The sequence below is a fragment of the Trichosurus vulpecula genome, chromosome 5, assembly GCF_011100635.1.
Source record: "Trichosurus vulpecula isolate mTriVul1 chromosome 5, mTriVul1.pri, whole genome shotgun sequence".
In the NCBI taxonomy this organism is placed as follows: domain Eukaryota; kingdom Metazoa; phylum Chordata; class Mammalia; order Diprotodontia; family Phalangeridae; genus Trichosurus; species Trichosurus vulpecula.
Genome location: NC_050577.1, coordinates 196,896,830 through 196,968,717, shown reverse-complemented (window position 1 = coordinate 196,968,717; position 71,888 = coordinate 196,896,830). Strand labels below are relative to the sequence as shown.

General features: G+C 40.4%; 2 protein-coding genes across 2 annotated transcripts; one reads left to right on the top strand and one right to left on the bottom strand.

Moving 5' to 3' along the window:
- The first annotated feature begins 13,717 nt into the window (after positions 1 to 13,717).
- Positions 13,718 to 46,635, top strand: FAM234B (family with sequence similarity 234 member B). Its single transcript, XM_036761482.1, has 13 exons — positions 13,718 to 14,033; positions 23,112 to 23,510; positions 26,165 to 26,263; positions 27,353 to 27,541; positions 28,812 to 28,942; positions 34,467 to 34,614; positions 34,937 to 35,078; positions 36,006 to 36,149; positions 36,320 to 36,401; positions 40,455 to 40,610; positions 41,012 to 41,129; positions 42,978 to 43,195; positions 44,093 to 46,635. The coding sequence occupies exons 1-13, from the start codon at positions 13,835 to 13,837 to the stop codon at positions 44,096 to 44,098; spliced, it is 2,031 nt and encodes a 676-aa protein (XP_036617377.1). The 5' UTR covers positions 13,718 to 13,834; the 3' UTR covers positions 44,099 to 46,635.
- Positions 46,636 to 47,326: 691 nt separating this feature from the next.
- GSG1 (germ cell associated 1) lies at positions 47,327 to 63,638 on the bottom strand. The gene is made up of 5 exons (XM_036761278.1): positions 63,317 to 63,638; positions 61,215 to 61,262; positions 58,546 to 58,698; positions 50,229 to 50,340; positions 47,327 to 47,710 (listed from the first exon to the last, which is right to left on the bottom strand). Exons 1-5 carry the CDS (start codon positions 63,636 to 63,638, stop codon positions 47,332 to 47,334), a joined length of 1,014 nt encoding a protein of 337 aa, XP_036617173.1. The 3' UTR covers positions 47,327 to 47,331.
- Between the last annotated feature and the right edge of the window lie 8,250 nt (positions 63,639 to 71,888).

The following is a 71,888-nucleotide window of genomic DNA, read 5'->3' as shown; positions in this document are numbered from 1 at the left end:
CTCCTTGGACTGTGTTTCCAACTCATCTCCAGTCTCTCCAAAGGCCTGGTGAAAAAAGAAAATGAATCAGATTTCAGAGATGGTCAAAGGCCTCCATATATCTTGAAGAAATATATCAAGTACTCTTCAACTGACTTTCTTTACTTTAGGATAGTTTGGACAACTCCTTCCCTTAAAAGATTTGGGGGAAGAAAGGGTAGTATTGTTGGGGTGTGCCTTGTTTTGTAATAGTGTGGGTGAGATGAAACTGTCACTACATAATTATGGTGAATGAGTATTTACTTGGAAGAAAATAAATACCTTAGTTGGTAGTAATTCTTAGCCACTGGATAGGGGTGAAGGAGAGTCCTTAACCCTCAGGGTTACATGCCACAGAGGCATGTAAATGGGCAAAGATTTCGTATCATTCCCTTTCTGTGACTCTTAGGGAGGGTTTTGTGTGTGAGTCAGAGAATGATGAGTGGGTGGTGGTATTGGGAGAATCTTGGTCCATCAGCTTAGATGCTGGGACAGGTGGGATGCAAGAGGCTTATGACCTCTTTGCCACTTTACTACTATGGCAGAAGGCTCATCATCAGGGCCCTGATGTTTTTGGAGTTGATCTTACTCACTGTCACCACTTCATTTTCTCTTCAGGAAAAGAATCTGTAGCATCTTGGAGGTATCATTCTCTGTTCCCACTACTGCTCTGCCTCATTGGTTTATTTTCTCGTTGGCTCACCCTCATTTTCCTGCATGTCCATTGTGAACTTCAAAGATCTGACACAATCCATTATATGAAATATATCATTGAGATTTGGTCCTTCCAAGTGGGAGAGAAAAAGTCTAGGATTTCTAGCTTTTGTTCTTCACATTTCTTTTTTCTTTATTCCTTTTCTTTATGGTAATTCTTTGGGCTGAGGTGGGTCTGTGAGTTTTTGTTTTCTTTTTCTTTACCCCCTAGTGCTGTTTATACCTGGAGGACTGTCCAGTAAAAGTCCTGAAAGCATTCATATCATTAAAAATCTGCTAGGAGATCCTTAGGACCTTGTCATTATGGGGATGGTATGTGATAGGCACGATATCTACCAAGATTTCTCCCTATCCTTACAACAGTGAAAATTTTTCCCTTGTTGTTGTTGTTTAGTCATTTCACGACCCCATTTAAGGTTTTCTTGGCAAAGATATTGAAGTGGTTTGCTATTTTCTTCTCCAGCTCATTTTATAGATGAGGAACTGAGGTAAACAGGGTTAAGTGACTTGCCCAGGGTCATGCAGCTAATAAGTGTCTGAGGCCAGATTTGAATTCAGGAATATGTGTCTTCCTGATTCCAGGTCTGTGCCACTAGCTAACTGTTCTTACTTCCCTTGACACAGATTCTTGTTCACCTGAGGGAATAAAATTATCCCATCTATGTGGAACTGAAGCCCTATGGATTTGGTAGATATCTGAATATTATGTGAAACACCTTTTCATATGTAAATAAGGGGAACCCAGTCTATAGAAGCTAAGAGCCTCTGTATCCTTGTTCCATATCCTTGCTTTATTAGGACTAAGTAGAACTCCTTAGGTTAACTTCAGTGACTTACAAATGACTCATTTTGTACCCAAAACAAACTTGAACTAATGGGTGCTGGTCTTAGGCCTGCCCCAAACAAAGTCAGTATACTATGTGAGTGGTACATTAGTTCTGGTATCTTAATTAAATCCCCCTTTGAGACTCTAAAAAATCAATAAATATAACCTAGAGTGTTACTCAGGATAGCATATGGTAAACATAGAACTAAAGTGACCAAATTCTTTAATGACCTCCTTATGTCTGTCTTGTGTTTGTTGTATTACTTTCAAACATAATCTGTTCCAGTAAGAGATTTATTAGGAGGAAGCTTAGGTTTAAAAGCTTAGAGGAAAGACAATATATTATACTCTTAAGAAGGCTTGCAGGATGTTAACATTGGTTCATGAACTGGAACCAATGTGCTCCTGTTTTGTTAAAAAGTGTATCTGAAAATGAAAACCTCTGAGGCCTTCCAGTAAAGAGGCAGTGGGGTATGGTGAAATGTGTTGACTGCCGTTCAAATGCTGGCCCTGCTCCTTATGGTCTGAAGGATCTTGGGCTGGTCACAATCTCTCCGTTGTTGTTCAGTCGTTTTAGTCTTTTCTGACTCTTCATGACCCCACTTGGGGTTTACTTGTCAAAGATATTGGAGAGATTTGCCTATTTCCTTCTCCAGCTCATTTTACAGATGAGGAAACTGAGGCAAACAGGGTTAAGTGACTTGCCCAGGGTCACCCAGCTAGTAAGTATTTGAGGCCAGATTTTAGCTCAGGACTTCCTGACTCCAGGCCTGGTGCTCTATCCATTGTACCATCTAGCTGTCCCCATGGTCAAAAAGAGCTATGTTCAAATTCTGCCTCAGATGTTTACTAGCAATGTGACCCTGGGCAAATCACTTCATCTCTCGGGGGCCTCAAAGTCCTTATCTGAAAAATGAGGGAGACACACCTTGATGACTTCTAAGGTCCCTTCTGGCTCCAAATCTATGATTCTAGTTCTTCCTATGTTCTTTTAAATTTCTCATATTCATCATTTTGTAAACGCTGAGAAGAGGGAGTGGGGTGGGGACCAGTCAGTGAAGGTCCAATAAAGCCTGTGCAATATTCTCTGCCTGGTGTCTATCCATTTGGAAGCTTGAGAAGTCCACTTTCAGTAATGTGTAGTGGAGGGGCCCCTCCCCTTTCTACTTCAGGACCTTTCCCAGGTTCCCTATGACTTATTTTTGTTTATTTGTTTTGGTCAGTTCCAGTTGGGCAATTCTCCTCCCCTTCCTTTTCCTCCTTTCTGCTCTCCTCTCTTTTCTTTTTTGAATTAATTATTTTTAGTTTTCAACATTTACTTCCATAAGATTTTGAGTTTCAAATTTCCCCCTTCCCTCTCATCTCCCCTCCCCAAGACTGCATGCAATCTGATATAGGTTCTACTTATGCATTCATATTAAACATATTTTCACATTAGTCAGGATATAAAGAAAAATTAGAACTAGTGGGAGGAACCATGAGAAAGAAGAGACAAAAGAAAACAGCCAAAGAAAAGAAGAACAAATAGGATGCTTCCATCTTCATTCAAGTTCTTTCTCTGGATGTGGATAGCATTTTCCATCAAGTCTTTTGGAGTTGTCTTAGATCTTTGCATTGCTGAGAACTAAGTCTATCAAAGTCAATCATCACACAATGTGGTTGTTACTGTGTACAATGTTCTCCTGGTTCTGCTCATTTCACTCAGCATCAGTTCATATATGTCTTTCTAGGTTTTTCTGAAGTCTGCTTGCTCATCATTTCTTGTAGCACAATAGTATTCCATTACATTCATATACCACAATTTGTTTAGCCATTCCCCAATTGTTGGGCATCCCCTCAATTTCCAATTCTTTGCCACCACAAAAAGAGCTGCTATAAATATTTTTATAAATGTTGGTCCTTTTCCCATTTTTGTGATCTCTTTGGGATACACACCTAGAAGTGGTATTGCTGTGTTAAAGGGTATGCACCTCTCCTCTCTTTTTCTTTCCTCTCCTCCTAGCTAGATTTCTTTCTCAAAGACCAAACCTTAAAACCAATTCACCTTATCTTTGCTTGTACAACAATCAGCCCTGCCCTGCCCGGCCCAAGCACCACTTAATGGTCATTTTTTGGGCCCTCCTTGAATGAGTGAATGTAAATAATAACTGTTTCTCTTTTGGCCAGCAATCCTGAGGGTCTTCCCCTCCCAATTTGATTTTTTTTTATTAAAGGGGCCATCCCTTGACTCACTTTTAAAAATTTAATTTATTTATTTTCAGTTTTCAGCATTCACTTCCATAAGTTTTTGAATTTTCTCCCCCTAATCCCCCTCCCCGCAAGATGGCATGCAATCTGATATAGGCTCTACACATACATTTGTATTAAACACATTTTCACATTAGTCACGTTGTGTAGTAGAACTATAAGGAATGGGAGAAGCCATGGCAAACAAAACAAAACAAAAAATAAAAGAGAAAAGGGTCTGCTTCGCTCTGCATTCCGACTCCATAGTTCTTTCTCTGGATGTGGATGGCATTTTCCATCATACTTTGACTCACTTCTTAAAGAAGCCCATACCCTGAATGGGCCTTACCTCACTCAAAGTGACAACTTGAAAAGACCAAGGTCTCTCACTGCATCCTGGGCCATCTCCATTTGTCCTGATCAATGTCTGGCTGCTGCACCCAGATGGATTCAGAGGAGAAAGTGAGGCTGGTGACTTTGCACAGCCCTCCCTCACTCAAAAAAAATTCAATTGCAAGTCATGTCATCACTTCCCTGAAGTCATGGCCCTCTTTGAGAACAAAGGACAAACCATAACCACGCACAACCACAACTATGTGGTAATGAAAAGCCTTTTAAATTTGTGTTGAGACAGAACTGTATGTGCATACAGAAAAGGCTCAGATGAACAGAATAGTTCTCTCTTGTCTGGTACCAAGGAAGATAAGAAATTCCATGATCCTGCAGTTGGGGAGGGAGATAGCAATGACAAAAGTGGAAGCCACCTTCTGCCTGCTGCTGGCTGCCTCTTCTCCCCACTTGGATACCATGTGGTTGTGAATGCATCCCCCTTTTGCCTCTGTGATTCTGTTCTGTTTAGTCTTTCCCCATCTTAAGGGTGTTTCAGAAACTTAAGTGAGTACTTAAATATACTTAAATGAATATCAGAAACAAAATTGACTAGGTTATAACCTTGTGAGCTTGGAAAGGTTAGAAGAGCCACCAGAATATTCCAGAACAAAGTTTTTTAGTAGCCTTAGTCACTGACTTCATTAAAATATGAGCCAGTTAGATGGTACAGTAGATAGAATGCTGGGTCTAGAGAGAGGAAAACCTGGGTTCAAATTCATCCTCAGACACTTATTAGCTGTGTGACCTTGGGCAAGTCACTTATCTATTATCTGCCTCTGTTTCCTCAAATGGAATTAAGGATAATAATATCACCTGTCTCACAGGGTTGTTGTGAGGACTGAAGATAATAACTGTAAAATGTTTGGCATGTAGTAGGTGTTATATAAAAGCTAGCTATTAATATCAGTGAGGAGTAATGTGTTTGACTCAGTCCAGCAATTAATCAACCCGTGTGCTATGGCCTTCAAGCAAGGGAACAATTAGTCCATTGACTATTGTTAAACCTGAAAATTTGGTTGAAGGAAACAACAGAGCTAGGTGATAGAAAAATCCATGTTGTTTATTATTTTCCCTTAAAGCATAGCTAAGCTAGCTTACTTGTACGTACAAGGAGTCAGAGCACAAGCTCTGGCTGTCTGAACAAAGCAATGAGAAAACTTATATACCTTATTTTAGCAGACTTAGCAAACCTGTATTACCTCACGTTTATGGCCCCCATGTATGTTTAACCATGATACAAGAAGAGGATTTTCCTTAATGGAAAGAATGTTGACAAAGGTCAGTTAATATTAAGCGAGGTAGTCTCTCTTGGGTTTAGGGTCTCATCCTTTAATGGCTAATAGGTATCTGGCCTTGTTGACAGTGGTAAGGGTGTTTCCTGAGCAAACTTTTAGAGAGAACAAAGAAGCCCAGGTTCTGGATCTTCATCCAGTTACTCATTAATTCAGGCTCTGGGTCTGGTTGAAATTAGAAATGATATAAAATAGTATAATATTTTCCACACTATGCTATACCCAGAAATGAATTTGGGGGTGGGGGTTGTTGGTAAAGGAGAATGGGCTCCTATCAGAGGTTTTTTCTGACTTTATTACTATAGCTTCTCAGCAAATATTCCTTTGGAAAAGCTAATCAATGTTAATTGGTTAATTGATATTGAAGGTCAATTGGTCAAAATGGTATTGGAGCATTAATTATTGCTTATATAATATCGAGGACACATTAACTGGTTGATTGACACTGTCAGGAATATAATGGTCATGGGACAATGCCCTGTGAGGGGAGCAGGAGCTTTGCTTTAGGAATTTAACCTGCTAGTTGAATTGTGGGTTTGGAGGGTAAATCTAGAGCTATGCTATATGTCAGGACTCACCTGGAAGTGTTTTGGTGCCTTTGCATTTGTAAGGACCAACTTAAGGTATTCTCTCCCTGGAGTCTTTATTGCAATCCCTAGTTTTAGGGATCCAATAGAGAAAAATTAACAGTTTTCTTGCCTCTTTTACACTAAGCTGTAAGTTGTAAAGTCAGTTTTCTGGTATATGTCCATGTGACTAGTTTCTCTGTGATAACTTGCTAATTTGAACGCCTGTGTAGTGATTTGTGTTGTATTCTTGTACCTAGTATTAGTATTTCAGCTACTATGAAAAGTATGGATTGTGAATCTATAAAATATTGGACTTTAACTCATAAAGGCTCTTTCCCTGCCCTTTTAAATAGATATAAACTGCTTGCTTAACTCTGAGATCCCAGTGGACTATGGGTCCATAGAACAAAGTTTGCCTGATGGCCTAGAAATCCTGAGAAATTAAACCCAAGTACTTAATCTCTTTGGGAATTCAGCATGACTTTAGGTCTTACTTGATCCTATTTTCCTAACAATTGTGAGAAACATGGTTTTGGGGATCACTGGACTTCCTAGGCAGGGCCAAAGTCCTGAGGAAGAACCCTGTGATAATCCCTAGGGAAGGCTGTACAGACCACAGGACTCCCAGAGGAAGACCAAGTGGTAGCCATCCCTTAATCTGTGGGGATCACAGGGCCTCCTAGGGGTCAGACCCTAAGGAAGACCCAATTAATGGCCCCTTAGGATGGCAGTAAGATCACAAGGCTCCTGAGACAGGGCCAGAAGTCCCATGTGATGTCCCTTTTAAGAAGGCGTGCAGACCACAGGGTTCCCCAAGGGAATCCAGAGTGGTAGCCCTCTTAACACCGCAGTGGGGATCACAGAACACCCCAAGACAAGATCCAGGAGTAAGCCTGGAGAGCTTCTGCTGCCTGTTGCTTCCCTTCACTGGACTTTAGGAAAATCCATATGATTTGCCCATTCACACCCAAATAACTCAAGACCAGAGTGGGCAGAGGAAGGTATTTAATTATGCAGAGAGCAGGTGTAGTGCTCATGGGAACACTCACACTGATACAGCTGCAGGAGCAGGGGTAACCATTCCCTCCACTCCTGCTAGAGTCATGGTTAGTTTACAATCTTTGTTTTTTTACATAGTTTTCCTAGGTTATACAGTTTATATAAATAGGATAATAAAGATACAGAAGCAAAAGTGAAGTTAACTAGATTTTCCTTGTCTTAGTTTAGGATTAAACTATATTCTTTTACTTCCCCTACTTTCCCTCTTTAACATATGCAAATGATGCAAATCAGTAGGCCTGGATTCTTGACCAAGACCAGACCCTAGATAAGCTTGAACAGGTTCAAGTGGGTTTGGCCTCTCTAATTCCCTAGATTGCCTTCTCAAAAAGTATGCATGGTACAAGCCTCTGACCTCTCACTTGACCGACCTTGAGGCCTGATCTCTGCTAAAGCTGGGGTGGGGGAGGGCGGGGAAGCACACCTTTGGTTCTGTGGAAACAAAACTCCTCCTCCCATTTCTTACACTCTAAAACTGAGACTGCTAGTGATGAGGGCACAGTCTCTGGGAACCCCTTGAATCTGGAATACAGTCTCTGGGAGCCCCCTTGAACTGTCCTTGAATCTTCCAACTAGATCTGGCCTTCCCCTAAGGCCGCAAGCTTCACATTATCATTAGGCCCAAATCTCTCCCTCTGTTGTTACTTTAGATATGTTACTTCCCAACCTTTGATATTCCTTCAGGAACTTTCTGCCTTTAATCCCATTCTCTTGGTTCCTGGACTCTGACCTCACTTTATCCTCCTTAGACTTCCCCTCAAGACCCTCCCTAAACCCCTCCTCTAGTCACCCCAGACCACCCCTCAATCCCTCCTACAATCTTTGTGTATATAATCTCCATCTTGCCTCCATGAAGGGGCTCAGATTCAATCTAATTCAGTAGGCTGAATCTGGCCCGCTTGTGGAAACAGGCGTCACAAAGCGGGGGATTTCTTAAGACAGCCCATTGTGGTGAATCCCTAATAGACTTTCTCTTTTCCCTTGGCTGAGAAGGCTTGAGTCGAATTCTTTCGGCAGGACCCGGGTAGGTATTTTGGGGCTGCGGTGGTCACCCCTAGAAACATATGGTTCCCTACAATCATCATTTTTGCTATGACCTCTTAACTAGTCTCATTGTTGCTTGGGTTTGCAATAAAATTCCTTTTCCAAGGAGTAAATTTGAGAACTATGTTGTTTCAGGGACCAAGAAGATTTGGTTGTCTTGTGTAGAAAGGAACACCTAGAGATTTTGTCCATACCCTGCTGGATTCTCTATGTGTTTCAAGAATCCCTACAGATTTTGGGTGCTGTATTATTGTTAAAGAGACCCAGAAGAATTTTAATAGCTTATACCCATCAAATGTGGGTACCTTTAGGGACACCTTTAAGGGGAGCAGTGAGGTTCTCTAATTCTCTTCTCCCCTCCAACAGTGCCACTTTAAGCACCTCATGAGTGTTGCTACCTAAGCACAAGCCAGTTTGGTGTGGCTTTTCACCTGAGCGTGCAGGTATGACTTTTGGTTGACTCCAGGTCTTAAATCCCTACAAGGAGAGCTTCTTGTGGTGGAAAGAAAGCTCTGTAAGCATCAGGCTTGGCTTCTGAGATAGGAAGCTTGATTTTCTTTGTCTTTTTCTTATTTTTATTGCCTTTGGGTTGGGCAAGGCCATTTGAAGTACCTAGATAAGCTCTTTCTAGTAAGCAGCAATCTGATAAACTTTTAAAAAATATTCTGTTTGTTGAATCTGCATAACTGTATTTATGGGAAATTGTAATTTCCTGTACACATGGGACCATTACATCTGTGACACATTGACTGCTTTGAGACTTCTCCCCTTGAGAAACAGGGGAAAAAATAATGTAAGCATTATAATGTAGTGCTTTTCTGGGATCCCAGAGAATCATTCTGTATTGGGGGTATAGACAATGGATTCGAAATGTGCTGATTTGCCAAGTATAGCACATTTTTACACAGGGCTGGGGTAGGAAAAATAAAATGGAGTAGAAGTTTGACCCATGAGGGCCTAGTCCTTAGAGCAGGGTTTGTTTAAGCTAGTCTCTCAAAGGATCTGTGGACAGTTTTAGGGTGAATCTGTCAACCTGAGTGGGAAAAAAAAAATTTACATCCTCATTTTCATTAACTTCTAACTGAAATAATAACAATAGCTAGCACTAATATTGTGCTTTAAGGTTTGCAAAGCATTTTATATGTGTTAGCTCATTTGAAATTTAGCATTTCCTTCAATTATAAATTTAAGGAATAAATATTCTAAGGAATCTATAAGTTTCACCAACTTGCCAAAGGGACCTATGAAACAAAAAAGGTTAAGAACTAGTGATTGAGGATAAGCCCAGAAGCCTATGTGTTCTATAATTTCTTATGATTTAATAAAATTCCATTATATTCACATACCTCAGTTTGTTTAATAATTCCTCAATCAATGGGCACCCATTTTATTTTTTGGTTCTTTGCTAAAGAGTGTTATGAATATTGTGATATATGTGCCCTTTCCATATGTTTTTGTCCTTCTTGGGATATGTACTTCACAGTGGGATCTCTAGTTCAAAGGATACGGGCCTTTTAGTCACTTTTTCTCTACAATTCCAAATTGTTTTACAAAGTGGTTATCAGTTCATCGCTCCATCAACAAATGTGTCTGTTTCCTCAGTCTCCTCCTGCTCTCTTTTCATCTTTTGTTATCTTTGATAATTTACTTAGTGTGAGACAAAATCTCAGAGTTATTTCAATTTGTCTTTCTTATTAACTTTAAGTAATTTTTCAGATGGCTGTTAATAATTTACAATTCTTTTGAGAACTGTTTGTCCATGCTTATCTACTTATTCACTGGGAAACAACTCTATTATCTTAAATATTTGCATTTATTCCCTAGATACTCAGATATAAAACCACTATCTGAGATATTTTATGCAAAGATTTCCCCCCTCAATCATCAGTTTCCCTTCTAATACAAGCTGCATTGATTTTGTTCATGAAATCTTTTTTTTAATTTCCTGTAATCAGAATTGCTTGTTTTATCTCTTGTGATATGAGAGGTACCTCCTTCTATTTTCCTCTAATTTTTTAATGATGTATTCTTTCATATTTGCCATATCTTTTTGTAATTGTCACCTAGGGTATAAGATATGGGTCTAAACCTAATTTCTACCAAATGCTTTTAAAGTTTTCCTAGAAGTACTTATCAAAAAGATGTTTATTTCACAAGTAATTTATATTCTTTGGTTTAGGGGAATACAGGGCTTTTGAGTTTGACTGTTTGATTCTTGTTTATCTGGTCTTCCACTGGTCAACTTTTCACTTTTTTAAAACTAGTACCAAATTGATAATTATTATTTATTATTTAATAATTTATTTATTATTTATTTAATAATATATTATTTAATTATTTAATAATATATCATTTAATATTTAATTATTGTTTAATTATTATTTAATAATATAGTTAGGGGCCTAGGAGTGCTCCTTCTTTAATCTTACTTCCTTGTATCATTTCCATTAATATTCTAATTTTTAAATTCTAATTGATAATTCTAATTTGGTCTTCCAGATTAATTTCATTATTTTATCTAGCTCTAAAAAGTAACTCCTGGATAATTGGATGAGTATAATAGCAAAGCTATAATTTGATTAGGTAGTAATGATGAGGGCACAGTTTCTGGCAACCCCTTGAACCCTTGAATTCTCCTTGAATCCTCCCACTTGATCTGGCCTTGGCCTGAGGCTATAACCATTAGGCCCAACTGCCTACCTTGCCCAGTCCTCTATTGTCCAGGTGTTTCCCACCCCTAATCCTGTTTCCCATCCTTAATCCTGTTTCCCATCCTTAATCCTGATCAAAATATCTATACCCTAGCTCTGTTACCCTAGCCCTTTATTGTCTGTCATTTCCATATAGCCTTCAGCTATTTCCCACCCTGGAGTTTGACCTCATCCCAGTCCCTTCAAGCTCCTCCTTAGACTCCTTCTCAAGTCCCTCCCTAGACCCCTCCTCTGGTCACCCCAGACCACCCCTCAGTCCCTCCCACAATCTTTGTGTATATAATCTCCATCTTGCCTCTATGAAGGGGCGTCAGATCCAATCTAGCTCAGATTGATCTGGCCCGCTTTCCTTACAGGTGTCACAAGGGGTGGGATCTCTTGGGGCAGGCCTATTTGGCTAACTCTTAATAAACTTTATCTTTTCCCTTGGCTGAGAAAGCTTGAGTTGAATTCTTTCAGCAGGACCTGGTGTGTCGGTACTTTGGGGTGTCGAACACCCCTCACACCAAACCCTCTTCACTTATGGTTCCCTGAACCGGGAAGCACTGCTAATCTCAAGTTCCCTTCCAGCCAAGGACTTGAAGGTAAGCCTCCCCCTCATCAGTAACATAATTTTTATTATATAATATAGTCATAAGCACAGTATAGTCATGAACAATGATTAACTTTCCAATAGGGAGCCACAAGAGACACTGTCAGACTTACAGTTTAGAAAAATCACTTTGGCAGCTTAGTGGAGGATGAACTGGAGTGGGTAGAGCCTTGAGGTAGAGAGACCGGTTAAAAGACTTATTTGGTAATGGATTGAAAATGTGGGATGAGCATTGGAGACTGAGGATTTTAGAATGATATTGAAATTGTGGGGCTGGGTGTGACTGGGAGAAAGCGTGGCACGTTCTATAGCAATAGGAGGTTTGGAAAGGGGGAAGATTTGGAGGGGAAGATAACGTGTTCTGTTTTGGACATGGTAAGTGTGAGGTGGCCACAAGACATTCAGTTCAAGGTGTCCAAGAGATAGGTGGAGAAGAATGATCATAGCTCAGCAGAAAGTCTACAGTTGTTTGTTCACTATCCACAATTGTTGAGTAACAAACATTTGGTGGGAGTGAGCTAAACTTGCTGAGAGTCAGCTATTATCCTCCCTTTTAGAGCAACCAGGGGAAGTAACTTTTATTCTGAAGCCTTAAAAGAGCATTGTACCCTTAGACTGCATATATCTGATGTGTAATTGATGGATATAATTCCAGTTTGATACTCCTCTTGGAGATCAGAGAGTGGAGGAGTAAGTGCCCAGTCAAGGCTCTCTTCTTGCTCTGCTCAAAGGTGGAAAAATGGCACTCATTCTTGGAGAGGGTAAAATTTGGTGTCCTAGACCTTTTTTATCTAAATATATCACTTCGACAGGCTGACCCCATGGCTCAGGGATTAACTTCCCTTAAATAATGACTACTACAATATGAGTTGGCCAGGCACCCTATGAAATGAATTGAAGTTTCATGTTGCTTTTGGGTGCAGAATGGAGCCAACACTGTCTGCTCCTTTATTGCTTCTCCAAGGAGATTCTTAATGATTTTCCCTTTTAGTTGCAACTTCCTTCTGGTTTATAGCAAGAATGTCATCCTTAATATGATTTGGTTTAGGGCATCTAGCTGGCCCGGTAGATAGAGCACTAGCCTTGCAATCAAGAAGACTTTCAAACATGAGTTCAAATCTGGCCTCAGACACTTACTAGCTTTGTGACCCTGGGCAAGTCACTTAACAGTTTGCCTCAGTTTCCTCATCTGCAAAATGAGTTGGGGAAGGAAATGACAAACCACTCCATTATTTCTGCCAAGAAAACCCCAAATGGGGACAATAACATTAACATGTGCACTGATTGGCTACTGGGCAAGGATATTACATTTAGAATACAAACAACTGAATTAATGTTGATGGATGGCCTAAACGGTGTCTCTTAGCATTCTTTGACCAGTGCATAGAATGCTGGACTTCAGCTTAAGAAGATCTGAGTTTGAATTCTACCTTTCTAGCTATGTGTGTGACCCTGGGCAAGTCACTTAACCTTTCTATGACTGTTTCCTTTTGTTAAATATGGATAATAACAGCAGCTATCTTCTAGGGTTGTGAGGACCACATGTAAACAAGTAAAATGTTTTGCAAACCTTAAAGCATTATATAAATGCTGGCTATTTCCAACATTCTTCTTCCATCGCTGAAGAAGCACAAGGTTTGAGGACCATTCTGTTTTATGTCCTCTTTTTTTTTTTTTCTTGCAGTGGGCGTATAACTTTCCAAAAAACACCTAGTGCTACTCAGCCCTCCAGGGTGAAGTTAAGTTAGGGTGATCTCAACCTCCAGGTTGAATGAATGGAAGTGGGGAATAAAAAGCTGATGTTAGACTCTCCTCTATCCCTTTCCCTATGGAAGAATGTTCAGGCTGCAGTGCAAGGGAAACAAACTGGTAAGTTTGTGATGTCACGGGGGAGGGAGAGGGAGATTACAGCCAAAGCACCTGCAGCCTGGAAAATACCAGGCCTTTTCTGTATATGCCTAGGTACCGCCTGCTCTGTCTTGGGCCAGGACCAGGGGAATTGTCCAGTCAGTTTAAAGGGGAGGAAGAGGAGAAAGAAGGGGAAGAGCAAGAAGAGGGGAAAAGGGAAGGGAGAGGAAGAGGTGAGGATGAAGACAAGGAGAGAGGGGAAAAAGAGGAGGGAGGAGGAGGTGGCAGGGAGATAGAAGGGAGGGAGGTGGAGGTGAACCACTGCCAGGTCCACATGGGGGCGGGGAGGGGAAAGGGGAAGGAGAAGAGAAGAAGAGGAGGGAAGGAGGGGGAGGAGAGGAGGAGGGGTGGAAGGACAGGAAGAGGAGAAAAAGAGGGGAGGAGGAAAGGGAAAGTGGGCGCACATTTAACAGCATGCTTGGGCACAGCGGCTTTTACACTCAGATCCCGTCTGGCTTGCAGGTAGTGCTCGCACATCCCTTGGGATGGGCCCCGAGATGCAGCTGCACACAACCCCGTATACACGCTGCAGCTACGCTCTCCTCCGCGCAGCCCGGTCCCACGCTCCACCGAAGCCTCGGCCTCCCGGGAACTTCATTTCCCGTCAGGTCCTGGGGCTGTGCGCACGCGCGTTAGCGGACACAGCTATGGCGACCGTGCTGTCCCGTGCGCTCAAGCTCCCAGGTAAGGCGTTGAGTCTCCAGGACCACCCCGCCCCTCGCCCACCTCGGGCTCCTCCAGGAGGGGGCGGGGAAAGAGGAGAAGGAGGAGGTAGCCGGGCAGACCCCAGGGTTTAGTGCCCACCTCAGTGGGGAGGGGGAGCGGAGATGGGGGCTGAGAAAAGTAGAGGCAGCAGAAGCCGGGTCCTTGGGGTCGCCGGTGGCCGGCGCGTCCCGGGGGTTGGGGGGAAGGGGACGGGCCTCTCTCCGCGCTTCTCTTGGGGTCCGCTCGTTTCCCCGGGCTCAGGGAGAGGGACCCCAAGAAATGGGGTCCATGTTTGAGAAGGAGTCCCGGGTGGATGTGCGAGCCCGGGAGCGGGATGGGGCGAGCGGCGCTGTCCTCGGCCTCGGCTAGGGGAGGCGGTGCGAGGGGCCAGCGGGTGCGGGCCCAGGCGCGGCACCTGCATCAGCCCCAGCATCCTCCGCCCGAGCATCAGCATCGGCAGCACCAGGGTCAGCACCGGCGTCTATGGCCTCACCCGCAGCCGCAGCGCCGGCCGGCTCCTGACCGGTGCTCGGCCGCAACGCAGGACCCAGGCGAGGTCTGCACTCTCCAGACACAAGCTTTCCTCTTCCCCGGCACTTTTTGTGGGTCCGGATGGGGGATGGGGTGAAGGAGTCAAACCAGAGCTAGTCTTTTTTCTTCTTCTCAGACGTAGGAGGTGCAGAATGGGGGAGGGAGAGGAAGGTGACGACCTGAAAGTGAGTGTGGAGGCGTTCCTTTCTATCCCCCTTGTCAGCTGAGGTTTGGCAGTCCCGAAGAAGGTATCTCAGGAGTTGATAGTGAAGATGGTGTACACCCGCAGGACTGCCGGGCTTGCAGAATGAGTGCCCTATCACCACCAGGATGAGACTATGCTTTTAGTTTTCCTCTAACAGACGTAGACTCAAATGACACCCCAGGCATTTGTTTTGTCTGAGTGAAACCCTTCTCTTCAAGAAAAGTAATTCAGCTATATGTATATCCTTAACATTAACATTAAACCGGGAGTGGGAAAAGTGAATCCCCTCACTGGCTTCATCCAAGAGCTTAACATAGCACTGTGACTTGGGCTCTTAGCAGTCTGGAGTTTGCCACTTAATTTATGCAACTGGGTTTCCTGGCCTTAGCGTTGGAAGGGAGAATTCTGTTTTGTATCCAAACTTTGCCTTTCACCTGAAAGCAATCTTTTTATTAGTACTTGCATACTACGTCACAAGGACGCTGGGATAATTATTAATGTGATCTCTCTAAGAGTCTGTGTAGACTATAGACCTATAATTTCATTTACATAAGGAATTCCCTGTACCAACGCAGGTCAGCACTTTCTCTGCTACATATATATTTTAGTTGTCTAGGCCAACTGAGAGGTTAAATGAATTGCCCAGGGTCACATAACCGGAGGTGGGACCTGAATCCACTTGGGGCACAGGGCTTGGAATCAGGAAGACCTGAGTTCAAATGTGACCTTAGATACTTACTAGCTGGGTGATGTTGGGTAAGTCACTTAGCCCTGTTTGCCTCAGTTTCTTTATCTGTAAAATGAATTGGAGAAGGAAATGGCAAGTCACTTTGGTGTCTTTGCCAAGAAAACCCCAAATGGGGTCACAAACAGTCTGACATGACTGAACCACAACTCTGTCTACACTACACTGCTTCTCTTGTGAGGGGCTAAATATACTGGGGAATTTAAATTTAGGAAGTAGCACATATCTGTATGTGGTGAGACTGATTGACTTTATATGAATGAAGACCTCCTACATTCTGGGCTGGTATCTCCCAAGATCTGGAGATCAAGATTGAATGAATGAATTAAGCTCATACTATGAAGGCACTGTGTGCTAAGTGGGGGATAGGGGATAGAGGATATATAGATTTAAAAGAGAGACAGTCCCTGCCCACAATGAGTTTGCACTCTAGTTGGGGGCTTACACATAGGGGAGTTATGGCTAGGGAAGGGTATTTTAGTCAAAAAAGTTACTGGGATGGTGAGTGAATTGGAATCATAGGGCTATGGATTGAATGGCTCTTACCAGAAGTAGTAGTAATGTTGATTTACATACTGATCCCAGGAAATGATGATTTAGAAAGAGGGAGTCCAGGTGGTGTGCTCAGGGGTGCATTGCAAGATGACTGGGAGAAGCATGGTCAGGGAACTTGGGAGGGCTAGATATATTGGACTGTCAGCAATGAGGACAGCCCAGTCATCAGGAGTTCCAAAATTGAGTGACTTAACTCTTCCAGAACAGGGGAAAGGCTGTATCAAAAAAATTGGAATTTCTTTTTTAAATTCCTTATTCTGTGTCAACATAGGTTATTAGTTATGCTTGGAAGATGTGGATGTAGGAAGGATATTGTTTCAGAAACTATTAACTTCTTCTCAACTCTCATCCTTAAGCCTGGGGCTAGGAGACTCAGTGAAGTATTTAGTTTCAGAAACTTGGACTTCTGACAAGGTGTGAAATTTTGCCAAAGTCCATTTATTCTTCAGGCTTTTTGTGGAGGCACATGGTTTAAAGCAGTCAGGTGTGTCTTGTTTTTTTTTCTAATCTGGGAACCAGTTGCTTTATATTTTGAAGTACAGAGCTATTTGTCACTTTTTCCTTTATTTTTTTCTTGGTGTCTTGATATATGAAATAAGTTAATTTTTTATGATTCTTTATTGTCTTACACTTTGGGGGTAGTCAGCATGGTGGTAGTTTAGAAACTCAGGGGCTGTGGGCTGTAATTCTGTGTATCTCTTAATTTCTTCAGTTAATACCTTTAGTTAGGTGAAAGGGTCCTGAGGTGATGAGTTAATGTCAGACCCCAGAAGCATAAGGATAAAAAAATTCTACTGATGAATACTTTCACCCATTAAACTTTCATTAAAAACAAAGGAAGGGGGAAAGTATTTGATTTATTGTCATATAATGAGTTTAATTAGTAACAATGAAAATGTACTGCTGGCATGATTAATCACCTGTTCCAGATTTTCAGGGCTGTTTTAAGCTTGGGTGAGTGGTTGCTATTAATTAAGCATGACCTTAGTCCGAGTGCCACAAGGACATTTAAAAATATACATTCTTAGGCTGAATTTGTGTCCCTTGGTCCCCCAAACCATCACTCTTTAGGTGTATTTGTCACGCCCTGAATTGTGTCCCCAGAAGTATTTAGGGAAGTTTTGTGCTTACATTTCCCTGTCTTTCTGACCTATTTATGTCTCTTTCTATTTGTACTCTTGTGCATACTCAATTAACAAGTGGAAAACTCATTTTTATGTATGCTGTGATGTATTTGATTAGGTCACTACATTATTTATATCTTCTCCTGAGTCTCCCTTATTTTACCAAGAAAAGCCAAGCTATAACTTGGGGAAATAAAGTTATAACTATAACTCATAGTTAAGCATGTCAGAGTAGGTCACTAAATGACTTGAGTGTCAGAACGATCTTGAGCAAATCCTTGTATATCTTAGTACCTTTAAGTCAAGTCTGCAAGCATTTATTAAGCACTTTGTTGTTTGTGTCTGACTCTTTGTGATGCCATTTGTTTTTTTTTTAATTTTTATTTTTGGCAAAGGTACTGGAATGGTTTGCCATTTCCTTCTCCAGCTCCTTTTATAGATGAAGAACCTGAGGCAAACAAGGTTAAGCAACTTGCCCAGGGTCACACAGATAGTATGTGTCTGAGGTCAAATTTGAACACAGCTCCTCCTGACTCTAGGCCTAGTGCTCTATCCTCTTCACTTAACTGCCCTGTTAAGCACTCACCATGTGCCAAACACTATACTAAGCACTTGGGGATACAAATAGAAGCCAAAAAAAAGTGTGGGGAGAGGGCAGTCCCTGCCCTCAAGGAGCTTACATTCTAATGGTGGAAGATAACGCATAAGGGGAAGTTGAAAAGCAGGAGAGGGGAGATGGGGGTGGGGGGAGCCAGGAGAAGGTACTTGTATTAGGCATGATGATGAACCCCTGGGAATGGAAGTTGGCTAGGCTGGGCCTTTCCTCAAAATAGAGCTTCCTGAACCAATGGAACAAGGGAGCCATATTGGGGGAAGAAGAAAGTGGCAGCTGAAACTTGGTGGCAAAGGAATGTTTTACTCTTGGTGTCATTTTGTGAACCTTCAGGAAGTTCTTATTAATTTATGGCTTTGCTAATTTAGAATTTGCATTTTATTGATTGGCCAGAAGTTTACCTTTATACTATCTGGGGAAAAGAATTTGGTAAGTAGCTTTTAACAGTGTAAAGAAGACATGTTTAACTTGCTTTATAATGAGGCTAAGAACTATTTTCAGGGACCACTTCAGTGGGAGCCTTGTTTGTATTTTTTAAAATTAATTTATTTTTAGTTTTCAGCATTCATTTCCATAAGTTTTAAATTTTCTCCACTTCCCTCCCCTCCCCCCTCTCCAAGATGGTGTGCAATCTCATATAGGCTCTACATATATAGTCTTATTAAACATTTTCACATAGGGAGCCTTGTTTTGAAAAGAATGTGTTATTTACAAACATTCCTTATCTGTTAAAGCTTCTATTAGCTTTTTTTTTTGGAGGGAGAGGGGCAGGGCAGTTGGGGTTAAGTGACTTGCCTAAGGTCACACACAGCTGGGAAGTGTGTCAAGTGTCCGAGGCCAGATTTGAAGTCAGGTCTGGCTGACTCCAGGGACGGTGCTCTACTCACTGTGCCACCTAGCTGCCCCAAGCTTCTATTAGTTTTTATAAATCACCTAGCAAGTTATCAGTTACATTATGTAAAAGCTTAAGAAATCAACCAACTAAATTTCTTAAGTATTCTGTAACCTAGGCTGCTCACTAAACTGGAACGATTTTTCTTTAACTTAGAGTGAATTGGCAAGATTTTACTGTATTTTGTAGGTAATCAAAGAGTTCAAAGGGACCTTAGAGATGATGGAATCTTCAACTGAGTGAATTGAGCCCTAAGTTAAGTTGCTTACTAGGTTGACTTGAATAGCTGCTAGTCAGTGATATAGCTGGAATCAGAATCCATATTTCTGGGTCTAAAGTCCAGTGTTCCTTCCACTATGACACTATTTCTAATCAGTGATATCAAAGTGATATTGTTTTGACTCTGGTACTCTTTTAGCATGAGCTTAAAGTGTGAGAAATTCACTTCTGAATACTGCTTAAAACATTGTCTTTTAATTTAAAAAATGCTCCTTATTACAAAAGGCACATAGGGTCTAACAATACCAATCTTATTTCCTACAAGTTCACTGACACATTAATTTACATAATAACTTAATTATCAAGCATGAATCCTGAGCAAGTATACATACACATTTATGCCCAGTATGTAACACATATATGATATTTAAAACACATATATGTATGTGTGTATAGGTTAATAGCTATAGTATTGTTTTATCGAGCTCTTAAGCTGAAAGTGAGGAAACTGCTTCTCCTTATGAAGACCAACAGTTCTACAATTTATGAACTTGAAGAGTTGCCTCCAGCACTGTTAGTTTAAAATACTTTTGCCTAAACTAAAGAGTCCATTATGCATCAGATATGCACCCACGTTTTTCTTACTTTAAAGCCATTTGTTTGTATTCTAAATCACTCAGCCTTTCAGCTACTATATACTTATATCATCAGTTATCACCAAATTAGAACATAATAGATTAAATTAAATCAAAGGTATTTTAAAACCTTTAATGCTAAAACTGCACTGAATATCCATTTTAATTCAATCATCTTAAAGTACCTTTTCTGTGTCAGATGTGGCTATAAAAAGATGAACAGGTAAAGCAGTCCATGCTCTCTTCCTTTAAAAAAAAGATTCCAAATTCAAACCTTTTTTCAGTTCTCATTTACCTACAACAAACCTCTTTACTTTTCAAAACCATTGACCTGGATATACTCTCTGCCCTGATTATTATGATACCGTTCTCTCCTGGTTCTTGTAACTGATACTTCTTTGTAGGATTATCACCCATGTCCTGACCACTAAGCATTCTCATACCCCAGGACTCTATCTTGGATTGTCTCTTTTCTCTAGAGGCTCAGTGATTTTCTTAGCTACCATGTGTCCAGTTATCACTTCTATTTGAATGACTTTCCAATCAACGTATCCAGCCCTCATTTGATGCACCATGGCATAGTGCTAGGTCTGGAGTCAGAGGACCTAGGTTCAAATTTCAGCTCTGAAGCTTACAAATTCCATAGCCTTGGCAAGTCGTTTACTTGGCACTTCTTGGACCTCAGTCTCTTCATTTGTAAAATGAAGGAGTTAATGTAGATGGGTTTGAGATCCTTTCCAGCTCTAAATCTGTGATCCAATGAGCTTAGCCTAGTCTGAATCTTATATCTCCGCCTGAATGAATCTTAGGCATCTCACACTTAACATATTTAAAACAGAACTCATCCTAAACAAGTGTCCTTTTCACTTTCTGTTTAGGGGCCCACCATCCTTCTGGTCACCTAGGTTCATAACCTTAGAGTCGTATGCTCCCTCCTCATTCTCCCATTTCCAATCAGTTGCCAGATTTTGTCAATTTGACTGTACAGCTTTTCTTAAATCTGTCTCCTCTTCACTCCCATAAGGCAACATGCTATTTCAGGCACTCATTAGCTCTTGTCTGGACTATTGAAATAGTCTCCCACTGGCAAATAGTGGGTGCTTAATAAATGCTTGTTGATTGATTGATAGATACAGAAGAGGCAGTGTAGTACAATAGATAGAGAGCTGGCTGTAGAGTTAGGAGAACTTGTGTCTTGTGACAAATGTTGATGGTATGACCTTGGGCAGGGGTGGGGAACCTGTGGCCTTGAGGTCTCATGTGGCCCTCTAGGCCCTTTGACTGAATCCAAACTTCATATTTGTTCTGTGAAGTTTGGATTCAGCCAGAACGTCACAGTTGAGGACCTAGAGGGCCATATGTGGCCTCCAGGCCGAAGGTTCCTTGCCCCTGACCTTGGGTAAATCGTGTATCCAGCAATCTTGCTTCTGGTCTTTCCCTTTTCCAGTCCTTTACGTTGCTTTTAGGATAAAATACAAACTCCTCTATCTGGCATTTAAAAGCTTAATAATCTGGTTCCAGCTTGTCTTTCCAGGATCATTTCACATTATTCCCATGCTCATATAATCTGCCTACCGGCAAACTATTCTACTTGTTCCATCTTCTGCCTCTGCAAAAGGTGTCCCTCATGCTTGGAATGCCTAACCTCTGTTTACTCAGTTTCCTCAACTGTAAAACTGGGGTAGCACCTACCTCAGAGGTTGTGAGGGTCAAGTGAGATATTTGTAAAGTGTTTAGTGCAGTGCCTGGCATGTAGTTAGTTAATAAATGCTTTTTTTTTTTCTTAGTTTGCCTCCTCTCCCCCATTTCATAGTTACTTTATATTGTATATAGGGGCTGGGGCCCTGTGCCTCATTTCTCTTTGCCAGCATGACCCCTAGTTGCTGCTTTCTTTCACCCTTCCCCTACCCCGCCACCCTGTTCCCCTCTCTCATGGACTCTGCTGCTGCCTGCCACTTGGTTTTTGCCATGTTAGCTTCCAGAAGAATAACTACCTTGCTCTGCTGCTGCCATCTTTTGTTTTTAGCAGGTGTTGGAGTTATCCTGTCACTGCTTGTCTCTCTTTCCACAGACGACTCATTGCCTATGGTACCTAGCTTCCCATGGTCCTGTTTCTTCATGCTTTAGGAAACTGCTTCGTGATTTGCTCTTCCCCCAAATAGCAATCACTTAGTGATCGATTCTCTTTATATGTGATCCTCTCTGAAATTAGTTAGGCTGGTGCTCAGATTGACAGCTTGGCAGGACCTGCCTGGGCTCATACTCTTCTGGCATGGTGTTCAAGGAAGCTTCAGCATAGTGCCGTACACGTTTCCGGATTCATTTTATGTACTCCTCTCCATTCACTTTATGGTAGAGCCAAACTAACGTTGCTTTTCATCCCACAGGTTGCACCACCTCTTATCTCTGTGCCTTTGCACTGGCTGCCTCCCATACATGGGGAGTACTTTCTTCTCACCTTTGCTTCATAGAATCCCTCTATTCCTTCAAGATTCAGCTCAAGTACCACCCTATGCATGGAGCCTTTCTTAATGTTAGCAACTACTAGTGCTTTGTCTCCTTAGTTACTTTGTATTTAACTATCTTGTATTTATTTTCCTTATATTTACACAGTTATAAGTTCTTGTTGTGTCTCCTATTATTAGAACGAGAACAGGGATTGTTTCATTCTATGTATTTGTTTCTCCAGTGCCTAGCATTTGTTGTTGTTTAGTCATATCTGGCTCTTCATGGCTTCATTTGGGGTTTTTCTGGCCAGGCTACTGGAGTGGTTTGCCATTTCCTTCTCCAGCTCATTTTACAGATGAGGAAACTGAGGCAAACAGGGTTAAGTGGCTTGCCCAGCTAGTAAGTGTCTGAGGCTGGATTTGAACCCAGGAAGATGAGTCTTCCTGACTTTAGGTCCAGCACTGTATCAACTCCACCACCTAGCAGCCCCTAGTATCTAAAATAGTACTGGCAAATAGTGGGTGCTTAATAAATGCTTGTTGATTGATTGATATACAAGAGGCAGTGTGGTACAGTGGATAGATAGCTGGCCTTCCAGTAAGGAGAACTTGTGTTCAAGTGTCATCTCTGACAAAATATTGATGGTATCCCTTTGGGCAGGGGTAGGGAATCTGTGGCCTCAAGGCCACATGTGGCCCTGTAGGTCCTTAAGCACAGCCCTTTGACTGAATCCTACTTTATAGGACAAATACTTTTATTAAGGGGATTTGTTCTGTGAAGTTTGGATTCAGCCAAAGGGTCACATTTGAGGACCTAGAGGGCCATATATGGCCTCGAGGCCATTGGTTCTCCACCCTGACCTTGGGTAAATCATGCATCCTCTCAGTGCTCTAGTCTTTTCTCTAGGACTCCAAATTGCAGAGTAATTGTTATTATGTACTAGTGGAAGAGTTTTCTCACCTACAGTTTGTTTACCAGTGAAGTCACTGGTCTGGACCATAAATGAATACATTCTTCAAAGACCTTAGAGTTCATCTGGGTTTTGTCTTTTTTCCTTTTTATCTATGGTGACAGTTCTCTCTGTCCTTAGGGAAGAAGAGTCCAGATTTAGGGGAATATGATCCTCTCACCCAGGCTGACAGTGATGAAAGTGAAGATGATCTTGTTCTCAACCTAAAGCAGAAAAATGGGGGTGTCAAAAATGGAAAGAGCCCTCAGGGAGAAGGGCCAGACCCTGACTCGGATGCAGAAGGAGTTGGGCCTGCCAAGCAGCATTTGTCAGAAGTTACCACAGAGGGCTACCCTTCGCCGCCTCTTGGCAGTCTGGAGCAAAAGGCAGCATCTTCATTTGTGTCTCATGTGCGCACGTTGATCTTCTTGCTCACTGTCCTGATTTCGATGATCCTGGTGTTAGTATGTGCCTTTCTGATCCCTTGCCCTCCCAGAGATCTGCAGAACATGTGGAGCTGCCATTTAGGCCCAGAAGGAGGTGAGTAGCACCATTCCAGCTCTGGATTTCTGAAACTTCATGGGGTCCCTGATTATCTCATGATTCTTCAATCAAAATTAATTTACATTTATTCTAATTGTTACAAAGCTCTTGAAAATTTTTTTTTGGTAATAAGTGGAGGGACTTAGGGGTAGGTGAAATTAACCTAATGCTTTTTCTTTTTTTGTGCCAGACCTGTGACCTCATTGGAATAAAGTTTACTATTGATTGGAGGGGATGGAACTGGATCTGAGATTCCATTGGTACATGGAGCTCATTGTCAGAAGGCTTCCTCCACCAATGCAGCTCAGCATTTTCTCTGAATCATGTAGTCTAAGAGAGTTGTCTGATTATAATAGTATACTATAATGTAACAGTAACAATAACTACATTTATACGGTAACTTTACAATTATGAAGCACTTAGCATGTAGTATTTCATTTGATTTTCATGTGAGGTAGATAGATGAAGAAACTGAGGCTCAGAAAGGTAAATTTTGACTTGCCCAAAGCACAAGCATAGGTAGGACTTGAACTCAGGGCCTTTGTCTCCAAGTCTGGTGCAAGCTGGGGAATCATTGCCCTACAGTGTCCTTGTCCAGGTGACAGGTCTGGAGTACACTCCAAGAGGAAGAACCTCTTATAAGTCAGACACTCCTTGCACCTGCACCAGTGCAGTGGAATGCCACAGAAATGACATTTCTAGTGATAAGAAAAGCCCAGGCCCTGATCATCCAAGGATAAGATGCTATCTCATGGATAAGGCACTTAGCTAAGCGTCAGTTCCTCTATAAAAATCTATTTATTCTTCTTTGCTTTCTGTCTTAAATGGCTAGGGTGGTACAGAGTGAGTGGTTAATATGCTGCTTGCTATGCTTCCTAGAGCCACTCTAGAAGTGGCTGTGTTTCAACAAGCTTACAGTGGATAGATAGATGTCTGCAGATTTAAAAAAAAGTTATGTTTCCTAATAAGAAAGGTTAAGATGGACCTCAGTCCCTTGAATTATTTTAGTATAGAAACTGCTTAATTGCTCCTTTCAAGGTGAATCCTTTTAATCCATCCGCAGTCCTCCTAAGGCATAAGAAGGTGTCTGGGGTTTGGGGTACCTTCCTACAAATGGGAATCTGCGCCCCTTTGTGTTCTTTGTGCATCTTGACCAGCAAGTTGGCCCAACTAATGAGTAATAGGACACCTGGGGATCTCTTTATAGACTGGGTTGAAAGGGCAGGGAAAAGATTCTCTCCTTATCTTAGACTGTTACTGTTGTTTCCTCCTCAGGCTTAGGGAATAGTGTGATAAATTCCAGTGGTTTCCGCTGTAGATCAGGTCTTATAACTGTCTTGTCCTGATCTTATGATAGAAGCTTTTTGCGTCCTATTGACTTAATCACTGAATTGAAACTGCTTTTTTGAAAGATACCTATGACCTTTTAGTTGTCTCATCTGAAGGCTTCTTCCTGTTTCTTTTCGTTCTTGACCTCTCTGCAGCATGTCACACTGTTTGCCACCCTTTTCTTCTTAATATTCTCTTCTCTGGGTTTTCATGTAAGTGTTCTCTCTTGCTTCCTTCCAACCTGTCTGACTACTTCTTCTGTCTCCTTTGCTGGCCAATCATCCATGGAGTGCCCCCTAACTGTGAGTGTACCCCAGAGTTCTGCCCTGGCCCCTTTTCTATGCTCTCTCATGTCATAACCTCAGCAGTCCTCCTTTGTTTAATTACCATCTCTATGCAGATGATTCTAACCTGAATACTTAGCTCTAGTCTCTCTCCTGAGCTCCGTTTCAAACTGGTTGTCCCATAAACATTTAAAACGTTGACCATCTAAAATGGAACTTGTTAAGTGTCCTCCTGAAACCCACCCTTTCAGAATTCCCTATTTCTGTTTAGGGCAATACCATCCTTTCAAGCACTCAAGTTTGCAACCTTGCTGTTATCTTTGATTCTTCCCTGTCCTTTACCCTACATATCCAAACTGTTGACAAATCTTGTTTCTCCTTCTATGACATTTCTTCTCTCTGCTCAAATGACCACCACCCTAGTTTGAGGCCCTTATCATCTCTCACCTGGACTCTTCATGGTTCTCCCCTCCAGTCTATCCTCCATTCAGCAGCTTATGCAGTTTTTCTAAAGCACAGGTCTATGTTTCTCCCATGCTCAATAAAGTCTGTTGGTTACCTATTCCCTCTATGATCAAACATAAACTCCTCTGTCATTGAAAACTCTTGACAATCTGGCTCCAATTTACCTTTCCAGCCTATACATCACTCCCCTTCTTTCACTTTACAATCTAGCCAAACTGACCTTACTGTTATTCATTACACATGCCACACAATCTCCTTTCTTTGTGCCATGGCTTTGACCCTTTCTCATACAAGATATGCACTCTGCCTCTTAGAAACCCTTGGTTTTTTCTTAAGACTTGGTTCAAGTATCACATTCTACTTGAAGTCTTTCCTTATTTCCTCAGACTTCCCCCTCCCCATTGTTTTGTATATAGTTGTTTACATGTTGTCTCCCTGATAGAATATAAGCTCTTTTATGAAATTTGTTTCATTTTTGTGACCCAAGTGCCTAGAAGAGTGTCTGGTACATAGTAGAAATTTACTTGTTGATAGATTCACTAATCACCTCCTTTTACTCTGTCAACATAATAGGTGGGGACTTGTCTCCACTAGAACTGGTTGATGTGAATGGCGATGGGTTGCCTGATGTCCTGCTTTCCTTTGTGAACCTAAGAAATGGGAGTTTAATAGGTAAGAGACATGATGCTGAATCTACTCATTTGGGAGAGTTTTTGGGAAACTTTATGCCTTTGATATGTCTCTCCCCACATGGCTGCGACATTCATTAAAGAGGATTAGAACTATTATTATTATAGCTAGTTTGTGAAACTGTATAACTTTTATTTTTGCTTGAAGATAAGATTCAAATTTTTTGTCCCAAGATATTTATTTGGGGTTCCTATTATGAAAATCTAGGTGCTCATCAAAAGTATCAAACTTTGAACTTTACTTTTGCTGCTAGAAATTTCTTGTATGAATTTTTTTTGCAATGCACATAAGCCATTTGGACATAAAAAGAGTATGAAAAAAAGTCCAGCCTTCAATTAGGAGGCATCACACTTATTTATTGTATTTATTGCATAGTTTTATTCTTTGTTTTTAATTTAGAAAGTGGATAGTGAAATATTTTATTTACTTAAAAGCACATGATTACGTTTTTTAAAAATTATATATGGTTCTTGCTTATTTTTTCTTTGCCTTAGTAGCTCTCAGTACAAAAAAGATTTTCTTTACTAGCTTTTTATAGCTCATAAGCAGTGTGGCTTCCAGCCTTTTGAGATTCCATACTGTTGGAATCATAGTGATGATCACTTAAGGCCATGAGTAAAATCATGGGTTTAAGGTCCATTAGATTCAGCTAGCTTTACTCTGATCCATGGCCATGGATCCATTGCACTCATACCCTTGGCCAGCTGCCTTATAAATATGCGCCATTCATTGGGTGCAAGAGGTACTAGTGAGAGCTTATAGATGGATAAATGCCAACTCATCATCACCCCTAGACAAACAATTCAGAGTACTCACAAATGATCAATGGCACTATTTGTTTCCATGAAGAGCAGCATATTTTGTTATTCATGGATAAATTAAAAAGTATCACTGTCTTCATTTTGCAGGAGAAACTGGATCTTATTGTTTAAGTTTTCATACATTTTTGTTTTGACCCCCAAATAAACTGTAAACTCCTTGAGGGGCGAGAATGATTTTCTTGTACTTTTTGGTATATATGCAATATTAGCGGGTAATTCTTTTCTCTTCCTTTTTCTTACGTGCTATTAGGTGTCCCTAAGCCCCAGCCCACTCTTCTGGCTCTCTCAGGGGTAAATGGTAGCACTCTTTGGACCAGTCCTCTCTCAGAGGAGGCCCAAAGTTTGCAATGTTCTGGGCTAACTCCATTAGACTCAGCAGAAGCCATCTGTCTTGTGACTGGGATATCCAGGCTGCTCAGTGCACTCAATGCCACATCAGGTAAAGATGAAATGTCACAGAGAAATGATTATGAGTTGTGAAAATGGGTTAGATCATTCCAATAGGGAGTGGGGACCCTTGCCCTCCTTCATGATGGGAAGTTTAATTTCTTAGTATGAAAGACATTTTGCAGGGTATAGGGGAAGAAATTAGAGAATATTGAACAAAAAAAATTCAGATTTAGGTATTTTTGTTTAGTTTGGGCAAAAGAATGTGTTATTCTTCAAACAAAAAATGCCCTGAGATCTATGGTTTGCCCAACCCTCCCCCTGCCATTGTTTATCCCTAAAGACATCCAAGTTTTGTAATGTCAGAATTGGCACACATTAAACACATAATTTAGCTACTTAAAAATTAATAAAAGAAGTCAAGGTTTGTTAAGCAATGCTAATTTGGTTATTTAGCTGGGAAACCTGAATTGCACTGAAAAGAATTAAATAATGGTATATGCTACTAGACTTACTTAGATGCTACTTGTAAAACGCACACTTGAGACACGTTTTGTCACTGGATTTTGCCTCCCAGGAGTAAAAATAATAAGCACCTATTATGTGTGATTAATGAAGTAACATCTGGATTTTTAGCAAATGTGCAATTTGCATATTCAGGTGTGTACTATTTCCTTTATAAAGTAGTCACTCGGGGGCTATATTTTTATAATTGTTAAAGTTCCATTTTTGGAATTGCCTTCTGAGTCTGATACATTCTTTTGAACGCCCTCAGATTTTTTTTCTTTGAGTATATAGTTGATTTTTGGAAACAACGTCATTAGAAACCAAATCTAGTGAGTAAAGTGAATGAGCAGTCCAGGAAATGCAAGTTTTGGTTAAAAAGAGGTGGTAACATTGGTGTTTTGTATATGACTCATAAACTATCTTTGAAGGCAATCCCATACTTTCTCTGATATTTGCTTAAGTGGCCTTCTGGTAGAGATGGGGAATAGGTTTTCTGAGTAATTCTTCTAATTCCTGTCCATATGACAAGCCATACAAGTCACCTGCAATGCCTTCCTCCACTCCAAAAAAAAATCATTTGCACTTTCCTGGGCTGCTTTCAGCTACTTCTTTTGAATTATATATGAATTTAATACATTGCCTTGTTTAGCTAAACAAATTCCCCACCTCCACATGCTATTTGTAAAATGAGGAGGAGGCAAAGGAGAAGGAGGTGACTGTTTTTTTCCCTCTAGCTCAGTTTTTTCTTCCCTGGGGGGTAAAAGATTTGCTAATACAAAGTCACATCAGCAATTAGTCTGCTTGTTCTCCTATAGGCAAAGCCATTTGGACTCTAAACCCAAGCCACTTGTCCAATGGGACTTTGGCCACCCCAGCTTTGGTGCTGCCAGATTTGGATAATGATGGAGTTAGAGATCTCATTGTTCTGACCACTGGGCCCTCACAGGTATGGTGTCAATTAGATGACCCTCATTTTTGAAAGACTATGAGAGTAGGAGTACCTCAATCCAGATTTAGGCGTTTCATAGTTTTCCTAATATAATGGGGTAATAACTAGGAATGGGTTTTTTTTTAACCTGTAAAGGGCTCTACAGATATAAGGCATTGTGATTATTCCTAATGTGGCCTTTCCTATTCTACCCCCTCCCTCAGGCTTCTGGTGCCCTGCTGTCACAGACTACTTTTTATTGATTTTGTACCTATTTAGTACCTACTTATAGGGATATTCTCCGCCCCCTCCCCCCCAACCCCACCATCAGAATGTACTCAGTGATTGCTTCACTTTTGTCTGTTTTCCTGGCACTTACTTATTGATCAATTGAAGCTTTCAGCTAAGAAATTGGACGTTTGGTTCTATTTAAAAACCCCAAACACCTAATTTATTATGATGGCTATTTTATCTCTGACCATTCTGCTATGGTTTTCAATGCATAATTTTCTCATGTTATTTTTAAAAGTATCTTATTTTTTTTATAGATTAGAGTTTACAAAAGTTCTAGAATTTACCAGCCTTGGAGGTAAAAGTAAGAACAGATGTAGCACAGTCAAGGATAGTATGGGCAGCTAGTATCCCAAATCATACTCTATCTCCTTTAAGGTAGAACAAAAATTGATTCCTGTTCAGTGGTCCACTAAGGTTTTGGGACTTTTCTTCTTACTTCCCATAAATGCAGGCAGTTATTCTCAATGAACTAAGACCTAGACCAATAATACCAGAATCAGCCACCGTGTTCATTTTGTCTAAGAATCTGTTCAATTGGATGCAAGTTTCCTGATCATTATAAGTAATTATATTCCAGAGACCCTAGGGGTTAAGGGGTAGTATTCAACTTTGTGGAGAGGAAGTTTCTGTGATAAGATTATAGTTGCATGGAAAAGGAAACAAAGCATTGGTACCAAGAAAAGGTTTCTTCCTACTCTATCTGGCTTCTTTCTGGGATAGGACTTCTTTCAAGATGGTGAACAGAACTAGGGTTCAAGCCTTGAAAGGCTTTGGTTTCTTGCCTGCTCCAGATTCAGCAGAAGCTCTATGCCTTTTTTTCTTTCTATGCTGTACCCAGGACATTGTCTTGTTTGCTTCACCCTGATTATGGTTCTACATGCGATACATTCAGAAATGATGTAAAGGGAGTAATTTTCCTTGGGAAGGTGATAGAGATAATAATGGTGAAATTAAAGAGAGTAGAGAGATTTCAAACTTTTGTTAACTTCTTTTGACCCTTGCACTAGCCAATACAGTGTCTGTGGAAGTGTCCCGGTGAATTCAGGATATCTATCTGACAAGGAGATGACTTGGATTTATATACATATAAATATATATACATAAATTTTATATATACATATAAATATATATACATATAAATTTATATACATAAAAGAGCTCACTATGATACAATTTAACACCCAAGTTTATGATCATTTCTCATCTCTGGAGATTAGTCCTTGGGGCCTACATCTGGGTCCTGATTGAGGTGGACCTGGTTAGCTCAGAGGAGGTAGTCAGCCTTAGAATCAAAGTCATTTAATCTATCATCCCATTAAATGCAGGGATGCCCTTTGTTATACCCTTGGTAGGTGGTCATCCAGAATCTGCTTAAATAGTCCAAGAGATAGGGGACACTGTACTTTGCAGGGTAGCCCATTTCATTTTTCTATTGCTCTAATTCAATGAAATATATTTTTATTAATTAATTGCTTACTGTGTGCAATGAGAAATTTGATGCAATAGAGATCACTTTCATTTGGTAAGGTGGGGTCACAGAATTACCTAAAAGTTAGACTTGGAAGCAAGAAAAATATAGGAACAGATATAGGGGAGAAAGGTAAGGTGAGTCCACTCTGAGAATGGGGAAATGGTAGGAGCAAAGGCGTTAGAGACAGAAGTCTAGATGAGCATAGGAGATAAGAGTTGTTCAGTTTGGCTGGAATGTCAAATATGTGGGAGCTGATGAGATATTGCTGGAAATAGAGGTTGGAAACAGATGGTGAAGGAACTTGCAATTTTAAATTATATCTTATTTGTTATGTAGTAGGCATACACTTGGGGCAGCTAGGTACTGCCCCGAGGCAGTAGATAGTGCCAGGCCTGGATTCAAGAAAATTCATGTTCCTGAGTTCAAATCTGGCCTCAGACTCTTACTAGCTGTGTAACTGTGGCCAAGTCATTTAATCCTGTTTGCCTCAGTTTTCTTATCTGTAAAATGAGCTAGAGAAGGAAATGGCAAACTACTCCAGTATCTTTGCCAGGAAAATCCCAAGTGGAGTCATAAAGAGTCAGACATGACTGAAATGATTGACAACAACAACAAGGGCTACACTGAAGGTTTTTGTGTGGATATGATTAGATCAGTGCATTTGTAAGATTACTAGGGTAGCAGTACAAAAAAATGGAAAGAAAATAGACTAAAGTCAGGAATACATGTTGGTATGGTCTTATGATTGTCTTAGGTGAAAAGAGATGAGGGCATACACTAGAGTAGTAGCTGTGGGAATGAGAGGATGGAGAAAGGCTCAAGAGATATTGCCAAGGTAGAATTGGCATGACATGGTAATCACTTAGATATGGGAATTAGGGACCAGAATGACTCCAAAGTTATGAACTTGGGTGACTGGTAGAATGGTAGTACCAGTAATACAGACTGAGAAATTAGTGGGGAGGGCAGGTTTGGGGGTAATAATTTAGAGATAGAGAAACAAAGAGGAAGAGCAGGTTTGGCAGGAAGTGTTTGGAGTTCAGTTTTAGACACTTTAATTAGAAGTGCCAGTAGGAGGCAGAGTGATGAAACACAAAATACAATGAAGTCATTAGTCTTGGGTCTCAAGCTAGGACCTGCTCCTTCAGATTATAGTATCATAGGTCAAGAGCTGGAAGAGGCCTCAAAAGTCATCTAAACTGAGGCCTAGAGTTAAGTGACTTGCCTAAGATCACACCAGTGATAGGTCTTACTGTCCATGTGACCTAGAAAAAGTCACTACCCCCTAGGCCTCATTTTACTCATTTGTAAAATGAAGGCGTTGGACTTGATGGTCTTTAGAGGTCCTTCCAGTACTAGCTATGATCCTGTGATTCAGGTGGAGATTCCAACAGGCAACTGAAAATAAGAAATGAAAATTCAGGGGAGAGATTGGAAGGGAATATAGATTTGGGAGGCATCTGTATAAAAGTGATCATTGAAGCGATAGAAGTGGATTAAATCAGGTAGAGAGGGAATCTGGCTCTAGCTTCTCTTATTTCCCATTACTCTTCCTCAAGCATTCTTCATTCTGGCCAAACTTTTTCCCATGTCATTCCTTCTACTACCTTGGTGCTTTTTGGACAGGCTCTCACACCCCATGTCCTCTCTTCTTATCTCTGCTTCTTGCAGTCTTTCACTTCCTTCAAGGCATGGGTGACACCTTCTATTTGAGACCTTTCCCGATGCCCTCAGTCATTAGTGCAGCATTCCTGAAATTGCTCTATATTTTTTATACGTACCTTTGATATACCCTGAGGTACAAAAGTTTGAAAGTTTTTTTTTGTGGGCAGACAATATTTTGCTTTTGTCTTTGTATATCTGTACTTAGTAGGCACTAAATAAGTACTAAGTAAATGAAATCGAGAAGAGACTAGGCCAGGAACTGAACCTTCCAGTGTGTAGGGATACCCATGTTTAAGACTTGGAAGGAGAATGAGGTACTAATAAAAAATAGGGAAGAAGGAGTCCCAGAGGATAGAAGGAAAGTCATGAAAGTCAAGTGTATTTAGCAAAAATATGACTCCCTGTAACTTTTACTCTTCCATTGAAGTTCTGCCCTCTGTGATAAATCTAACCCTTCTTCCATATGGCAACTTTTAGATATTTGAAGACAGTGATAATGTCCCTCCAGGTCTTCTCTTCCCATTCAACTGAATTGAATAATCTTTCTCTAAGCCATCTCCTCCTTATTTTAAGTAGTTTCCAGACCCTTCACAATATCGATTGTTCTCTTTGGAAATTCTTCAGTTGGTCAACATTCCTCATAAAATGTAGTGCCTAAATGTGTTCTGACTCATGTAGAGTTAAATGGGACAGTTAGGAACTGCCTCGATGGTGAACGTTGTATAGTACTGCTGTTGACGCAGTCTAAGATGGTCTTACATTATACTCAGCTCATATTGAATGCGCAGTTAATTAAAATAGCTTATTTTTTAAAAAAATCGGAACTACTGTTATGTGTCCACTATCCTTTATCTGCCCTATTGTTTTTTTTTTAAACTTAGTTGCAAGACTTGGTTTATGTGGTAATTTTCATTTTGTTAGTTTTGCTCTTTTTAGCTTTTTGAGAATTTTTGAATCTTTATTCTGACATTCAGTGTTTTAGCTGTCTCTTTTACTTTTGTGTTAAGTGCAGCTTAATAAGTGAGTGTCCTGTGTCTTCATGAATGAATGAAAAAGCATTTATTGGGCACTTGCTGTGCTAAGAACTGTGCTAAGTAGTTAATAAATTGATGAAAAAGACAGGAAAACCCCCCTTAATCCTGGGTTCTTCCCTTGCTGATTATTTCAAATTTATCTTGTATATAACTTGTTTGTACATAGTTATTTGCATTTTGTGTCCTCCATTAGACAGTGAGGCCATCAAGAGCAGGGATTGTTTTTACTTTTCTTTGTATCCCTAGCACTTAACACAGTGCCCAGCACATTAGTAGGGGCTTAATAAATGCTTGGTAATTTGACTTGATTTGACTTGAACAGGCCATTCCTTATGCCAGGAATGTACTCTTTTCTCAATTCTTAGAATAGTTAGTTTCCTATAGTTAACTTTTACAACACTAGATTGACTGCTTGACTTATATCACACCGTTAAGAGAGGCTCTCCTCCTGCTAGCTAGGTTGCCATTAACCAACATTCTTTGGGTGAAGTTGTTTGAACAGCTCTTAATCTACCTAACTGTACTATGACCCAGGCTAAATTTCTCCATCTTGTCTACATCTTCTCTATGTTATAGAGATCATGTCAGATGCCATGCTGAAATCAAGATAGGACATTCCGTTGATAATAATCCTGTCAAAACAAGGCAGATTACTGTAGTGGTGGTCAGGCCAGATTTCCTGGTGTCATCATGTATTGGTGAGGAAGACCTCCCTTGTCTTTCCCTGATCTGTATCCACACCCTAAACTGGTTACTGAGGATGGAAAGGTGATCTAACCTCTGCCGGGCATTTACCTTTGTGCGTTTTTAGCTCCATTAAAGCGAGGGATTCTTCTCACCTTCATGTTAGTAGAGGATGAACAACATAATTTTGGTTACACATATTCTGATTCTGGGATATGTTCTTAGTCATTTAGTTGATGAGGCTTTATGTTAATGAGAGGATTTCAACTGAGGGAGATAGACCAGATGATCTTTGACATCCATTCCAGTATGATATTTGATAGGAAATGTCAGGTCCACCATTAACTTATCATTTTCTTTCACTGCTGCCCACCTTTTCTTCTCACCTCTACAGGGAGATCTCTGTTTCCTGCTAGTTTCAGGCAAGACAGGGATTCCTATGGGCCGGCCTGTGAAGTACGACATCGTGAGAGAGGGCAATCTGATTGATCCTCAGGTTTACATCACCACACATGGGGCGATCTATATCCTGTTTGGCTTTGGTAAGAAGGGTGCCCAAGGGTGTGATTAGGTCTCTCTTGTGGCTCACAATGAAAGCAAGGGAGAATTTAGCACTATCCCCTACAGCATCTCCTGCTGGCAGAGGCCTAGGATTCTCCTCTGTCCATTTGCTTGTGTTGGTCTGTTCTTCCCTATCACACCTGCTAAGAGGCAAGTCATCTATCTTCCTTCAGTTGCTTTAGTCACTTCCCCATTTTTTCCTGAGTCAGACCCATCTGGTCAGGCTGTGTTGGAACTTATCATTCAACTTGGACCCTGTGATTGGCTTGTTAGTTCAGTGTTGGTTTCTTCTTATAATGCTAGGCAATATTCAGGCCGTCGCCCTGAGGGATATTTTTGTCCAGGCCCAAAACCGGGACAGCTCACCGCCTTCGTTGCAGATAGAGGAACCAGAGTGGGAGAAGAGAAGATCCGTCAACCTGTCTGAGCTTATTGACATTTATAGGTAGGGCTGTCATCTTCTAATTTTGGTGATGGTAAAGCCCATAGGTAAATCAGCAAATGCCCATGTGCTGCAGGAACCTGTAGTGTTGTCTGGGCCACAGGATTAAAGAAGAAACTGTGTTAATTGTACTATGCTTCCATCTGTACCTTATGCTCTGTATTAGTTTGTCAGTAGTGCTGTATTTATGTGGAAAAGCATGTCGTGGTCATCTTCATGGCATATACTTCAACTACTCCAGGGAGAGGTGACAGTGCATTTATAGCTGGCATTTATTTATTGGGTGTGTGAGACCCCAGAACCTTTAATCTTTTTAAACCTGTTTTTTAACCTGTAACAAGGCTTGCTCTATAGTTTATCTATATACTTTCCCTCAATTTGAGCAATTTTCTGTTTAGCACAAATTATGATAGCACAATAGGAATCCTATTCTCCTTTCTTTATTATCATCTTATTGTAATTTGTGTTTTTCTTTTTGGAACTTTAAAGGGCTTTTCCAGCATTTTGTTACTAATTCCCATTGTATCTCTGGGAGGTACGTGGGTAATAAATATGATGGTCCCAGTTTTACAGAGAAGCTAAATAATTTGGCCAACTTTGACACATAAGTCATTGGCAGATTTTGATGCAGGATTCAAGCATCCAGTTTTTCAGGCATATAGTTTCATCCATCTTTCTGTAATTTTGGCCTGATTATCTTTCCTACACTCCCAGAATACTTTGTTGAGAGGTGTGTCCAAGTCACACTCTTTTGTGTGCCTCTCGGTATTTGTATGGGGACCAGCTAGGAGTTCCCTATAGATCAAGAAAATCAGGTTGGACAGAGATTGGCAGCATCCCCACTCTTTAAGTGAAGGTGAGAAATAGAAGGTGTACACAAGCCAACCAGAGGGCACAGAAGATAAATTGCTTATGTTCTACTTCCCTTAGTGATGGGGTTAAATTCCTCCAGATAGTAAAAGCACCAGACAGCAACTCCAGCAACCTCCTCATCACAACCAGACAGGGCCTTGTCCTACTTCGGGGTCAAGACCTTGCACGTCATTGGATGCTGAATCTCCAAGGCCTATACAGGTTTGTAATATGCCTATTGTAGTGTCCCTCATTTCTCAGAACTCCAGTTTCCTTCCCTGTATCTCAGAATTGCCTAGAGTAATTGCCCCATTTGATGCCTGGGACCTGTGTTTGAGAAGAGGGATGGGAGTTCTTGTCTCTCTGACTGCTTCCTTTGTTTGCACTCTTAGCCAACCTACTCCTGGATATTTCACGAATGACCAGACCTTGGATTTCCTGCTGGAGGCACAATATGGAGATGGGATGAAAAAGGTAAAATTCAAAAGATCAATTTGTCAATCAGCAATACTTATGAAATGCTTAATACATACCCGGCATTGTTCACATCACAGCGTGTGGGGGAGAAAGATAAGATACGGTCTCTATTCTCCAGGAGTTTATAATTCAGCCGTAAAACAAACAAATACGCAACACTATTTGAGTACAACTATCTCGAAAAGCTTCATGGAGACGTAACATTTGAGCTGAGCTTTGAAGAATGAATTTTGCAGTTCATTTCAACAAACATTTATTAATCACCTGGTAAGTCACTAAGGTACTAGTCTAGGTGCTGAAGATATGGATAGAAATGAAACAATCCCTTTTCCTCGAGGAGCTCATAGTCTTCTGGGGAGAGAATACACGTAAACAAAGAATTACATAGTACAAGTGTGTTTTTGTACTATATTATGTACAGGAATAAGAAGACATCTGAGTTGAACTTTGAATAAGGAGAAGAATTCTGAGAGGGAGAGATGAGGGGAGTACATTCCAGTCATGGGCAATCAATCAATCAGTCCATGACTGTTTACTATATTAAGGACGTGCTAAGTCTGATGTGCTGCGGACAAACATGAAACAGTCCTTGCCCTAAAAAGGAGTTTCTAATGTAACTTTAGGAGGTGACCTGTGCCTAAATAGAGAGATACAAAATAGATAAAAGATAACTTAGGGGAGCAGGGCCACTAGAGCTCTGGGGATCAGGAAAGGCTTTAGGTAGAAGGGGGTACTTGAGCTTTGCCTTGGATGAAACTAAGGATTCTAAGAAGTGGAGGTCAGGAGGGAGTGCATTGCAGATAGGCTGGGCCACAAGGGCAGAAGTGCAGAGATTGAGTACCATGTATGAGTACCATCCTCAGGAATACCATGAGAAGGCAGGTTTGGCTAGATTGTAGAATACATGAAGTATAGTATGTAATAAGTGTGGAAAGGTATATTGGATCCAAGCTGTGAAAGACTTTAAATGTGAGGTGGAGTTTATATTTGATCCTAGAGGTAATAGGGAGTCATTGGAACTTATTAAGCAGAGGAGTGATATGAACAGGCCTGGGCTTTAGGAAAATCGCTGCAGTAGCTCTGGGGAAGATGGAGTAGAGTGGAGAGGAACTTGAAGCAGGGAGGCTGATTTGAAGGCTGTTGCAATAGTCTAGGCAAGAGGTGATGAGGCCTGGAACTAGGGCAGGGGCTATGGGAGTGGAGAGAAGGTGAAACAGGAGAGATGGACAAGAACTGGCAACCACAGGAGATATGAGATGAGGAAGAGCAAAGAGTCAAGGATGACACCAAAGATGGGAATCTGGGTGAATGGAAAGATAGTGATGCCCTTGACAGTAATAGAGATGCCAGATGAGGCATATTACCAGACATGCCCTTTGTGTGGAATTGTTTTGCTTAAGTTATTTATTACAGCTTATTTCTGGGGGTAGGGAGTTATGGAAGTTTGGGAAATAGCAAGTTTTAGGGAGGGAGAAAATGAGTTCTGCTTAGGACATTGAATTTGAGATTTCTATGAGACATTTAGTCAGCAGTGGTAAAGTAGAACTGGAGTTTAGGAAGGATGTTAGGGCTGGACGTATAGAACTGGGTGTTACCTAAGGAGAGAAGATGTTTGAACCTATGAGGACTGATGAGATCTACAAGAAACCATAGATGTACAGAAAGAAGACCTAGGGCAAAGTACCATGGAACATGTCCAATAAGGAGAGCAGGAAATGAATGATGTTACAGTAGCATTGTTTTAAGAACAACTTTGAGCGACTAAGTCATTTTGACTATTATAAATACCCAAGTTAACTATGAAAGACATATGACGAAAGGACTACCTTGCTGCACTGAGGGCCTAGTAGAGACTGGATAACATAAATTTATGGTTGACCCAGGTGGTGGTTGTGTGATTTCTCTAGCTCCAGTCACTGGTACATCTGTAGGAGCAGAGGGGGAATGATGGGAGTGATTCAGGATTGTGGCTTAGAAGGCAGGAGAAGAGGTAGGACAAGGGATCAAAGGATTAGAGAGTAGGGCAGGGTTGAGCTGATTCAATAAATAGTCAAGATGGGGAAGGGAGAACAAGATGATGGCCTGGAGGAGACCTGAGGTTTGGAGAGATTATGGGCCAGAGTGAGGATAAAGAATAGGGTTAGTGATAGATTATGATCAGATAAAAGACAGGTTGGGGTTTAGAGTTCTTGATCATGGACATGGAATACTTGTATGGGGGATTGCTGAAAGAAACCTTTCAGATCATTGTTTTATAAGTGATGAAATTGAGGCCTAAGGGAGTATAATGACTTGTTTAAGCTTGCAGAGCTTGTTAGAGTCAGAACCAGGACTAGAACCTATGCCACCTAACTCCCTTTATTTCTACCACAACATGCTTCCTGTGTGGCTCGCTTTCAGTTAGATGTTCTGGTTTTTAGTTTAAAGTCACGGGTAGCTATCCCTTCAGGATTAGTGTTGGTCATTTTTCTCTTCTTGGATATTTAACAGTAATATTTTCACAGGTAGGTTTACTGTGTGATCTTCCCTTTATCAGTGCTCAATCCTATGCTACACATCCCTGCTCCCCAAACCTTGCCACTTTACAGGTAGATCTTATAGACAGGAATAAATTTTTAGGCCTAGAAGATGCCTTGGAGATCATCTAACATGGGCCCTTCATCTGACAGATGAGGAAAACTGAGACCCAGTTTGTAGGTAATGAGTCATAAATCCAAGATTCAGGCCCAGGTCCTTTGACTCTAAATCCTCTGCTGTCTCTGCTAATCCATTGCTTTCTTACATGAATCTTCTGCTACCTAGCCTATTCCAGACTTTCTGTGGACCCTAAGTCTCACATATCCAATTGCCTTTGGATGTCCAGTAGACATCTTAAATTCAACATATCTAAAACAGAACTCATTGTTCTCCCTCCTACCATCCCTATTACTGTAGAGGATAACATCATCCTTCCAGTCTCTCAGCTTGCAACCTAGGAGTCATCCTAGATTTCTCACTGTCTCTCAACTCCTCACCCCTTAACCAAACTGTTGCCAAGGCCTGCTGATTTCACCTTTTCAACATCTTTTGAAAATGCCTCTTTCTCTTTTCTGACACTGCCACCACCCAGGTCCAGGCTCTCATCACCTGCACTATTGCAATAGCGCGCTGATAGGTCTGCCTGTTTCTAGTCTGTCTCCACTCCAGCCCTTTCCCCATTCAGACACTAAAGCGCTTTTCCTAAAGTAGAGGTCTGATCATATCACCTTCCTATTCAGTAAACTCCAGTGGCTTCCTGTTACCTCCAGAAGCAAATCCAAAAGGCTGGTTTGGCATTCAAAGCCCTTTATGACTTAGCCCCCTCCTACCTTTTTTGGTCTTCTTTCACCTTACTTCCCAGCATGTACTCGTTAGTCTAGTCACACTGGCCTCTTCGTTGTTCCACAAACAAGATATTCCATATCTCAGCTCTGGGTATTCTCTCTGGCTGTCCCTCATGCCTGGGATGCTCTGATTACTGACTCCCTGGCTTCCTTTAAGCCCCACCTAAAATCCTACCTACTCTAACAGGCCTTTGCCAACCCCTTCTAGTGCTTTCCCTCTTAATTATTTCCTGTTTATCCTGTGTATATCTTGCTTTGTATATATTTGTTTGCATGTTGTCTCTGCTATTGGACTAAAGCTCCCTAAGGGCAGAGACTGTCGTTTGCCTCTTTTTGTATTCCCTGCTCTTAGCACAGTACCTGGAACACAGGAGGCACTTAATGTTTATTAAGTGATTGACTGATTGACCCACTTGTGGCACCGCTGTAACTTGCACAGTTCAGGGCCTGCAGGGCTGCTAACCAGGAGTTTCTTTGGCATTTCCTGTGGGTTGCAGAAAGACATTTCTCTTCCTGGTATCTGCCAGGCTCACAGAAGCAGGCTTCAAAACATTTTTGCTTTATTAATTTTCCTCTTAGTTCATTCCATCCACGTATTGACACTTGTTGCCATACAGTATATTTTTCAGTGTCACTCTTCCTTTTTCTGATTTTTCTAAGTACTTACTCTGTTTTTCCTGCTTTTCAGGTGATGGTAGTAGATGGTAACTCAGGCACAGTCGTTTGGAATTCCACTCTCTCGTGTCACATGAAAGAATCAGCGGCTACTTCAGTGATGACATCAGACCAAAAATCTGTTTTTCTCTTTTGGGCTGAAGACCTGTCAGCAGCACCATCTAATTCAGTGAGTAAACCTATGAAAGGGGTTATTTTATCCCTCTTTCTTCTGTCAGAAGGCAGCTAGCTACTCTTCAGAACTGACTATTGACTTAAGGAATTGCTTAGCCTTGCCCTTTTTTCCCCTTTCTTTTGGTCAGAAGAGAACACTTTTCAGATATAAAAAGCAATAATGGATAGTTAATGGTCAGTCAGAAGATTTTCAAATATTTAGAAAGTGGAGCCTTTTGTTTCTGGACATGTAGGGGTTTATCTCATAATCTGAGATCCTTCTTATAGGAAGAAATCAAGCGTTAGCCTTTAATTGTGAAAGGAATTATATCTTAGCCAGATTTCTCTGCTGCCCTCTGCAGTAGATGAGCATTAAATGGGGGAGTTAGTATTTCTATTTTTTTCTTTTCCTGTTAGGATCTCAACTCAGCAACTGAGCCACCTGTGCTCCACCATCTTTACCTTCTGCATCCAACCTTCCCCACAATCCTCCTGGATCTGGCTAATGACACAGGCACTGTGAATGCTTCAGCAAGTGAGTTTACTGATGGTGGGAGCCTACATACACTGGAAGAGCACTGTGTAGTTACATATAAAAACTATTCCATTGGACCATCATCCTTAGGACATATCCCTTTCAGTTCTGTTTTGTCCATTAACAATGTTGAACTATACACTTATTTGCTTGATTCCTGTTGTGAGCAGCAGCATAGAGAGGTGCAAAAAATACTTGCAACATCGACCTCTTTAGCATCTGCCTTTAATCTTAAATTCTCTGTTAAAGTCAGGACAAATAAGTAAGTTGAGGATTCTTCAGGATAAACATCATGGGATAAGTGATTCTTAGAGAATTTTTAAAAGAGGAAGGGATTTATGGAGGAAAAAGATTTGTTAACAGGATGTTGGGCAATTCTTCTAGTTTTCATCATTTCAGCATGAGTGGGAATTCAGTTCATTGAAGTCATGGAAAGCTAGCCACTGTCATCTGTTGGATTGGGATTCTATTCCCTTTTCTTTCTCATCCTGCTCTCTTTCATGACATTAGCCCTGAGGAATCTTCATACCTGGGATGTAACCAGATTGGCCACGTTCCCTTCCCTATCCTTCTCTATACCTTCCTGCCATCTGGAAGCCAGACTTTCCACTTACAGGTCCAACTGTTTCCTCTGAGGTTGAAGCCAGTGCTAGTGATTGTGGCTCTGTTGGAATGTCTTGGCTTTTGTTGCCACTCTTTCAATCTTCTGACGTGGGCAAATGCTTCATTCCATTAAGCAAGAGGCAATGTGCTCTTCATGGTAGAGATGCCTATTGTTTTATGTTGTCTCTCAATATTTTTTAAGTGTCCTATGTTGGTAAAATTATTTTATATGATATAAATGAACTAATTTTCAACATGTCACCATCATGCACATTAAAAGCACTCCAAATAGTAATAATAATAATGATAATTAAAAGCCATGTTTATATTACAATGCTTGTTTTAAAGGTGAGGCAACATAAGTAATAACTAGATAAGTGTTAGTTGCCAACCCAACATTACAGTTCTCAGCCTTTCTAATCTGTTGGTTGGTTTGTTTCTTACTGATTCCTTCTTCTAATTGTTGGTACAATAATGATAATAATAAAACAATAATAGCATTTATTTATACAGGGTGTCCCTAAAGTCTGGACACATAGGCAAAAATGCAGTTGAAATATTTGGAATATTAACAGACCTTAGCCCCCTTGATTTCTTTTTCTGGGGTATGCTAAGGGAGACAGTGTACTCAGTGAAAATCACAGATGCAGCACACTTGATTGAACGCGTAAAGAGTGAATATGCTAAAATTGACGGCAATGTGGAGTTATTGCATTGAGTTCACATGAATCTTGCAAGCGCATCAACCTTTGTATCACAAACGATAGAAATCATATTGAAGTTTTATTTGTTAATATTCTAATAAAACAAAATGTTGTTGAAAATTTCATTCGTTTCATTTCTTGAAAATACGCATTTTTGCCTATGTGTCCAGACTTTAGGAACATGTTGTGTATCACTTCAAGGTTTACCACAAGCTTAGTACACATTGTCTTATTTGGTTCTCACAACAACCCTGTGAGGCTGGTAGTGAAGGTTTTATTATTTCCATTTTACCTATGAGGAAACTAAGTCTCAGATGATGCAACTCAGGATTTAAACCAGGTTTTCTTACTCTCTATCCAGTGATCTTTTCCTACTAAACCATAGTTATCTCCCCAACTTCCATACTGTACCTTACACAAGGCCCTTGGAAAACTTGCATTCTGCTCTCCACACTTCAAATTGCTATACAAGATGACTTTCCTTCTAAAGGAAGGAACATGTTTCTTTATGTTAACTGTTATTTCCTTTGTTTTTCCACAGTTGGAATTAATGATGTCTGGAAAGATGCTTTCTATGTTACCAGGAAAACAGGGCCTGGTTCTCAAAACCATCTGAGACCTCTGATTGTCAGCAAGGTGAACTTAAGGTGGGCCCTGATGGAGAGTCAGGTTGTTGTGCTAAAGGAGACCACCCCCAAAATTGGCCGAGGAGAACTTAGAAGATTCCTTTCTAGGCTAAAGTTTGTTTCTTCTCAGAAGGTAAGTGGATCCTTTGTTAAGGAAATATTCAGTAAATATTGGGGTTTGGTGTAGGTAGTTTCAACTCCAAACTTAATGACCAGAACCATAAAATCACAGAATCACAGAGGACCTAAGATTTACCAATAACGTCTAGCCCAGGGGTGGGGAACCTGTAGCTTTGAGGCCACATGGGGCCCTCTAGGTCCTCAAGTGTGGCCCTTCAACTGAATCCAAACTTCACAGAACAAATCCCCTTAATAAAAGGATTTGTTCTGTAAAACTTGGACCTGGTCAAAAGGCCGCACCTAAGGACTAGTGTCCTGGTGCTAGGCTCTAGCACTTTGCAAACTTTACTGTGCTATGGAAATTCTTGATATTATTGTCATTGAATATCTAGAATTCTAGATGCTTAGAGTGAAGTTATTTGTGGTCAGCCTGGTTTCCTAGAAGATTCTGTGAAAAAAAGCTCAGTAGCAGGTTAGTGGGGAAAAAAGAAAGTCTCTGTGCCCTACAGAAGGACAGCCATAGACGTAAGGATATGAAAAAGTAAGAAAATTGTAAATGTTGAGTACTTGGGAAGAAAGGATTTCTACTTAGAGGTCTAGTGGAAAGGCAGAATGTTGGGCTTAGAGTCAGGAAGACCTGTGTTGAGAAACTTCTTCGAACACCAACTGTGTGATCTTGGACAAATCACTTACTTCTCTGAACCTCAGTCTCCCTATCTGTAAAATTGGGATGATAATAGTATCTACCTTACAATAGTGTTGTTAAGGACCAAATGAGATAATACATGTAAAATATTTTGCAAACCTTAAAGCTTTATAGAAATGTGAGCTATTATTATTATTTTAATAACTCAAAAGTTTCATCTTAAAACAAAACCCAAATAAAACTTATGTTTGTTTTTTCCCCTAGGTCTAGTCTGAAGGTACCTACAATTTCAGATGAGACTAATGAGGACCCTCTCTTTAGCCTAGAATCTTCTCAGTCAAGTCTGTAAAATCAGGTATATGGAGAAAGCAAAAGGAAGCTTCTTTCCCCACATTGTCTTGCCACCTCTGTATAATTAACCCAAAGCACTTTGGAAAGCAGCCTGTTACTCATTCATAACAGTTCCACCTGTCTGGTAATGGCATGTTTAGCTTCCCTTCTTGACTTTCATATCAAGACCATCCACAAGCTTTCTGTGGGTCTTTTAAAAATGTGAAAAAGAAAAAGAGAGAGAGAGAGAGAGAGAGAGAGAGAGAGAGAGAGAGAGAGAGAGAGAGAGAATGCATAAATTATAAGCAAATGCTGAGAATTGTCAGAGAAGTACTTATATCCAGGAAATGTTTTTTGCTTTGTGTTACTTTATGGGTTTTGAAGTGTGGAGTGTTTACTAGATATATTTCAGACCCATTTCCTTGCACATGTGAAACATATCTGGGCCATTTGGTCATATCTCTACTCCAAATTTCCTACCTCTTATCTTAGGGTTACAATTTTTTAACCTTTCACTTCCTTCTCATCCATGTCAAGCTTGAACTATCTCATTTGTCAGTCATTGGCACCAATTTTAAAACAATATGAGAAGAATGGCTATTTTTATCCCTTCCATCTTTGTTTCTAACCTCCCATCCAGCTGCCCAGAGGCTGTGGGAAGAACTACATTACTATCACAAGCATAGTAAGAGGAATAAGTTCAAATGAATTGTCTCTGATAAAGCCCTATGTTATTTTGGTTTTCAGTGAGTCAGAGATGATCCACTGCTTCTGATGTCAGGAGTAAGTGGAACATTGTCACTGCTCACAAAAACACTGAACGTCAGGAAGAGTTGAGATTCATATTCTTTTTCCCACCTTATACTGGCTTTTCATAATGATTGGTACACTTCCCTTATGGAGGCCTCTTCCTACAACTTGTTCTTGCATTTTCTGTTGTTAAAGAATATTTTTGCTTTGTCGTACAGAATTCTTATGGGAGGAAAAGCTATTCCTGAGCCCTTCCCTGAAAACCTTGAGCCTTGATATAGTTGATCTGTCCCATTGACCCTATTCTTTTTAGAGCCATGGAACAGCTTATATATATTTTGTGATGTTCTTGTGTAAATACTGTAACTTTGTAAATAGCAAGTTCATTGGTGTAGTCTCCAGTTTTTTAGTTCCCTTCCTCTATTTTTTTCTTAATAGGAATAGATTCTAGTAAACTATCTTCCAGTAGGGGTTATTTATTGGGCTAAGCCTCTCAGTTGATGATATGTCATAGGAAATCCCAGTCAAGAGCAGGTAGGAGGACTCTTCTCTCCCTTGAGCTATTTTATGATATGTCTTCACTGAAACTATCATTAGTTTTCTCTTAACTTAATCTTATGCTCATTTTAGAGATTTCACTGATAAAATTGCTAAATTTCCTAATGAAAGTCATATGACATAATATTAGAGGGTTAGTCACTGTCAGTGTGCACTATGTGCTGTTTGAAATGCAGCCAGTGTAGGTGCCTGACCCATACCTGTGAAGACAGTCAGTTCCAGCATAGCTTGTGTCTGAATCCCAGTTTGGCACAGATGAAGGAAAAAAAAAAAGGATCAAGTTGGATCTAGGAATATCCCGGTAGGAAAAGATGGTTCCAGGTCATCTGGACCTGTTTTGAAGGATATGGTGCACTACACCCTGTTTTGGTTGAGGAGCCTTCTCTGCTTTAAATAGACCCAAAGTCTAATGTGGGCCAAACTCAATGTCATGCTCTATACTGGTCCCTATGGCCCGAGGTGTTCCCTGTCACATGCCACTGAGATCTGAGCATTTCACATTTCTGCAGTATACCCAGACTTTCATATTGGCTGCCCATATTTAGGCAGAAACATATGGTACAATTTGTTCATTGCACGTGTTGTGGAGATTTGTTTTTGGTTAAGTCGCAGAAATATACAATAGAAGAGCCGGAAAGAATGTTTTGTGTGAATTCCAGGTGATGTACTTGCCTAACACACCTTAAGGGTTCAACTTTGGCTTCTTGATGTGGCTCTTTCCCTTGTTCTCTTCCCTAAATAGATAATGAGTGGTGATGGACAGTTTGGGTGCTAACCCATGTTCAAATATGTGTAAACCTCCCTCTTCTCTCAGGGAACCATTAACTGGATAAATGAGCATTAGTCTTTATTGTAAGCATTCCTTTCTTTTCTCTGCTCCTCACATTGGGTCCCTGTAATAGCTCAAACAATAACTACTAGAAGCAGTAATAATACCGTCTGCATTTTGCTGCAAATGAAGCTGACTCCTCTGTACTCTGTCCTGTCTTTGCTTCCCTCTTCAATCAATCTATGAGGGACCCTTTAATTCTTCTGTGGTATTGTTACATCAATTCCCATAAATGTGAACTGTTGTCAACATCTTCTGTGTAAAAGAAACATCACTCTATGTATTGTCAGGAAAGCATTTAAAATACAAGATAAAACAAATAAATACCATGTACAGGATTATTTGTGTGTGCCACGATTCATTTATCTTAGCTATGAATGATGGTTTATAGTCACTTATATAAAAGATAAAGAGCAAGTAAGTGATTCATGGAATTATTTTATGGAGGAATAAATAAGAGGAAGGTCATTGGAAGGAACAAGGAGAAGGAAAATAACAGGATTTAGAGACAGCACAAGGATAAAGTGTATCCCTTGACTCCTCCCAGTGGTCTCGTGTTTTATTGGCACCCAACAAGGGAAAGGAACAATGGCAGACACCATGGAGCATACGAAGAAAACCGAGGCATCACACGTGACACCAAATCACTTAATGATGCATTCTCTTTTCTTCTCATGCTAGCCAGAATGACTCTGGTATACCTGACTATAAGAGAAGTGCTAAAAATTCAGATGCTAAAATTCAGATGCATTGACAGCTTCTAACTCTCCCAATCCCAGACAGGCTATATTAAGTAGAAAAGAGACCCTTGTTACATAGTAGGGATTGGTTAGATGGGAATAGGAGGCATCTGGGGGGATTTGGGAAGCTACAGACTTGTTCTGAAAGACAGCCTTGCTCTTAGTGCCCAAAAACCCTGCTAAAAAAAAAAGGAAGTCTGGAATTGTACATGTATTCCCAGTGGCTATGGAAGGCAAGACTTGTCCTCCTCAGCCCTCCTTCCTCTCTGTTCTCTCCTGCTCCTCCCATTGCAGGCCTAACATTGCTCATCCTCAACTAAAGATTCAAGCACTTCACTTAGTTCCGTCCTAGGCTCTTGTGAAAGCACCTTCTCCTGTAGCTCTGAGCAAAAGTCAACCCCTACAGAGGCCGAATGGACAGACTGGTTTTGGTCCTGGTGGTAGCTGCTCAGTTGATCCCTGGAATGGGTTGGAGTCAGTGACTGCTGCTGCTGTGGTCGCCGCCGCTGCTGCTGCTGTAGCAGAAGGCATTGGTAGTGTAGCGACGGTGAGTGGCTCAGGTTCTCTTTGAAGGATTTGTAATGGCTACATTTGAATTCCAGTACCATCTTAGTGTAGGTGTTGAGGGTTGTGACGGCTGAGATCATGCAACAGGTGAAAGAGACCCAGGCCATGCTATGAATGAAGCAACAGAAGAATTAGACAATGAGAATCTTATTTTCTTCTCCCAGTGATTTGAGGTTGAGTTTATAAGAATGCTTCCTCTTTTCTTGCATGTGATAACAGGAAAGTATATTTTAGGGAATTATGGTGGAGAAAACTTCCCTTTCTAAGGACCAGTGGGGAAAGGGAGATGTATAGTCTGTGTCAGTATTTTGTGGATCAGACTATGGATATTTTGGGGGTTCATGGAGCTTCATGGAGCAATAAAATTAGCCAAACTAGCTGCATGAAGATTTAACTGCTGTTTTTAGAACTTAACTGTGTTGGCCAGTACAGTAATATTGTCCATTATGTTAGACACAGACATGGTGTAATGTGGTTTCAGTGGGCAAAGGTTTAGAGTTATTGCAACTTTATCCACTTCCGTCATGTCTTTTGGTAACTGTTTTGAGTACACACAAAAAGTCTAGTATCTTCTCCTAGTCTGAGTGCCAGGAACCGTACCTATTTTTTGGCATTGGACAACTGAGGAACCATATCTCCTGTGTCTTCCTCTGTCTGGAATCTCCACACCCTAAGAGCCATTGGGTGTGAAATTTGGGAGACAAGTTCTCCAATGAAAGACAAATATACATTCATTCAGAACCACGCCCCACCCCCCAATCTCTCCAGAGTTCTGAACAGCCCAAGGACAGAAAGTTTTGTGAATTTGGGGAAGGATCAAGAGGTGGTTTTGCCCTCTGCTTCTAACAAACTTACCAGAATGAGGCTAGGTTTGCTCTTGCTGTCCAAAAGCAAACTAAGCCTTAATTTGCTTAGGGGGCTAGTGAGCAAAACTAATAAATGTCCCAATGCTGTGGATTATAAGGGAATGCTGTGGGCACCCAAGAGAGTTTGGCAAGAGCAATCATAAGTGTATAGTAGTTCGTGGAGATTTCTCAAGGGAGAAATTCCAAGACAATGAACTCCTGAATCTACTATATAAAGTAGCAAGTGTCAGGAGCAGGTCAGGTGTCATATAATAAATACTTAACAAGTATAGAAAAACCAAAAAAACCCCCAAAATACTCCTATACTCCTACCCTATAGGCTTATGATTGTCTTCTCATAATGGTAATTCTTTGCGGTCCAATATCATGTTTTTATAGTATAGCTGAAATATACTTGGAATGCTGTGGACACTTAATAAATGATAATTCTTTGGAGAAGGCATTGTTAACCTAATGTCCATTGACCCCATGTGTGTAGATTTTAGGGACAGTGTGAACTTGGATGGGAAAAAATTACATTTTTGTTTTCACTAACCTTTTACTGAAATCAGCATTTTTTCAATTATGAATGTATGCAACAAAAATCATTCTGAGAAGGGGTTTGGAGACTTTGCCAGACTTCCCAAAGGGGTTCATGACATGAAAATAAGGTAATGACCACTGTTTTAGATAACGGTTAGTAATTAGATGAGGAGAGTAGAAAATGCTCAGACATCTCATTAAAAAAGTGAAATCATTTTGAAGGAAGAGAAGATTCTGGTTTTCCCTTCCCTCGTTTTTTTTTTGGGGGGGGGGAAATCTGAGATAAATAACATTTATCTCTTTTAAATGTACACCATGATTATGAGGTGGCTTATGGGGTAAATTGTAGGAGTTTTTAGGAAGGAATGGAAGTAGATGACTTCTCACATGTGGAAGAGTAAGCCATTCATAGACCTAGGAATTAAATTCTACTCTCCTGTGCTTCACACACCAAAGGATCACAGATTTAGAGTTAGAAGGGGCCTTAGAAGTTATCTGATTTAACTTCTTTCATTCAGTGAGGCCCAGAGAGGTAAGGTGAGTTGTCAAAAAGTCACAGAGGCTATAAGCTGGGCTTTGAAACCAGATCTTCTGACTCCAAATCTAGCATCCTTTCCATTGCTTCATGGCGCCTCTCACCAACAAGATGTTATCTACTCTCTTTCTCCCTGAATATCTAGAAATAGATGTATTTTTTCAAATAAATGAGACTGATTTCTATGAACCACAAAAAACATCAGTCTCATTATTATCATCTCATTATTATCTTAGTCATAGCTCTCATTTCTCATGGACAACTTGGACACAAAATGGAGAGGCACTTGAATGGGGATACAGTTGATAGAGTCCCACCAAGCAATGGAGGATTGTGCCATTATCAGTAGGACCACTGAACTGGGTAAAGTATTTGAAAAAAAATATGGGAAGCACATTTGTACTTTCTGGGGAAGTGGTGAATTAGATGTTACCTAATAGACCTTTTTCATTTGGCTACAATCCTTTTTGGGATTTAGTCTTGGCTCCAATTCTCTAAATTTGACAGTGACAGTGGGTGAAGGATACATGAAGGCCAACAGATAGTAGAAGAACATCTTACAACAGGTTTTTAGGAGGTGTTGTAGCAGATTTGGACTAGAGAAAAACTAAAGAGGACATGACTAAGGGTGTGTGTGTGTGTGTGTGTGTGTGTGTGTGTGTGTGTGTGTGTGTATATGACAAAAACCTTTTGGTAAACATACTAGAAAGCCCAGCCATAATCCCAAGTATGTGGCCTCCAGTCTTCTGGTCCCAAGTTGACAGTTGCCTGGAAAACTTGGGTGTACATCATGTGTGCCACCATCCCCAAAAGGCCTACAGAGGGAATAAGAAAGCAGAGCCTGTTACTACGTTTTATTATTTCCCTAAATTTTTGGTAGCAAGTCTTCCTACTTTGAAGGAAATGATCAATTTCAAGGATCATAACTTAGGAAACTACAGATCACTGGGAGTGGGGTGGGGCAGAAGGTGTAAAGATTGGAAGATTTCCATGGCATTTGTCCTGGCAAATGATGGAACAACTGCATCCCATAAAATTAAAAACTATAGTGAAAAGTGGTTGAAGGGTCAAGAGCCCTACCTTGGTTAATCAATAAATTAAACATTTATTCAGTGCACACCGTATGCCAGGCACTGTACTAAGTGCTGGGGATACAAAGAAAGGCAAAACACAAAGCCTATCCTTAAGGAGCTCATAGTCAATGGTTATAAACTGTTTGGACATAGTACCTAGAATTTTAGGTCCCAAGCCTTTGAAAGTGTCTTTTTCATTCCTATATCTTTAGCCCAATAGTCCTATTTCCTTGCTTTTCCCATTCTCCCTCCCCTAGGTTTTCCCATCCACTTTCTCTTCCTTCTTGGATTATTCTTTTTTTCCTGGACCAATATGCATATATCCTTCAATATATTTAGTACATCCCTGAAAAGTTGTGGAAATATCAACTATTTTAAATGCACTAAAAAAACCTTTAAATTCAAAGGACCCTATGGCAAATAAATCCTTATGAAAAACAAAGAAATTTTAGAAAATATAAATTAACTTAGTGTTTTGTATATATGATTAAAAAAGACACGTAGGGACTTATGAGCTGATGAAAAATGAAGTGAGGAAAATAATTTATATAATAATAACACTGTTAAGACTTAAGAACTCTTATTGATATAGTTGCCAACTGTAATTCCAGAAGACTGATGATGAAGCAGGCTACCCACCTTTTCAGAGAGGTGATGATCACAGGGTGCAGAATGAGACATTTTTTGGACATGGCCAGTTTGAGTATTTGTTTTGCTTGCCTGTGCATATTTGTTACAAGGGTTTTCTTTTTCTTTTTTAATAGTGGGGGAAGGGGAAAGAATCTGTTAATTGAAATAAATAAAATTGTTTAAAAACTATATGTGGGATAGTATTTGTAATTCATTTTCACCTCTCAACTAATGCACTCTGACATTGATCACAAACTAGGATTCATTAAGAGTAGGTCTGCACCTACTACCAACACTAATTTCCAAATGTATGAATGTTCAAAGGATATGAACAAACAGTTCTCAAATGAATTGCAAACTATGAACAACTCTTTGAAATTTTGCTCCAAATCTCTCATAACAAGGTTCAAAACAACTCAGAGGTTTGTTTTACCTTACACCTAAAAAACTATGAAAAATGACCGAAGATAGGAATAGTCAATATTGGAGGGATTGTACCATGATATGTCCGCTAATACATTGTTGGTGGCACTAAATCATCCTGGAAAGCAATTTGGAATTATGCTAAAAAAGTCACTAAAATGTTCATACCCCTTGATACTCGAGATCCCTCTGATAGGCATATACCCCAAGGAGGGCAAAGATTGCTGTACTTTTTGTTGCAATAAAGAACTGGAAACAAAGTCTATGTACATTGATGGGGGAATAGCCAAATTAATTGTGATACATACATGGCACTCTTATTGTGCCCCAAGACAAGGTGAATGTGAAGAATACAGAGAATCAAAGAAAGAATTTTATGAACTGATGCAAAGTGAAGTAAGTAATACTAGGAAAACAATATATACAATAACTACAATGTAAATGGAAAGAATAACAAAAATAAAAAGTGTTGTGTAGTCTTGTAATGATCACTCAGCCTCAAAGAGGAGAGGAGAAAACATACTTCCCCTCACCCTTCTTTTCAGAGGAGGGTGACGATGGATGTGGAATATTACATGTGTTGTTAGATGGGTTGGTCATTTTTGGTTAACTGCTTTTTTTTTTCTTCAGCTTTATTCTTTGTTATAGCAGATGGCCCTCTGGATAATGAAGGCGGGGGTGGTGGGGAAGGGGATGTATTTGGAAATCAATGGGAAAACAAAAGATACTAATAAAGATTTTTTTTAAAGGTCAGATCATATCAGACCAACACAATTTCCATTTTTGATAGGATTGCTAGACAGATTAGGAAAATGCTAGGAACATAGTTCACCTGGATTTTAATAAAACATTTGGTAAGACCTTATGAATGTTATACTTGTGGAAAAAATGGTGAGAGATGTGCAAGGCAGTAATAGAGTGGGGTAGTTTTGGAACTTGTTGAGTAACAACACCCTGAAAGTAGTTGTCCACTTGGGCAGAGGTCTTTAGGGGAGTGCTACACAAATCTGATTTTAGCCCTATGCTGTTTAATATTTCTATTAATGACTTGTATAAATACAAAGATGGTGTGATTTAGATTTGTAAGTGTCAAAAAGCTATCAGATTGGATGACCAAGCCATGGTCTAAAGAGGTCTTGATAGATGCAAGTACACCTGTTTGAGCTAGTGCAATAAGATGAAATTTAATGTAAAATCTTACATGGGAGGTTTTTTTTTTTTTTTAATTTTTTTTTTATTTTTTTATTTTTATTTTTTTTTAATGCAATTTATTTATTTAACAAATTTGGTTTTCAGCATTGATTTTCACAACAGTTTGAATTACAAATTTTCTCCCCATTTCTGCCCTCCCCCCCCACTCCAAGATGGCGTATATTCTGGTTGCCCTGTTCCCCAGTCAGCCCTCCCCTCTATCACCCCCCTCCCCTCTCATCCCCTTTTCCCTTCCTTTCTTGTAGGGCAAGATAAATTTCTACGCCCCATTGCCTGTGTATCTTATTTTTTAGTTGCATACAAAAAGTTTTTTTTTGTTTTTGAACATCTGATTTTAAAACTTTGAGTTCCAAATTCCCTTCCCTCTTCCCTTCCCACCCACCCTCCCTAAGAAGTTGAGCAATTCAACCTAGGCCACACATGTATTATTATGTATAACCCTTCCACAATATTCAAGTTGTGAAAGGCTAACTACATTTTGCTCCTTCCCAACCCATCCCGCTTTATTGAATTTTCTTCCTTGACCCTGTCCCCTTTCCAAAGTGTTTGTTTTGATTACCTCCACCCCCATCTGCCCTCCACTCCATCATCCCCCTGCCTTTTATTTTTTTTTTTTTATCTTCCTCCCTCTTCTTTCCTGTGGGGTAAGATACCCAACTGAGTATGTATGGTATTCCCCCTCAGGCCAAATCTGATGAGAGCAAGGTTCACTCATTCCCCCCTCACCTGCCCACTCCCCTCCTCTCCTAGAACTGCTTCCTCTTGCCACCTTTATGGGAGATAATCCACCCCATTCTATCTCTCCCTGTCTCCCTCTCTCAGTAAGTTACTCTCTCATCCCTTAATTTCATTTTATTTCTTTTAGCTATCTTCCCTTCATCCTCAACTCACCCTGTGTCTGCTCTCTTTCTTTTACATATATATATATATACACATGCATACACATACATACATATACACATAGATACATGCATACATACACATTCACTTATATATATACATAAACATATATATATGCATATATATATATGCATATTCCCTTCAACTACCCTAATACTGAGGTCTCATGAATCATACTCATCATCTTTCCATGTAGGAATGTAAACAAAACAGTTCAACTTTAGTAAGTCCCTTGCAATTTCCGTTTCTTGATTACCTTTTCATGCTTCTCTTGATTCTTGTGTTTGAAAGTCAAATTTTCTATTCAGTTCTGGTCTTTTCACTGAGAAAGCTTGAAAGTCCTCCATTTTATTGAAAGTCCATATTTTGCCTTGGAACATGATACTCAGTTTTGCTGGGTAGGTGATTCTAGGTTTTAATCCTAGCTCCATTGACCTCCGGAATATCGCATTCCAAGCCCTTCGATCTCTTAATGTAGAAGCTGCCAGGTCTTGGGTTATTCTGATTGGGTTTCCACAATATTCAAATTGTTTCTTTCTGGCTGCTTGCAGTATTTTCTCCTTGATCTGGGAGCTCTGGAATTTGGCAACAATATTCCTAGGCGATTTCTTTTTGGGATCTATTTGCGGAGGCGATCGATGGATTCTTTCAATTTCTATTTTGCCCTGTGGCTCTAGAATATCAGGGCAATTCTCCTTGATAATTTCCTGAAAGATGGTATCTAGGCTCTTTTTTTGATCATGGCTTTCAGGTAGTCCAATAATTTTTAAATTATCTCTCCTGGATCTATTTTCCAGGTCAGTGGTTTTTCCAAGGAGATATTTCACATTGTCTTCCATTTTTTCATCCCTCTGGTTCTGTTTTATAATATCCTGATTTCTCATAAAGTCACTAGCTTCCACTTGCTCCAATCTAATTTTTAAAGTAGTATTTTCTTCAGTGGTCTTTTGGACCTCCTTTTCCATTTGGCTAATTCTGCCTTTCAAGGAATTCTTCTCCTCATTGGCTTTTTGGAGCTCTTTTGCCATTTGAGTTAGTCTATTTTTTAAGGTGTTGTTTTCTTCAGTGTATTTTTCAGTATTTTTTGGGTCTCCTTTAGCAAGTCATTGACTTGTTTTTCATGGTTTTCTCGTATCCTTCTTATTTCTCTTCCCAATTTTTCCTCTACTTCTCTAACTTGCTTTTCCAAATCCTTTTTGAGTTCTTCTATGGTCTGGGGCCAGTTCATGTTTTTCTTGGAGGCTTTGGTTGTAGGCTCTATGACTTTGCTGTCTTCTTTAGGCTGTATGTTTTGGTCTTCTTTGTCACCAAAGAAAGAATCCAAAGTCTGAGACTGAATCTGGGCGCGTTTTCGCGTCCTGGCCATATTCCCAACCAACTAACTTGACCCTTGAGTTTTTCAGTGGGGTATGACTGCTTGTAGATTACAGAGTTCTATGTTCTACGTTTGGGGGGGAGGTGCCAGCTCTGTCAGAGCCGCACTCCTCCTTCCCCAAGGACCCCCAGTCCAGACTGGGCTCAGATCTTCCGCAGGCTGTGCACCCCTGCTGTGATCCGCCACTTATTTCCCCCCACCAGGTGGGCCTGGAGCCGGAAGTAACAACAGCTGTAGCTGCCCCACCTCCGCTGCCCCCGGGGCTGGAAGCCGAACCGCGAACTCCTTCCACTCCCGCAGCTTTTCCCACTAACCTTCTCCGCAGTCTTTGGTGTTTGTGGGTCGAGGGGTCTGGTAACTGCTCCCGTATTCAGAGCGCTAGGGCCCCCTCCTCCCGGCTTCCGGTCCGGATCGTCCACGCCGCTCAGGCTGGGCTCTGCTCCACTCCGTTCCCAGCTCCCAGCTCCCAGCTCCGTGTGGAATAGAGCCCACCCAGAGACCATCCGGGCTGTCCTGGGCTGGAGCCCTGCCTCCCTCCGCTGTTCTGTGGGTTCTGCCGTTCTAGAACTGGTTCAGAGCCATTTTTATAGGTTTTTGGAGGGACTCGGGTACGGAGCTCACTCTAGTCCGTGCTTACCAGCCGCCATCTTGGCTCTGCCCCCCCTCATGGGAGGTTTTTAAAATCAGTTTTACAACTATAAAATTAGAACATGGCTAGATATCAGTTCATTTAAAAATATTTGGGGACCTTGTGGATTGTAACTTCAATAGAAGGAAAAGATCGAGTTGTTTTGGAGATAAGGGAAAGGAGTGAAGGAAACTCCACTGATACAGATGGCTACTCTTCTGTAACTTATAAAATGTTGCCTGGAGGTATTGAGAAATTAAATGACTTACCCATGGTCACACAAAATTGCGTGTGGGACTTCCTGACAGCAAGACTGGTCCTCTATCCACACCAACCCATCCCTCATAGCAGTGTCATATGGCAGGTAAACAGCTAACAAAACCTTAGGTTGCATTGAGAAGTACAATTTTCAGAACTAGGGGAGGTGCTAATCCCTTATTACTCTACCCTGAATTTAATTCTGGGGACCATATTTTAGAAACGACATCGGTAAGTTGGAGAATGTCAAGAGGAGAGCATTCAGGATGGCAAGATTAATGCCACATAAGGATCACTTGATGGACTATGGCAACATTTAGCCAGGAGACAAGAAAATTTATGGAAAACATGATATCTGTCTTCAAATATTTGAAGGGCTGCCATGAAGAAGAGGAATTAGGCTTGTTCTGTTTGGTCCTAGAGGGCAGGAGCAGTGGGTGAAAGTTTCAAAGAATCAGAAGCTTAATAGGAGGGAGGTAAGGAGAGAAGGAGGGGAGGGAACAGAGGAAGGGGGTAATGCCTTATTTTAGAAGGTAGTTACTTGTGGCAGAAAGATACGGCAAGTTCCATGTGCTTGCCTAGGTGGCTTGATGAACTTCAGGTTCCTGGTTACTTTTTCTGGTTACTGTCTTTTTTTCTCCCTTAGTAAGGCCTAAGAGTGGACTTTCCTAACCCATTAATGAGTCCCTCCAGAAACATATGGTAGCAACAGACAAGTGCTTGCCTACTTACCCAAGAGAGGATATCATGGACACTGTTTCTGAACTCCAACCTCATGTGTAGGGGAAGGGAATTTCCTAAGCACTGTTGTCTTGGAATTTAGCAAAGAAAAGAAATTTCCTGGGCAGTACCCTGAGACTAACCCCAAGTTCAAGAGTTAAGGGGACTGATTTCTGGAGAAAGAAGTCCTCAGCAATCTCTTAGAGAAGGAAGATTAACTGTGTGACCCTGGCAACTGAATGGGGAGCAAGGTTAAAGCTATGCCATGGGGGAATAATGTATCTGACTTGCCATCCTGAGTTATTATAGTCAGTTATTTGTGCAATGTAGATAAGAAGGAAGAGGTTCCTGTTCAGTAGCTCCAAAGTATGTTTGTCTTCTGGGTAGTCCAAACCACAAGGCTAAGAGACTAGGAGGGACTGTAACTCCCTATAGGAGAGCTAAGGATTCACCAGGATGTTGGAGTGTTGCCTTACTGACAACTCTGAGTTCAGTTCCTACTGAGGGGAGGTATTGTGACTGTTTTATATATTTTCTTTATCTGTTTATGGGACTCTGGTGTTGTATTGGCAATCAAGATAGGCTTTTATCACTTATTCAACCAAGTGCCCTTGAAGAGTTTGGCTTTTATTTCCTTGATTAAATTAGGAGTCCTTGATGACCTCCTTGCCTCAAGGGAAAGCCTAGTTTGCATGGGTTTGAGTGACATGTTTGTGACATCAGAGGCTTTTAGATCATGTGGGTTTGTCACATTTTTGTGATACTTTTAGGTCACGTGGGTAAGTCGCATGTGTGACTCACCTTTGACCCTGAACAAGATATATAAACCCAGAGATTGGCTTTCTCTGAGCCACAGCAGGAGTGGCGTGTGACTCTGGGCCAGCTGTTGTTAATGAGCTTCCCCCGGCTTTGGAGAAAACTCAGATGTTGATGCTTCTCTGGTAACTGTATATTGTGATTTTGTCAGACGGAAATCTGTCTGTTGATTCATGTTTATTTGCTCTGAAGCTTAGGGTGCTGACTTTTCCCCCTGAGCTGAGTGAATGATATTTGTATGTTGGATTAAAGTAAGATTGTTAACCCCTTAATGCTGCTTTCCTTCGTAAAGCGGATCAAAAGAATTCGGACTTGCAGCGTTCTTGTTGTTGGGCTTGTGTTGGTTTTTCACCCCCATAGCAGCTGCTAGCCAAATTGTTGCAACAGGTGTGTCCTTTGTGCCTTCTCTGTTTTCTGTGGAGTGGTATAAAAGCCATCCTATGCACAATATACATTCATTACTCATATCTGTGAAAATCTACACACAAACTACATTTGAAGATTTCCCAGAGTAAACTTCAGTTTCAGTCATAGTAAGCCAAAGAGAAAATGACCCTTTTGGGTTAATCACTGAAATAATAACTATTTCATATGAGTCCAGAACCTAGAGGTTTGAAGCACTTATATTTATATATTGGGTGATTTTTGCATATATTTGGGACTGACTTACCTGTGTACTTTTTTCTCCCCCCGCCCCATATAATGTAAGATTCTTTATGACAGGCATTGTTTTGTATTTGTTTTTGTTTTTGTACCCCCAGCATCTAATACGATACTTTACACATAGTAGGCACTTAATAAATGCTTACTGGGTGAGTGACCAGTGATTTTCCAATAGAGGTCTTCAAGCAAAGGCCAGATGGCCACTTGTTGATAATGTTGTAGAAGAGATTCTTGTACATGCATGGGTTGGACTGGGTGACCCTTGAGGTTCCTTCCAGCTTTGAGGAGTTTGTGATTCTGGGCCCCTAAGGGAGACACTCACCTGACAAGACCGAAGACATAGCAGCAAAGGCGTTAAGCTTAAGTCCACAGCCAGGGTTCCCAGGAAAGAACAATTCCAGTAGCAGTAGGAGGAGACTGATGGATAAAAGACTGATGTAGACAATCTCTGACCCCAGGGATAACCAAAGTATTCCTGCCAGAAACCAGAGAAAGAAGGCACTGTCATTATGTCAGAACAAAATAGTAACCCACAGTGCCAATTGGGAAAAAATAGAATGTACATACAAGATTTACTATGAATTAAAGGTTAGTGAGCAGAACAGCAGAGGTGATATTGTATGCCAGCCAAGAAAATCAGGAAAGTCTGATCTCATCCGACGTGCAACTTCCCTTTCCTTGAGATTCCCTTACAGAATAGCCTTGTCTACTCAGCGCACAATGGGCATTTCATAAATGTTGATGACTAATTGAATTCATCAACTGCAAGGGAGGTTCCTAGAAAGTCATTCTATTCATGTCTAATCATGTATAGATGGAACTTTTCCCGTTACCAGCCTCAGAGAAAATGTCACCTCCCACACCCTTCCCCCCTTCCCACTTTGCTTCTTTAATAAATGGTTACAGTGATGGAACCATTGGGTGAGGATGGTGGAGAGAGTATGCAGCTCAGTGAATTATTAATAATAATAATCATAGTAACAGCAACAATTTATTGTTCAGTTTTAGTTGTGTCTGACTCTTTGTGACTCTATATGGGGTTTTCTTGACAAAGATACTGGAATGATTTGCCATTTCCTTCTCCAGCTTATTTTATAGATGAGGAAACTGAGGCAAACAAAGTTAAGTGACTTGCCCAGGGTCACACAGCCAGTGTCTGAGGTCAGATTTTGAACTCACACCTTCCTCGCTCCAGGCCCCACACTCTATCCACAGTGCCACCTAGCTGCCCTAAGAACAACTAACATTTGATTTCAAGTGCTTTAAGATTAGCAAATTGGTTTACATATAAATGTAAATATAAGTTATACATATAAATGTAAATAAATATATATTCATTTGAAAGAAGAAAAGTGAAAATAGTTTAAATTGTGTTTTCTTGCAAGTCCTGAACAGTGAGTAGTACCAACTCACAATTCGAGGTTACAAAAGGGTTTTAGAGGCAGCTAGGTAGTGGCAATGGGGAGTGTGGGAGGGTAAAGTTCTGGGCCTGCAGTCAGGAAGACCCAAGTTCAAATCAGAAAGATCCCCTGCCAATAGGTACAAACAGAGAGAATTGTGTGACCCTGGGTATCATTCTGTCCTTGGGCCTCACACCATACACAGAAGAGAGTCATGGGTTGTGTCTGTGGAGAGGGAAGTCATCAGCTATTCATCAAGGTTACATGATCCAAGCTGACAGCCAACATTTGGATCATTCAGGCTTCCAAATAATCCTTTTGGGTCCTGAATTATCTGAAGCTTGGCTGTCTAATTAATCATTAAGTCAACCAGTCTCAGTGAGAGGTTTGGGGTTTAAAAGTTCTGAAAGGTAGCTGTTGGCATGACTCAAATGTGGCAGCAGAAAGAAAATTGGGCTGAAGCTCTTGTGTAAACTGGCTTTAATTAACTGATTGGCTTTGGCCAAATTACTTCACCAGCTTGGGCCTAAAATGAGAGGGTTGAGTTAGATAATTTCTAAGGTCCCTTCCAACTCTAAAGTGTGAAGCTAATGGGAATTGGGCAGTTCACTTCAATTCAATAGATATTTATTAAGCACCTACTATGTACCAGGCACTGTACTAAGTGCTGGGGATACAAAAAGAGGCAAAAGACAGTCCCTGCCCTCAAGGAGCTGAGAATCAAATAGGGGAGACAACATTCTAACAAACATTTACAAAGCAAGCTATATACAGGATAAATAAGAAATAATTAAGAGAGTGAAGGCACTGTAATTAAGAGATGTTAAGGAAAGTTTCCTGCAGAAAATAAGACTTTAGCTGAGACTTAAAGGAAGCCAGTTGTCCAATCTCTACATTGATCTGGGTAGCCAAAAGTAAAAAGAAAAAATCTCTTAACCTTAGCTTGAGAAACTGAGGCAGCAGCTGCTGAGGGGTTCAGCAAATCTTCCCCTTCAATTGTTTTCAGGAAGTGTCATGTAACAAAGAGGAGTCTGAGATCCTCGTGGTTGGGATATCTCTAGCAGCTTGGAAAGTCACCCATTTAAGTCCAGCAACGGTCTGAAGGAGACTGAGTTTGTCATCAATAGTCCTCCCTTTCCAATACCTTAATATATCTCTCTGTCTTCTTCCAGCACTCACCTTCTCTTACTGCTACTTAAGTATGACATATCCAACATGGCCCAGTACCCAGAGTCTATCCTTTTCACCCCTCCCACCTGCATTGATTCATTCTATCAAGGCCCTGAGAGATGATGGCATTCCTGATATATCATCAATCAATTAAAAGGAAAATGCTGATCTGTTAACATCTTACTCCTCCAACTGTTACATACATTAAGGAAATGAGTTTCATCTAGGTTCAATGGCTTAACCCTAAAAGAATTTTAGATACCCTAGTAAGGGGAAGGATGGAGGGGATAAGATATAGTTTAATAGGAGTATCTTTCCCTGCCCCTCACATCACACCTGCAGGCAACAATACATTCTGCCCACTGAAAGGCAGGCCCATTTATGTTTCATTTTCCAGAGAAATATCAAGACACATTCATACCTCTTTCTACTGGTGGTGTGAGTTCAATGAAACTGCGGCACTTCTCTCCTGAAACAAAGACAATAAACACACATAGAAACAGGTAGATGACTTATGGGGAGATAGAGGAAACCACACCTCCTTCATTTCTGTTTTCCTACTACCCAAGCTGCCTTACCTCTAAAGGTGCTGCCTGAAAGACATGGAGGACAAAATTAGTTCATTAGCATCACCATCATTATTATTAATGTAGTGGAGGTTGGATTGGAGTCCACTCCACGGGACATACTTGGGAATGGACATCCAGTGTAGCATACTTGCAGTTGAGCCTGCTTCTCCACCATTTTCAGTGATACATGTTGATAACTGGAAAGGACTTTAAGGGTGAACTACCCCAACCTCTTTATTTTATAGATGGAGAAACTGAGATCCAGGGAGATCAACTGACTAAATCATAGAGCTAGAGGAAGGAGACAGAGAGAGAACCCAGGTTTATCATTTCCCATCGCATGGTTCTTTTCACTATAGAGGGCTGCCTGCTCTTTCTCCTTAGTACATTTTTCCTAATAAAACAGGACTTCTTAACTGGGGATCTACAAACTCTTTTCTTTCTTTCTTTCTTTCTTTCTTTCTTTCTTTCTTTCTTTTTTCTCTTTCTTTCTTTCTTTTTTTTTCTTTCTTTCTTCCTTCCTTCTTCTTTCTTTCTTCCTTCCTTCCTTCCTTCCTTCCTTCCTTCCTTCCTTCCTTCTTTCCTTCTTTCTTCTTTCCTCCCTTCCTTCCTTCCTATCATCTATTCATCTATCTATACACATATATACATATATGAAAACTATTTTAATATAATTAATTTCCTTTTTAATCCTATGTATTTTATTTTATGCATTTAAAAAATTACCCTCAGAAAGGGACCATAAGCTTGTATTGGCAATCAAAATGGGCTCTTAGCACTTAATTCAACCAAGTGCCCTTGAAGAGTTTGGCCTTTATTTCCTTGATTAAATTAGGAGTCCTTGATGACCTCCTTGCCTCAAGGGAAAGCCTAGTTTACATGGGTTTGAGTGATATGTTTGTGACAACAGAGGCTTTTAGACCACGTGGGTTTAAGTATTTTTTGTGATGCTTTTAGGTCATGTGGATGAGTCGCATGTGTGACTCATCCTTGACCCTGAAAAAGATATAAAACCAGGGGTTGGTTTTCCTTTTTCAGAGCTCTGACCCACAGCAGTAGTGGTTCTTGTGACTCTGGGCCAGCCATTGTTATGAGCTGCCTGGCTGAACTCAGATGTTGGTAACTATGAATTGTATTTGGTCTGTCTGTTGATATTTGTAATTTGTTTGTATTTGCTCTGAAGTTCAGGGTGCTGGATTTTTCCCCTGAACTAAGTGAATGGTATTTGTATGCTGGACTAAATTGAGATTGTTAACCCTTTAACATTGCTTTCCTTAGTAAAGCAGATCAAAAGAACCTGGGTTTGCAGTGTTCTGTGAGCTGGTTGTTGTTGGTTTTATACCCCCACAGCAGCTGCTAGCCGGATTGTTGCAACAAGGCTTCACCAGACTTTCAAATGGGTCCTTGACATAAAAAAGATCAAGCTACTCCTCTGTAGCACAAATTATTTCTGTGCAGTATTATTATAAAATGTGAGTAGTAAGGTAAATTCTTAAAGCTAATAATTTTTTTTCCCATTTATTCTCTCTACTGAAGATCTCGGGAATGAAGAGCCAATGTAGAATACTGGTTTTTGATCTTGTAAGAGGTCGAGGGTAGAATCCTGGCTTAGTTGTAGGAATACCCTGGTTCTAGCCCTGGCTCAAGTTGTATGACTTTAGGCATGTCACTGCCCCATTCTTTGAGCCTCAGTTTTCTCATCTGCAAAATAAGAGATTAAGATTTTCAGAGATGCATCCTGTTCTAACTTTCTATGGTTCCTGAGAGATCTCTGTGGGGTAGAAGAGATACAAAGGAATATTGGTTACAGTGTATGTATGTTGGTGGAGCAGAGGAGTCCCTTGTCATTGTATTACTCCAGTTGCTTTCACCCTTAGTTGAATAGCCTAAAACAATTCCTGGGTATTGTACTCACTTGAAAAGTAACATGAGATTTCTGGGATGAAGATGTTACCTGGGCTTTCCACATTTTCCTCACAAGAGAGCCACATGCCAGCATGAAAATAGCGAAAGGAGAAGCGGTCATCTCCTGTCTCCCAGCTGTAGTTTACCACCTCCTGGCTTGATGTGTTGCTGCTACCCCCATCCAAGGGCACTGACATGCCAATACACTTGGAGGCCATAGTCTTCCCACACAAGGGCTTGGGCACTTTCTGTGTGCCCACACACCAGTAGCTGCTAAGGAAGGATGTGGTAGAAAGGCAGAGGGCCAGCATGTTGAGGATGATTGCTACAATAGTGTGGTGGTAGAGGGCCAGGAGCTTCAGGAAATCCATCTGAAACAGATAATCATTTGCAAGGGAGGAAGCAGGTACACTCTTCAGATCTGGCTACTTTCCCCTTCCATTCCTTGAATTTAAATCACATTTCTGCCTTTACTAGAAGCTAAGTGCATGATGAAATCTTTTCCCAGTGTTTTTATGAAAGTTCTATTATACTCAGTATATCTAAAGAAGAGCTTGTTATTTTCCCTGCCAAGTCAGTTACCTTTTCTCCTAACTTCTGTGTTTCTCTTGAGCATACCGCCATTTCTCCTGGCACCCAATTTCCAACTTAGAGTAGAAGTTATCCTCTATTCTTTAGGCTCATTTATTCTCTGCATCCAATCTATTGCCAAGTCTTCTTGATTCTGCCTCTAAATATCTCTCACATGTTTTATCTCTACTCATAGAACCAACCATCCTCTTTCATCTGGACAATGCAAGAACTTCTTAATTGGTCTCCCTGCATCGTTTCTTCTCTCTCCTACCATTTTCTACATAGCCACATTTGATATTCTTAAAGCATAGGTGTGACTATATCACTCTCCTGCACGAGAAACCTGATTGGGTTTTGGTTTCCTCTAGGATAAGATATGAGCTGCTCCATTTGCTGGTTAAAGCCCTTCGCAGTATGAATATTGTGAAAAAGCACTTCACAATTGCTGAAGCCCTTCAGAAATTCAACCTTTATTTCCAGGCTGATTACTCATTACTCTTTTTCACATTCCATATTTTAGTCAAATTGGCCTCCTTGCTATTTCTTGTATATGTCCTTCCATCTCTTGTTGCATGGACTGTCCTGCATGTCTGGAATGCTCTTCCTCCCTTCTTCCACTTCTTGGAATTCCTAGAAACTCAGCTGAGATGCTATCTCCCACAGGAAACTTTTCCTAATTCTCCCAGTTCTCAGAGCACCTCTCTATCTTGTAATTACTTTGCACAGCCTGAAACCATTCTTGGGAACATGAAGCTCCTGGGATTTCTATATCTTCATCACAGGAGAGTCACATGCTTAGCACAGTACTGGTAGGTACATTGTTAATAAATGTTTATTGACTGACTGAAATGCTGTCATGGAAATTGTGAAAAAAAGGTCATCCTCCCCTATCTCCCAGCTATAATTTATCATCTCCTGGAACTTCATATCTATTTATCTATGCATGTGTTACCTACAAAGTCCTACTCCAATGCTAATTGTGGTACAGAAGTGAGTTCTTAAAGATTATGCTGAGTATGGAGAAGTTTATCACCTGTAGACTAGTCATTTGGTGATGAATTATTTGGCCATTGTAAGTCCTGATGCAGTGAAAAATGAAAATACTTTCTGATTCTGCAGTGATGGGTGGAAGAATGTCTACTTGGATTAAATCAACTGCTTCTGCAATAGTGCTAGAAAAAGAAATAGAGGGTGCTAAGTTTTTAGACCATCTGTCAACTTCAACATGTTTATATATGAGATCTTTGACCAATGACCAATGAATGAACATTCTAATGGAGGAATCAGATCTATCTTGTCAACCTTACAGTAAATTAAATAAGAAGAAAGAAGTTATGTCTAAATGGAAGGATGACTCACAGATTCTCCTTGGAGAAGCAAATAAAAGAATCGGTAAGGTTTGTTTTATCCTGTCCACAAAGGCAACAAGAAGCATCATTTTATGAGGCAGTCGGTAATCTTACATTGAAGTACTCATGACAAGTATTCGCAATAAAAGACATCATGAAAATCATTGCAGCTCATACTCCAAAATGTGTTACAGAGGATGAAGATGTAGAGATGTAAACTGGAGTTTGGCCAACAAGGGCTCAGTTCTTAGGACATGTACAATATGCTCCAACTGCAGCCAATCCTAATGGAGTTGTGGTGTTCTCACTTCCAGAAATGTGTGATGGAGGAGTCCTTTACCTCACTAAATCAGCATGTGTAGGTATTTTCTATTTCATGGTGACTTGCTTTCTGATGATGAAAAGCCTCTTAATTTCTACTGAACTGGAAATGAGTATGCACATAAAAGGTCAGAACAGAGGAATTCCATTTTTCAAGGCAAGAATTTTTGTGAGCCTCTAGTTAGGAGGAGAAATAGCAGGGATAAAATTGCCAGTGACCTACCACTGGCTGGCTGCCTCCTTCCCAGTGACTATGTGCCCATGAATGTTTATTAGCACTGTTTCCTTTGTCTCTGTAGCAGTTACTCTTTCTTGATCTTAGGTGAAAGACCGTTGGGGGCAGAATGGTTCAGGTGAACTTTGAAAGATCAAAAGAACCACCAGAGGTTCGGCAACTGGTGTATATAGCAAAGTTTGTAGTTAGCTATAGCAGCTTGAGGCCTGTGAGGAATTAGCCTTGAGGCCAGACTTGCCTGGCCCAGTCTAATTGTGAATTGGTCTGGCAGCTTGGATGCTGAGTCTTGCAAGCAAAGAGGTGACTCATCTATCCATTCCCAGAAGTGAATTTGGTGGGGATTCGTCAGAGAGAAAAGGACTCTCTGGGTCATGAAGTATCCCTTTCCCCACCCCACTCTCAGGCTATGTGTATGTGTGGGAATGTTTTATAGGAACCACTTTAAGTTTGAGGGCAGTCTTCCCAGGAGCCAAGTCGGTGAGTAGAGGGGAGAGTGTGCTTCTTGTTAGGAAGATTTTTCCTATTTTGATCCTTGTTATACTTTATCCATAAATATTCCTTTGTGAAAGCTAATTGTTGTTAACTGATTAATTGGTATTGGGGAGATGTCAACTGGTTGATTGATGTCTGAGGAAGCACATCAAATGGGGACTCATGAGCAACGCCATTTCATTCAATTTCTCAGTGTTATAACTAGGATCCTGAGGGTAGATGTAGCCAGTTGCACATTGGGAATCCAACCTGCTAGTCTGCATGTGGTTGGGAAAGTAAGCCTTAGATCCTATGCTGTAGGGAAATCCCACATTCAAGACCCTCTAGATAAAATCAACATATACTTTGAAACCTAACAATGCCCATGCAAAGGCAGGAAAAGAAGGGGATAAAAGAAATGTGTCAGAACATATGAATTAAGAACAGAGAATGAGAGAAGCTAAAGATTTATAGACTACACAGAAGTCCCATGCTTATTTTCTTCAAGAAAATAATTGGTAAATGCTGGACATAGCATATATGAGATATAACATCACAAACTTCTTCAGGAAAATAATTGGTAGGTTCTAGACATGATGAATATCATATAACATCATGCACATATACACACATATGAAAGAAATTGATTACATTTAAACATACTACAAATAACTCATTACTGATGTGGGAGTTGTTTTTGAATTAGCTGTTTGTATATATATACATATATATGTACACATACATATACATACATACACACATATGTATATAGCTGTTCACCAACTTTTTTTTGGAATCTTTTTTTTGAGGGAGGAAGGCAGGGCAATTGGGGTTAAATGACTTGCCTAAGGTCACATAGCTAGTAAGTGTGTCAAGTGTCTGAGGCCAGATTTGAACTCAGGTCCTCCTGACTCCAGGGCCGGTGCTCTACTCACTGCACCACCTAGCTGCCCCCTGTTCACCATCTCTTAAAGGCAAAAATAAAAAGTGATAAAGTTAGAAGGAAGACTAAATATGAGAAAAAGATATGGCAGGAAATTGAAACAACCAAGTGCCGACCTTATCAAAGAAGTTATTGAGAATGAAAAATGGGTGATAGATGGAAGAAAGAACATGGACACAGCCTATGATTTCAAACAGAAGTTTAAATGATGTAAACCATAGCCAGTTGGAGTAAAAAAAAAAACCCAAAACGCCCCACCTAAAATGCACCCTAGAAAGCAAATACATGATTTATGTGTCAAATAGACAAGAGATGGAAGTAAAAAACAGCACCAATGTAGAATATAAAACTCATTTTTAAAATCTCACAGAGAAAGATGATGGAAGATTATGAATAGCATTGCCTCATAAAATGGTGATAGGGAGTAGAGGGTGAAACATTTTTAAGGAAAGCTGAATAAGAGATCCAATTAAGCTATATCCCAAGGACATTTAAAGATCAACTTAGAAGAAAGACAACAAAAGAAAAATGAAAAAAGATCTGCAAAGATTTTTATAATAATTTTTTTTACATAACCAGGAACAGTAAAGCCACTAATTTTAGCTTGAAGGAAGCCAAAGCTTAACAGAATTACCATTGTATAATAAAAAGCAGCTTAAAGGGTACTAGAAAATTTGAATTTAAATCTTTGCCCAAAAGAATAAAGAGGAGAGTGGAAAAAAGTGGAGGACAAAGAAGGCACTCCCTTAGCCATTTAGATACATGAAGAGGAACAGAGATCCACTAATGCTATTCTACTCTGGTTGCTCCCCATAGCGCACCCTGGTGGAGCCTGGTGCAGTTGACACCATTTCAGCTGCCTCTTCTACTCTAATCACTGCCTTCCTCTCCCCTCTTTGAAAACCCATTTAAGTTACCTGCTGGTTCATGTAATTTTACTCTGCTGTTTTAAGCGGTTCCATGATCAGGAAAAGCAAAAGCTCTTAAAACCCAGAATTCTTAGCAAAAGAATAAACTACTTCTCCTGTCAAGTATATAGCACTACTCTCCAATGCAAAGAAGGGAGTCAGATACCTTCACACACACACACACACACACACACACACACACACACACACACACACACAATTTAACAAGGTAGTAACACAACTGTCTTATTTGCTGTCCATCTTTAATTTCTTTTATGTGAATTTAAAAAAAATGTCTTATGGATGTTCTTTCTCCCTATATCTCATCCATCCAAAAGGAACCCTTTTCTTGTAAAAAGGAATGTATAGTCAAGAAAAACAAGTCAATACATTGGCATTATCTGTCCAACAGGGCTTTGACAAATGCACAGATCACCTAAGATGGAGGCATCCATGTGGGATGTCCTTAAAATTGTCAGACTGAGACAGTCTCACTCCAGGGGTGAAATTATGATTAGTCACTATTTTGGTGAAAGTTTTGAGGTCTTTCAAAGTTATTTTCCCTCACATTATTTTGTACATTATAAAAATTATTTGTGTATGTCACTCTGCATCAGGCCATATAAGTTTTGCAAAGATTCTCAGAATCTGTCACATTCATAATTTCCTATTGAACATTTTTTTTTCTTTTAGCAAAGAACTTTATCCGCTAAGTGTGATTATTTCTTTTCCCTCAGCATTCCTAAGGACTAAAATCTCTGTGTACCAATAATATTTCGTGAAATTAATTTATAATATGTAAATAATTTACATATAAATTTGTTTTTAAATATGTGTATACAACACACATGTATGTTTATAGATGTATGTATGTGTATTTATGTATCTTGGATAAATATGTGTATATATATATGTGTATATTTGTATACACACATACTATACATATAGTCTCTTTGAGGATGGAAATTCCTTGAAGGCAAGGACTGTTTCATTTTTGTTTTCATATAGTAGGTGGTGCTTAATAAATGCTCATTCTTAGTGAATGTGGTGAATAGCCCCTATAGAAAGAAAGGACATTGAGGCTCAGTGTGCCTTGACCATATGTGTTCCTTATACTTAAGCTTACTACAATTATACTTCAAGTTCAAATCCATTATCCCTTCCATCCTGGATGCTTGGCATATTTGTGGGAGAGTAGACCCCTGGTGTTAAGAAGAAATACTTTGTAACTACTATCCTTGTTATGTCATTTGAGTAAATGCCTTTGCTAAAGAACTAATTCATTCTATTGACTGATTGGACTATTGACTAATGGAAAGCACACTGGTGGAGGCTCATTAGTGTCTTGAAAGAGAGCAGTCAACAGGGTTAGATCTTTGAAAGTTGTAGCAGCTATCTTTAGAGGAACCAAGCTGCTAGTGCCAATGTGTTGAGTAAGTGAGTCCAGAGAGAAATGTTACATGAAGGAGAAAATGTTATTGATAAGTGACAATGATTTAAAAGAAAAACAACCCCAAATAGGATCAATAAACACATACACACAAAACAACCAGCAGAACAGAAATCTCTTTGAAGGAATAGAAGTAGGCAGAAGAGATTAATGCAAAGAAGATGATTGATTTTTATCTTGCAATAAAAGTGAAGATACGTCTACCTTTTACTTCCCTGCTCAGAACAGGTTCTATGGTAGCTTTCATGTGATTTAGGAATCAAAAAATTACTAGGAGAAAGAAACTCAGGTGAAAGACACTTACCTTCCAAGTTGCTCTTTTAGGTTGTTTACTCTAAGAGGAGATGAAAAGAAAAAAAAAGGCAAACAATGAATGAATGAAGACCCTCCAGTTGTGGTCACTTGATACGAATTTAGTCCTTCTCCATTTCCCACTGGAGAGTTTCTATTCCCTCCTCCAAACACTTTGAGTCCTAAGATGACTTAAAGCAATAGAGAATTTTCGTTCCCACTAACCTCGACCAATATCCCTACCTTTTGGCAACACACAGAGAGTCATACTGGCTAGGATTTTTATTTTAGTCCTACCAGAATGTAGTAGCAATACTTAGGGCCTTCAATAACAAACTGAAAGGAAGAGGTTTACTTATCTAGTGGCTTGACTATTACTTCTCAGAGCAAATGGTCTAGAGTTTTTCTGGAGATCTCACATATCAGAGTGAAGGATATTGAAATTCTCTTAGCTTGAGAGATGTAACAAGACTAGAGCAAAAGGACAATGGTCATAAAGTCTCCTCTCTCATTATACCTAGCACATAATTTTTCTGCTTTCAGTGAAGGACTTTATCCTAAAAGGTGTGATTATTTCTTTTCACCTCAGCATTCCCAAGAACTAAAACTCTATATACTAACAAATATCTAGTGGAAAAATTTATAATGTATAAGTAATTTATTTATAAACTTGTTTTTAGATCAGACGTGTGATTGCATTGGCATAGAAAACTACTAGTGGGATATGCCCCATAACCTTACACCTGGACTTCCCACAGTATCACTCTATCATCTCTTGAAAGAGGAGGCAGGCCTTAGAGCCTTGCACCTGCTGGCTTACTCTGATCACCCTGCTCTTAGCATGGATCCCCCCTCTGAATCCCCCTGCTGAATCCCAGGTCAATCTTACAAGGTCCCATGATCCCAAGTTTTAATCTTCTAATCATCTGACAATTGCTGCTGTATCCCTCAAGACTAGCAAAATCCCCACCACCTGCTACTTTCACAATCTCTCTGACACTTAATGGATGGCTGCTTATCCATGTCCCATTCCAACTTTGTGCCTTCCGAAATACCCATTCCGCAACTAACTTCCATTCATTTTGGACCTCTTTTTCTCCTGGGCCTTCCATCTTCTTGTGCTCATAGAGACCAGGCTTCCCCAGATGATACTGCATCCCTGGTCATCTTCTCCAGTACTGGCTGTATCTTCTCTTATAATATCACCCTGGTACTGGAGGAAGAGTTAGAATTCTCATTGCTTCCCACTCTTCCTTCTAGACCTTCCATTTGCCACCATCATTCAGCAACCTCTTCCCTTTTGATGTTCACTCTATCATAATGTATTAGATGCTCCAGTTCATGATAGCTGTTGTCTATGACACTCCCCCTACCTGCCCCAGTGACTTTCTCACCTTTCTCAGAAAATTCAATTCTTGGTTCACTGTATTCTTTTTATCTCTAATTCCTTCCTTCGTACTAGGGGACTTCAACACTCATGTTGAATTTTATCTGTCAAATTGCTAATCTCCTGTTTCTTTAATCTCCTCACATTCATGCCTTACTCTTATTTCCCTGATGCACAGGGATGATCACACCCTAGATCTTGCCATCACATATGTGTTCTACTTCCATGATCAAAAATTCCAACATTCCTTTGTCTGATCGCACTATCATTCTACCCTTCCTTATGCCTTATTAGTGTACCGACCAGTGTGTCAGAGTCCCACCCTGTTTGTATGGGGCATTAAGTCCCATAGGATAAGTAGGCATGGATAGGTTATAATATGTATCACAGATCTCATTCCATTATCTTTCTCCTCCAAATCTACCTCACTTCTGAATTTCTCTATTTTTTATCAAAGGTACTACCAATCCTGCCAGTCATATAGATTCACAACTTCCATCTCTGAGGTTATACTTCCAAGTTTTGGGGTGTATGGGGAGTTCAGAGAGGACTGGCTCCTCTGGTGAGAGAGCTTTCTGACCCCTTTTCAGGACTGTCCATCCAACTTTAGTGTCCATCTGACACTCAACTCTTACCTGTGGTTCCAAGAAGCTGTAGCATGCACAGAGGTTACACTCTGGTAACCTGTCTTGG

What these genes read in the sequence shown, in the direction of transcription:
- FAM234B (XM_036761482.1), top strand. Translation starts at nt 13,835, where the DNA reads ATGGGCCCCGAGATGCAGCTGCACACAACCCCGTATACACGCTGCAGC. An exon ending in ATGGAGATGGGATGAAAAAG is followed by an intron (nt 36,402 to 40,454) that starts GTAAAATTCAAA and finishes CCTGCTTTTCAG; the next exon opens with GTGATGGTAGTAGATGGTAA. An exon ending in CAGCAGCACCATCTAATTCA is followed by an intron (nt 40,611 to 41,011) that starts GTGAGTAAACCT and finishes TTTTCCTGTTAG; the next exon opens with GATCTCAACTCAGCAACTGA.
- GSG1 (XM_036761278.1), bottom strand. Translation starts at nt 63,638, where the DNA reads ATGGATTTCCTGAAGCTCCTGGCCCTCTACCACCACACTATTGTAGCA. An exon ending in GGAAAATGTGGAAAGCCCAG is followed by an intron (nt 61,263 to 63,316) that starts GTAACATCTTCA and finishes TCTTTGTTTCAG; the next exon opens with GAGAGAAGTGCCGCAGTTTC. An exon ending in TATGTCTTCGGTCTTGTCAG is followed by an intron (nt 50,341 to 58,545) that starts GTGAGTGTCTCC and finishes TTCCCTCTGTAG; the next exon opens with GCCTTTTGGGGATGGTGGCA.